Raw genomic sequence first — 71,619 nt, 5'->3', positions numbered from 1 at the left:
CATTTTAGTTTTCATGTTTGAGAAATTTTGAATTTCACTCATAATTTGAATTTGAATTTGATTTGATTTTTCATCAAGTGATAATTAGCTCAGTAAGCATGGTGACCTGGCACCATTAACAGGGGATTACTATAGCATGACACTGGGGGTGTTACATCATGTTCCAATCCTTTTGGACAATCCTGTTGAAGTTCGTCATATTCATGTGATCATCAGCCCTGAAATGCTCAACATACTTCTCTGATAGAAATCTAGAGGTAAAAGACCTCACTTTCCACTTCTTGCAGCAAGTATGCTCAGTGGTCATTCTCTTGATCATCATGCACTTGGTCCTGATGTCATGAGATGCCCATAAGTACCGTGAACATCCTTTCTCACACCTGGCTGAAATTATTTTCCTATCATTTATTGGAAGTGAGATATCAACTCTGTTCTTGCAGTTGTATTCCCTAATGGCTTTCCTTAACATCTCTTGTGACTGGAATAACTGTCCAACTTTGAACATAGGATCATGCATATCTTCTGGCCTGAATGTCTTGAAGTTGTGCTTCAGCTCATCCTCATCAGAATCTGGCATCTGAAGATCTTCCTCATCAGAAGAAGCTTCAATATCTATGAAAGTGCCTTTCTACACCCAGGAGCAAATGCTCCTGGTGTGAACAGTAAAATAAAAAAAATTCAAAACAAAATTAAAAAAATTCTGAATTTTTTTGTGACATACTTTCGCAAATGTTTGTCGTGCACGCAAAATTTCATCACGAAATCACATTGGTGGAAGTTGTGCCAAAAAATACAAAATCAGAGCTCGAAAATGCTTTTGTAAGTAACATTTTCAGAGCATCGATTTTGTTTTTTTACCACGCCTTCCACCAATGTGATTTTGCGATGAAACTTTGCATGCACAACAAACATTTGTGAAAGTATGTCACAAAAAATTCCAGATTTTTCTAAAACTTTTTTGAATTTTTTTACTGTTCACGCCAGGAGCATTTGCTCCTTGGTGTAGAAACTCCACAATCCCAATATCTACGGCTTCCTTTCCTTTTACATATATTACCACCTCTTCTATTTAATGTTCTAGAAGATCTACATCTCCATCAGATATAGCATAATCACTGTCCACAATTTCATCCCCATTTTCTGAATTACTAACTCCTCTTCCAACATGAGAAAGACTGCCATCAACTACATCTGACTGTGCATTTTCATCATGTTCCTCTTCCACAACATCTTCCTCCTGTTCCTCTTCCACATCTGCCTCCTCATCTCCTCTTCCTCAGCATCTGCCATATACTGCTCAATTTCTTCATCATTGAATTGCTCATCACCTTGCCCCTCTTCCATGTTCTGCCCAGCCTCCTCTGCATTGTCATCACCTTGGTCCTCTGCCATATTTTGTTCAGCCATTCTCTCTGTAAATTTCTCCTCTTTTACTTTCCTAGGACTGATCACATGAGGTAAATCATTGACAGGAAAGATCACAACATCATCCCATTCAATACTCCTGTAGCTCTCATCATGGTCAAGGAAGAACTGAATTTCCTTATGTCCAAAAAACTACACAAGCACTAATATTGTCACAAGCTTCCTGGGAATTCATTTTCCTAAGACCACCAGTCTTAATTTGCAACCCTGGCAAACACCAATATACATCCAATCTACCTGCCATCTCATAGCCTAGATCTTCAACTATCCTTTCCAATTCAGACATGGTCAGTTTCCCAGACGGCACATAATCATACCAAGCAGTTTTTCCATTGCAGTAACTCCTGTAGCTACCTTGGCCAACGAAGAAACCACCATGATTTATGCCTAGACTGCACGGGTAATCATAATTGTATTCCTCTACAAAATAAAAAACAGAGAAAAAAACCCCTCTTTTATTTCAGAGCAACAAAGGAAAATCGTTCATCTAGCCCTAACAATCACTGCAAGATCAGTAATCTAACCCTAACTACAAATCCCATCTTTTATTTCAGAGCAACAGAGGAAAATCGGCAAAACCCCCTGTTTTATTTCAGAGCAACAGAGGAAAATCGTTCATCTAACCCTAACAATCACTCCAAATCGAGACTCCTACAAAGAGATGCGAATCGAAGGGCGAAGGATTCGAGAGTGCTCACCGTACGCCGGCGTCCGCGCATGATCAGGTCGGCGGAGGAAGGGCTTTGGCTCGCTGCTGCTTCCTCCAGCATCCAGTGAGTTGAGGGCGTCTTTCGCTCTGGCCGACGAACCACCTCCGCCAGTCATGGTAGCCGCCGTGATGGGAAACCCTAGCGGACAAGCAACGCGCCCGCGATCGCCTGGGCTCTCTCCGCTCCCCCTTTCCTCTTTTCTCCCTGTGCAGAAGTGGAATGAAGCGACGCGGCCGATGTGGAATGGGGAACGACCGAACGAGCTAGGAATTTGATGGTGGGAGGAAGAGGGATAGTGGGAGGGTGTAATTGCAAAAATCGCATGCCAGCTGTGCAAATACGTACGTTTCGAGCGCAAGTGACTGTATGGTGAGCAAACAACATTAGCATAATGACCATAATTTGCAGTTGCTAGAATACAATGACCAAAGTAATTTTATACGAAGAGTACAGGTACCGTGGGTGCATTTTACTCTTGATGCTATTATGACATGTGTTAGGTCCGGATCAGTTATACATGTGCACTTGATAGCTGAAGCGCCCAAGTATTTACCTATATCGTCTTTGCATATGGTGCCGTACGAGCCCTCATCCAAGCCACCCAATGTAGCACCATCAACTTTGATTTTTGCAGCGAACCAACATGTGGTTGGATGGTTAGAGGGACTGTGGTATCCCCGGCCCACCAGGGTTCAAGTCCTGGTGCTCGCATTTATTTTAGTTAGTGGAAAGAGACGTTTCCGTCGACGGCGAGGTGCCTACTGATGCGCATTCAGTGGGAGTTGGTGGGACTTACCTTTCGAAGGTGCTCATATGGCAGTGGAGAAGAAAATGTTGCTAAGAGTCCTGTGAACCGTAGATTCCACAGTTTGACATAGTTGACATATTTTTCTGCATCTGAATTTGACGAATTGGCATGTCCATCTAGCCATGCTTCACACCTCAGTTTTGTGGAAACAAGCATTCTGTACACCGACCGGACACTAAAAATTCCATTCTTCTCGTGCATCCAGGACCAAAAAGTCATCCACCTGCCTAGTGCACAATGGTATTGTAGCGATTGCTGGGCATCAATGGGCAAGAAAATTTCAGCTAGCTTGTCCATGTCCCATGGTGCATTTGGTGTTGCTCTCCTGAGACCTACGCGGATTATTTTTCTTGCTTATTAGTATGGACTTCACCAGGCCAACAATCTTTGATGGTAGTACTGCTTGACGGGTGAAAACAAAACAAATGGAAAATCAAGTTTAATGGGCGCATCTATATATCACATACAGGGGTCTGGATGTCAGCATCGCCTACAGCGGCCCGTAAATGGGCCAGGCCACCAGACGATGGGAGGAATGAGTTTGCCGCGAGCCACATGCAGACTTTTTATATGTTGTTATCTTTTTTTTAGGTTTTAGGTTTTGTTTATTTATTTATTATTTTCTTATCAAAAAATGAAAAATATTTTAATTTACTAATATTCTAAAAATGTTTGACACGCTCACAAAAATTGTTCATTTTGTATTCGAAAAAAATGTGCATCCTAAGTTAAAAATGCTCATAGTGTCTTTAAAAATATGGTCACCATGTAGTTAAGAGAAATACTGATCTTGTGTTTAAAAGGTATTCAGAGTATATTTTAAAATTCTTTATCACTGATAAAAAATGTCGATGTACAGAAAACAATATAGAGGTAGATTTTAGAAAACGCTCATGGAATAAAAAAATGTTACACCCTCTGATTCGCTCAAACAGATATATGTATTCCGTATGAGTGACAAGTAATATGGATCAGAGACCTGTCAAAAAAAAGTAATATGGATCAGAGGGGGTACATATTTTGTTCAAAAAGTGCTCTGTACTTAAGAAAGTGTTCACGTATTTTAAAAATGTTTCATAAAAAAATTATAAGTGTTCATGCACTATTCTTGTAATTTTAGAAAATGTTCACCTATTTTCAATAAAATGATATTTTAGATTAAAAATAGGAAAATAAAAAAATATAAAGGAGAAAGAAAAAGGAAAAAACAAAAGGCAAAGAAAAGCAAAAGGTACTATAAAATGGAAAAATGAACAAGAATAAAATAACCAAAAAATGATTTAAAAATCAGCTTATGTCGGTGCATGGGCAAGCAGCCGAGTCCCTATACACAGAGCTGAAAAAGAAGAGCGGTTTAGGGCAGTGCATGTGGCGAGCAGCAGAGTCCCTACACAGAAAACCAAGACATACCGATCCACTGGAGCGCTGGAGCGCTGCGTGTAGGCGAGCGCTATATATCGCTCGCAATGAGCAATTGAGCGATATATAACAATCACAGAGTTTGATTTGATGTGGTCGTGAGATGTCGCGTATCGGCCCAACAGCAGTTTCTTGTCTGGAGAACTGTGCCATGATTAGGCTCCGTAATGATGCAACACCACCTCTAAGCACTACTACAGTCATAAGCATGATTTGCTAAAAAAAATACACATAAGTGTGATTTCCACCGATTTCCTCAATCACAACGATGACACAATTCTTGAATGGAGGCGCAGTTTTTTTTTTTGCAAGGGAATGGAGGCATAGTTAGCATGTACAGCTACAACCTACAAGTGGAGATAATGCACACTGGTAAATTATGCTTGGCAACAGTGAACAAGGTATTCATATCTAAACACCACAAGAACAAATGACAGTGAAGGTGACCATACACCTTTTTCCCAGGAAAAACGACTTGCAAGCAAACAGTCATGCAGCTGCGATATTGTATAATCAGCAGATCGCCCACAAAATGCTAGAGAACAGAGATGGTAAAAACTTGTACTCAGATCTCTCTACATAGTGCAAACCAGCACTCATCCCTGAATTTTGTTGAGCTGGAACAAAAAATAAAATGCGGCGAGAGATGACACATATTTACATCTGCCTGACCATAGTAAATGTCAAGTCATCCTGGGCTACTGCTCAAAAGAACTCCTCTAGAACACCCACTTAAAGGGAAAGTGTTGCGCATTATGATCACCTGAAGTTACTACCTGCCCACCACTGAGTTAGAAACACTGATTCTGTGAAGCTATCTTCATTCCTCACTGGGCAGAAGTGTGCAGGACAGCTTGCTTGACTGCATCAGCAGTGACTGTCTATTGCCGAAGCAGCTCTTGACACGTAGACTAGCAACTCTTTCTGCGAAGGAAAGGCTCATCAGCTTACCCCTCTTTTTTGAATCATCTCCACTCTTGCTTTGTGTGCCCTGAACCGAGTAACTGACCTGTTGCTTTCTTTCTTTGGTAACTGCTTCTCTGTTTTGTTTGAGTTCAGCAAGTGCAGGTCTGTTCAATGCTTTATCAGAGGTAACCGAAATTTCATCACCATCAAAGCTAAACGACACCTTCTTTGCTATAGTGGAACTCCTTGGGGATGGGAGATGTGAGTGTCCATCAAACTGGAGGGTTGACATGCGTTTGCACCCCCTGCCCTGCATGCTTGATTGCCTCTCTTTCATGAAATGAGCAATGGCACTGTTTTGACTTGTCTCGCATAGAGAATGGAAGCTTTGGCTCAGCACAGGTGCAGGATACATGTCATCCTCATTGTGCTTGACATTGAAAGGTTCAGGATCTTGATCCTCATTGATGATGCTGCCTGGTAATGCTAAATATAAGCCTGCAGGTCCCAGTAGATCTGAAGGGACTGCATCACTGTCAGACTTATAATCATCTAGATCAAGTGGTATAAAATCAGCATTTGGTTCCAAGACTTGCGCTTTGATATCCGGCGCTTTGAAGATCACAGACTTAATATGAGGGTGCAAAGAAGATTCATAGTTATAATCAGCCTGCTTGGCATTCTGCTTGCCATACATGAAGGGACTGTGTGGTGCTGAGATTCTGTTGTTGCATAGCATAGAAGATGAACGTCTAGGAAAGGCATTGCTACCAGTGTGTAAACTGGACTCTAGTCCAGCACGAGCCAGAGAGACATTGTAGTCCGATATAACTCTTGATTTTGGTTTCTTGTAAGGCTCCAGACTGATCCTCTTTGAAGAAAACAGGTGTACAAGATTTAAAACCTATACTAGGAAAAACATCAGATCAGCAGCAAGCGAAGTTCTTAAGAGTAAAGGCACTGAATAAGTCACATCACAAACATGAAATGGCAAACCTTCTGGTATGATAATACCAAAGAAAGACATTTGGGTTGAGGCCGCAAACCTGCTGGTATGATATACCAAAGAAAGACATTTGGGGTTGGAGTCCTTTGATTTCATCAGAAAATTCAGCTTCCGTCAGGGGCTTACAGAACCAAACTCTTCTGAAACGAACCTGATTTCAGTGACAAGGTAGAACCATATAAGAAACTTTCTCAGCATTATTCCACATGGTTAAGCAAAAAAGGAACCGCAAGCAAGACAACAAAATTTCCAAAAATATTAATAGGTAGGTAATAATGGGGCAATTAATTGAACCTAAGAGAGACCAAAACCTGATAACCTAGACAAATAAAATCCAGAGAATAAATCAAAACCAACAGCATACTTGCCTGGGCTGGTCTGGGCTTCCGTGATGAACGAAATGCGTTAGGAAGGATATTCAGTGCTCCATCTGAAGTTGCCTCAAACACGCCAGAAAGTTTTTTCTCCTCACGCTCAAACACAAAGAGAAGCATACCAGCTCTGATCTTCCTTATGAATGATGTAGCATAATCAGGAAGGGCAAAAAGTTTCTGCTTGAAGCTCTCCAGCTTAGTCACATGATTGCAGAGGATAATAGCACCACCATAAACACCAGGTATGCTGAATATGTCCAATTTGTGGTGTGGCAGATTCCTTTTAAACAAAAGAAAGAGACCATGTGAAAATTCACTCTTGAGATACCCAATACATTCAGAGAACACATGCAGTTGTTAACATCTAGCAGCACAGGTGGGAGAAAAAAACTGAGTCAGTGACTCCACATTTATACAGCATTGCAACTTAACTCAAATTAAAAGATGATCCAGCTCTAGGTCCAAAGGCTCAGTGACAGGATAAACTAAAGGAGAGTAAAGAAGGTTGCAGTGCTAACAGTATATAGTTAGCTTTCCTCCTCCCGAAGGAGCCTGACAAAGACCAAGAATGCCTGTAGCCTTGTAGAACAGACATAACAAGTACTCCCTCTGTAAACCAATATAAGAGCATTTAGATCACTACTTTAGTGATCTAAACGCTCTTATATAAGTTTACAGAGGGAGTACATACAGGTGTTCCATGAAACTGAGACAAATGCCATGCAAAGAACAATAACAAATGGTGTGCTACAATTTTTCCAGTGGCGCTTGGGAATGATTATGCATGATCTGGATAACAACAGCGGATTATTGAAAAGAGGAATCAAACATCTCTGATCCTGCTGTTCCTTCTCTTCTACACCCCTCCCTACCATTACCACATTTAGCAAGAAACTGAATTAGCCCCCAAAGTCTCCACAAGCAGAAAACGATCACCACATGTTTGCCTCCATTGGGAAATGCTACCCACTTTTCTCCACCTACAAGTCTAGAACAGGCGAGCAAAACCTGGGCGGAGCATCACAGCAGGCAAGCACAAAAATCGCCTAGAAAGCGGGTTAGTCGCATCATCTCAGAACGCGTTAGATCGAATCGAGGACCAAGAACAAGTGAGTGGGGCCATCACCAGTCGCCGTACCAAGCGCGGTGGTGAAACCCTCCTCTGCCCCTCCCGCCCCTCCCCCTCCAGGACCCGCGGCTCCCCGCCGAGACCAGCGGCCTCGACCCCTTCCCCTCGAACGCGCCGTCGTCTTCCCACCCGGTCCCGTCCCCCTCCTCCTCCTCCGCTTCCGAGCCTTCTCCGCCGATCTCCCCGTCCTCTATCGCTTTCTCCACCTCCGCACCCGCATCCACCTCCATCTCCACCCCGGCGTGACCGACGGCCGCAACTCGCTCCTTCCGTCCCCTCTCCGCCGCCTCCGCCTCCATCTCCTTCCCCTCCGGTGTGTGTGTGCGTGTGCTGGGTGCGCGCGTCCGAAAGCCGCTGCTTTGTGTAGTGGAGCTGTGGTTTTTGTCTTTGACGAGAGGAAAGGAATAAGGAATGGTCATTTTGCAGGCCAAATGGAGATGCTATCTTTCTAATGGCCTAATAAGGCCCAATGAGCCGTAGGTTACATATGGCCCAGGTACCAGGATATAGCTATCCCTAAAAAAAGTTCCTAAAAAAAGCTAATCCCTAAAAAAACCAATATATAGCTGTTTCCTTCATTTGCATATTTTTTACTATAATGGATGCTCTGCAGCAAGGTGATATTTCACAAAGGTACTCTTGTCACCTACGGGCTATATGGCATGCCCGACGGAAGGCGATCCATGAGCAAGTCTTTCAGCCGCCCCACTTGACGCATCATTTTATCATCAATTATATCAGGGAGCTAGAGATGTGCAGGCCAAAGAACCATGCACTACAACTTCGCCAAGCACTGTTACGCGACAGCACAGGAGGACTCCTCCGCCGGCTAGGTTCTGTAAGATAAAAGTTGATGGATCTAGTTCGAGATCTTCCAATGAAGGTTCATACAACGCCGTTTGCAGGGATGAGGGAGGCGAGTACTTGGGGTCCTCAGTGATAAAATGTGCAGGCATTACTGGTCCAACTTCTCTTAAAGCTATGGCATGCAGAGAAGCACTTTCTCTAGCCCTAGATCTCTCTCTTTCAGATGTAATAATAGCATTAGACTGCCAAGAAGTTGTTATCAACTTAAATCAGGGCATTGGAGGGTTATATGCAAGCATCATCAAAGAGATCAAAGCAGCATCAGCACAATTGTCACACTATTTCCTTCATCTTTGAAGGACGCGATATGAATATATAGGCTCATAGCCTTGCTAAACACACTTTAAGACTTCCTTTAGGACGCCATGTGTGGCTCCTTAATCTGCCTGATCTAAATTGCATTCCCATGTATTTGGATTATGATCAATAAAGCGAAGTGTGTTTAGACTAAAAAAATCAATTACATTTTTTTCCTATTTTTTATCTTGATAGTCTAGTTTAAGATCCCTCTAAAATATGAGGGAAACTACATAAAGCACGGATAATTTAATCTTTTCAAAGGCTAACACCCAAAGTTTCAGACCTCGCATATTTCATGGGAAACAATTCGATTCATGCACGGTATGAGAAGAAAAGGAATCCACAATCCGAAGTGGACAAAAAATGACCAATTAAGCTTCTTTCTTTTTTAATAAAGTACCCAAGGGAATTTTATTAAACTGACCAATTAAGCTTTAGGGGTCACTAGAATGTTTTGTCGAGCATTTGGAGAAAATGCCGCTTTTCCAACTGCATATGCAACGGAAACTAAAGAATGTTGTTTGACATTTAAAATAAGAAGATCATGAATTGTGGACCAAATCAGGAATTGATGTATTTCCATTTGAAAGCACATCCATGTTGAGGCTCTATTTTAAGGAGTCTCAAAGGTTTTATTGATGTCATGTTCACGACCAACATTCACAAGGGCTCAACTTGCACATGCGAGCCGTAGTTTTGGTAATGATATATCTAACGACATGGCTAGTGAATTGAATCATCAACATAAATACAAATATTTCTATATATGTTGCATGAGACTTTTTGGTACCATGGAATAGTTGCAAATCCATTAGGTGAAAAAGCTGGCTAAACCATATATCATCACCATTCTTATGTGGCTCCTCACCCTTGTTATGTCCCATGTCCTTGGTTAATACCCCACTTCTCATCATGGATGGCACTATACATTACTTAGCATTCCTTCTAGGAGGGAGGGCAACAGGTAAATTCATACTCATGATGATGAAAATAACATCATTGTAATGAGTTCAATAGACCGCGGGAGAAGCCATGCTTCTTAGTTGCCCTTGGTTGGGATCACGATTGAGCATTTCGAGAGTAAAAGTCACATTATCGGTGTTCTACGAGGTCAAACATGTCATTTTGTGAGCTCATGCTACCCAAGATACTACTATAGGAAAGAGTTCGATGTACTCCCTCCGGTCCTTTTTACTTCGCATCTAAGATTTTTCTGAAGTCAAACTTCATAGAGTTTGACCATATTTACATTAGAAAATATTAACACCTACAAGATTAAATTTATGCAATATGGAAATTAAATTCATGGTCCATCTAACGATATTGATTTCGTATTGTGAATGTTGATATTTTTTCCTATAAAGTTGGACAAACTCTACGAGGTTTAACTTCAGACAAATCTATATGCAGAGTAAAAAGGACTCTAAGATAGCCATGATTTGACTCTCCTTGGTCAAGATCCACAATTTAGCGGGTTCCAAGAGTAAAGTCACGAAGTTGGTGTTTGTCATTTTTGCATTTAATAATCATATACCATTTATTACTCTCAAAAGGACCGAAGAGTAATGTTGCAAATATGGGGACCATTTTGGAACGAATGGACTCCAGCAGAAATAGTTCATCTCAAAGGAGTAGGGAAAAATGTTATTGCGGACTATAATATCTACTCATCTGTTATTTTGGAAGGAACTAACAATCATGGACTTTGGTTTATCTTGAGTATACATGGTAAATCATGCGTGTGTCTTTTTTTAACACAAATCATGCGTATGTCATGCACTCCTGCAACTATTTGCTTGTCAATTGTACATGATATTCTAAGGTTTTTGCACCAAAAAATTCTGCATATATCACAGAGTCAATGTTAAGAGATAAAAGGGATAAATAACCAAATAAGTCTGCATATATCGCAGAGTCAATGTTAAAAGATAAAAATGGATTATCTTGAACATTCTTGTCTTGTAGAGAGAAAAATAAAGATCATAGTCACTTTTCTTTTCTTTTTTCTTTTTGGAATAGATCATAGTCACTTTGCAACTGGTCAGTTTTCCTCCATACTAATTATTGAATTCATACTCCAGCTAACTCATCCAAAAGTCTAAACTGATGGAGGGAGGTGGGCAATATATTTCAACACTAATGCTGCCTTTAGTGGGCCAAGTGGATATGCAAACTTTTTAACCATTTATAGCCCAATAAGGCTCACTGAGGCACATGCTACTTTTGGACCAACTTCCTAGAAACTAGGGTGCAGGTCCTTTATAGGCCCGCAAAAGTGACACAGCAATGTATGGCAATACAAGTTGAGTTAACCCACTACAACTTAATTATAACTAAACTCTCTAAGAGCATCTTCAACAGATGATGTAAAAACGCCGTTGCGCCTAGAAGAACGCCGTTTTGGGCACTTTGGCCCCCAAAAGGTGTTCCATCAGATGATGTATCTGCATGTAGTGACGTAAAAAGATCACCAGGCCCGAAAATCGCTTCCCGCTGCTGCATATTTGCAGCATCACCGAGGTGATCTAATTTTTTTCATCACGCAGGAACAAGTAGACAATATTGAAAATGGCCGTTTACATCACCTTGTGTCAAAAACGCTACTCCAACAAGTGAGGTATATACAAAAACACAGCCGTGAAGAAAAAAAAAGGCCATTTAGGACACCACTTCTACATCACCAGTTGAAGCAAAAGCCTTCGCGGTGATGTAAAAACCCTCTCTCTTCTACCCTTAAAACTAATTTTGGGCATGAACTTGTACCATCGTTGGAGATGCTCTAAGTCTGAACACGGGGTGGGGTAGATCGGGCTGAACACGGGGTGTAGCAGATCGGGCGCCGAGCTGCACCCTACCACTACCAAGAAGATAGAACTTCTTCCTTCATTGGACCTCTTCTGGAAACATTTTATCTTCAGAATCTAGTGAGTAGGGAGACTCCACTGTTTTCTGAGGACGACGATCTCAAAGTTTCAGATATTGCAACTTTCACAGTTAACAGTCAATTCACAGCGCATATGAGAAGAAAAAACCACACTCCGAATGGCCCTGAATTCGCTAATGAAGCTTCAGGGGGCAATGCATTTCAGAGAGTATAGACCCTGCACTCCACCCTGAACCTTCAGTTGCGTTCTTGCCCAAACAGAGTTGTAGAGATTACCGCATGCAACAGAAGGAGCCGAAGCGCCAGCTGAACAAGTGCTATTTTACACATTGGATTGGGTAAAATTTACACACACACACACACACATTATATATATATATATATATATATATATATATATATATATATATATATATATATATATATATATATATATATATATATATATATATATATATGTGATTACAGGAGGAGAAAGTTTTTTTTAGCACTAGACATAACAGATGACACTTCGTGGCTGAAGCAGTCCCATGGATCATCCATTCATTGCTAACCACCGATTCATCGCATATGGTGCCTGAAATAGCAGATTCAAGATCCTGCGCAGATAAACCGAACTGACAACAGACCATCCAACAAAACTCAAGGAAGATGGGCTCACCGCAGTGTTTCTTTTGTCCCTCGGCGCACTTTGCAGCGGATGGTTGGGAGTCCTAAGCGCTGGTGAGCCTCATATCGATGGCATCCAGAGAATCCTGAGGATTATGTGCAAGCATATTCAGCAAGAGGGAAATGGGTATATCTTTTGGAGTGGGGAATGACCAATTGAGATCCAAACAAAACTACCGTAGTAGACTCCGTCGACCTCCAGCACGTCGATCTGAAATTTCAGTAAATAACCTGGTAAGTACCGTTTCAAAATGACGCTGCAATTAAGAAACCAGAATGAAATCCAACTGTTGCCTTTTGTTTCTTTAAGGCGACAATAACCAAACACGTTAAATCAGGATAGCTCCAGACAAATGGCAAACGAAAAAGTTGACAAATGGATCACATGTTAAATGCACATAAAATGGCTATATTGCTCGGATTGAAAAGGAAGTGCTAAATGCACATAAAATGGCTACACTAAATGCACATAAAGGTAAGCTCTTTTGCATAACTAGTCCAAAATCACACAGTGATTTCACATCGACCAAGAGTAGCAAGTAGCATCTTATTCAACAGCGCAATACACTAAACTGCACATTGATCAAACATAATGCGGGTGAATATAGAAACAATAATATTTCTATAAGAAGGTTGATTCTGGGATATGGCACACTCCCTTCAAACTAAGACTGATTCAGAGGAGCACAACAGAGCTAATAGAGCCCCTGTTGTTACTGCTGCAGGTGAACAGGCTTCACATGTCAAATGAGCTTGGAAAAACTCATTCTAGACATAATATTGCCAGATCTCGTGGACAAAAAATGCATCTGCACTTTGTGACGCTGTATGCAGAACATGCATCTAAACAACCCAACTTGAATATTAAAGCGTATACTCAATCAAGTGAGTCTCAATCAACCAACGTCCTACCATTCGAAATCAATGGTAATTACAATAGAACAATTACACAACAAAAGATAAAATAAAGGAGGTATTTGTTGGCAGTAGATGGATTTTACTAAATCAAAATTGTGATTCTTTAGTTATTTATTTTAGATTTGCAATTCTTATAATTTGTACTCAGCTATCTTGAAAACAATGAACAATAACACAAACATTCTCAGATAACTGTTTGGAGATCACTGTATTCAGTAGCAGTGATCGGCCACAAAATTCTAGTTCTGACAGAATTTATCTTATGAGCTAACAGAAAATACTTTTGGTAAATTAATGTTAAACGAAAAGATGCCCACAGGTACTTGGAGGCCGATGACACGGATGCTGTCCATGAGCTCCTGCACCTTGTCAGGATCATTAGCACGCGTTCGCATTAGCGGCCTCCGGATATCTTCCAGCGGGATCTCCATCACCACAGGGCCTTTCTTCTCCGAGTCACACAATGCGGAGAGCCCAGCTGCACCTATACCGTTAAATACGAGTCATTGTTACTTCAGTGTCTGTTCAAGAGCAGAGACTGAACTTACACATCAGAACTAGACACCCAAAATTACAAGTTTGTAACTGAATATTGCACAAGGAAACTATCCTGTCATGTATATTCAACACCATGGTTGATCTCAACAACGCCCAATTGGACACCATTTGCATGCGATTCCCGTCCAAGTTGATCTCTAATTTTGCCAGCTAAGGATAATTAGCGAAGAAGTTGGAATTAAATCTCACCGGATTCAACTGAACCGCTATGGCTTCAGAATGGACCATGAAATCGGTAAGAGCAGTAATACTAAGATTCGGCTCCTCGCAGGCTCGAACCTCATCTTACTATGGTTGAACAGAACTCCAAGATCTCAAACAATTCCACAGAGAACAAGGGGGGACAGGTAAAGGCAGACCTACCATTGGAGGACGAGACCGAGACGGCGAGGCCGCACCGCCCGCTCGCGCTCCTCCCCCGGAGAACAGGGGCGCTGGGGACGGCGGCGCAGCGGTGGAGGAGGAAGCCGGCCGTCGGCACGATCTTTCCCAAATCCAAGCTCGAGGTCGACGCCATTCGTGGTCGCGCTGCTGCTGCTGCTGCTTCCGTTTTCTTGCGGCCTCTCTGCTTAACGTGTCTGAGCGTCGCATCGATCTGCACCATAGGAATTCAATGGGCCTTGCAGTTCCAAAACGTGTAAAGTGGGCCGCACACTGTTTCGTCGATTTTTTGTCCTCAATATTGTTTTTTTACCAAATCATGAAACTATAATCATGATCCCAGAAGTTTCACTTCTATCACCCTATGGCTGCTGCCAGGAACGAAATGGGAGACCCATGGGGACGACGTGTTGCCACAGAAAGGAAGTTCCGGGTCAATGTTCAATGGCAGTTCCGAGAGTGACTCCACCTAAAACTTGTCCTGAACACAGCCTCAGTTTAGCGAGCGAACTTCTAGCGACACTTTTGAATCAATGAAATATCTAGTTATCTAGGTATGTTTCAAAGTGAAATGGCGCAGTTGACCCAGAACAAAAAAAAACAGCTATGAACTGTTCAAGCTAGGTTTGTTCTTCGAGTATGAATAACCCCATGTGGCTCATTAGTACTAGAGGATAATCTTTGGAAGTACCGGGACTTAGAGAAACTCATACAAAGGAATGGCTTCTTTTTTTCTTGAAACACTTGTAACTTTATTCATACTCATAGCAATTACAGGTACAGTGATTTTGACCTAAGATCCAAGAAAATACAAAGTAACTTATATCACCAAGAATTACAATGAAATTTCTTGAAATCACCTTCTTCACAGTATCAATCTCTGCTCGAAGAAATACTCCAAAGACTTCGTAAAGAGGCTTCAATTGGACTAGAGCAACGATGTTTTCACTCTTTCACCCGCATGAACATTACCAATAATGCCTTTTCAAAATGCCTTGAGTGGCCCGTCCAGAAAGATGGGAAGCCTTGATCGATGAACGTACTTGGCCCCTATAAGTGCAAGCCGTCGAATCACTATATCTTCACCATGGCGTCGATGAAAGATTTCACCTTCACAAAGAATCAGACCAACAAAAAAGTTTGACACAGCAGCATAAACTCATCAGATCCGAATAATCGGATCTGAGAGGACAGAAAACTCTCTAACCTCATGGTACCGCCAAAAGAACAAGAGAAAATTAATTCTCACAAAACTATGATGATCACTAGACGTTGACGAAGAACATAGAAGGCTTGAAGATCCGAGGTCCACCACCTCTTAGCGCCAAGATGGTAGCCGAAGACGAGGGGACCTAAATTTCTTAGATGGCGGCGATGACACGAGAACATGAGACCCTTTAAAAAGGAATGGACAGGGAGTGGATTTTCGAGGCCTTTGGCTTAGGATTTGTCCATGGAGTTCACACCAATGTACTTTGCTTTTTCCACTCTTAATAATATGGTTGTATACTGGATGTGAATGTTGAATTCACTAAAAGCCTACAACATATATGTTACAAATAAGATGTGAACAACAAATTAAAAGTAGTGATTCGTGTTCTTCTTGCTCTCAAGACCTCAAGAACATTGCTCTCAAGACCTAGTGTTGGCACACACACATGGGAGAATATAAACTAAATGGACGAGATGGCCAAAAGAAGAAATTCGTACATGGAGTTATGAGCATCTATGGGAACGCGTCTTTCATAAAGAAACATTGGATAGTGTTTTTCTTTCATTCTTTTTACCATGTGAGTTCAGCCAATTCCCCTGAAGTTCAACTATGCTATTCGAACTTGAATTCATGGCTCAAATAATTCTTATTTCTCTGATTAACAAGAAATTTTATTGGGAGTCTTTAATTAGAATATTAATAGAAGAAGCCATGTAAGGACATATTGGAAGTATAGGTACGTAGTTGAGAAGAATGAGTTGGAGGCGCAGAAGAAGATGCAGGCGCTGCCGCTAGTCCAGATAATGAGTTGGAGGTGCTAGGAAGAAGTTCGGTCCTCAATCATCAATGCCAAAAAAGCGGGCGCTTTGGACCAAGGAAGAAAGCAATATTCAACCATTCTTTACATCCTTGTCGTTTTTCCCAGCTAGCTAGATATTCTTTTGTCCTTGCACTATTTTTGGATATGCATGGTGCTTCTGTCATGTATAGTGATTAAGAAAGTGTTCAGATATGATTCAATAAAGAAATATTTATAGATTTTTTTCTTACTTAACTATATACTTATTGTTGTCTACCGTTATCTACTTAGGTAAGTTACTTATTTTAAATGGTGCCTCCTAGAAAGATTGAGTGATGGAAACTACTCGGTCATGATTACTGCATTACTAAAAAGACGTGGATGTCGCCAAGAGGGGAGAGGTGAATAGCCATTTTAAAACACTTACGGTTTAGGCTTGAACAGATACGGAATAAAACTAGCGTTTAATTTATCAAGCACAAAACCTAAATAAAATTTGGTTCAACTATGTGCACCAACAACTTATGGTAAACAAGACAAACAACTATGTGATAACAAGATATATAACTGGAATCATGAATGTTATCACAAATAAGTGCATAAGTAAAGGGCTCGGGTAAGAGATAGTTGAGGCAAACGGAGACGAGAGGATGTATCCTGAAGCTCACACCCATACGGATGCTAATCTCTATTAGAGCGGTATGGATGCACAATGCTCCAAAGCGCCACAATGACTCACTGTATTCGCCTTGTGCCCTCGCACAATGCAAGGTGCCGTGACTCCACTAAGGGACCCTTGAGCACAGACACCGAACCCGTACAATTGGAGACCCTTGATGGTTGTCACCGAACCCATGCAAATTGCCCGGGGCAATCTCCACAACTAATTGGAGGCTATCGAAGCTTGCCCGAAGCTTTACACCACAATGATTGAGCTTTGCGACAATACCAACTGCAAGCGCCCAAGCACCCAATAGGAACAAGCTCTAGGTTACCAAGCACCCAAGAGTATAAGTAAGCTTCTCAACTTTCACTTCCACGAATCCTTGTGGAGAACTCAAACATATGCACCAAATGCAATGAAAAAACACCGAGTCCTCAAGTCCTGCTCTCCCAAATCTCACCACAACAACTAATGCTATGGAGGAATATCAGAGGAAGAACAAAGGAGGAGAACACAAAGAACTCCAAGATCTAGATCCACGAGGTTCCCCTCACTTAGAGGAGATATGGATTGGTGGAAATGTAGATCTAGGTCTTCTCGCTCTCTTTTCCCTAAAAAAGATGCAAGATTCATGGGAGGAATAGAGAGAAGGCAAAGCTTTTGGAGTTCAACAATGGAGGAGAAAGCGTGCTCCAAAAACGTGAGCACCATTGGGGAAGAAGACCCCCTTATAAATAGGCCCCCAGAAATCTAACTGTTACCGTGTAGGAAACACTGGAGCGGTACAACCGCTCCAGGAAGCAAACTGGGAGCTGTGGCCCGGCTACAGGGGTGGCCAGGGCGAACAAAGTGGTAGAACCGTCTGGTTGCCTGGTTTTACCGGTTATTATGAAAATAACTAGAACAACCACTAGGCCACCGCCCGAGCACCCCTACAAAACCCGAGGGAATCACTTCTTGGGTAGTAGTTGGTCCTGTAGTACCGCTCGAGAAAGTAGCGGTACGACCGCCTAGTCGTGTATAGTTGTGTCCACTCAGCGGTACAACCGCTAGCACGAGCGGTATAACTGGACCAGGTAAAGACTGCAGAAAACATGTAAAATTAGAACTTTCATAATTTCTGCAAATGAGCTCTAATTTTGACAAACTCAAGCTTGATAGAAAGCTAATGAATAGGTAAATACAAATTATATAGAAGTGTCAAACCTCTATGAGTGAAGAACCGGCAAAAACAACCACATCGAAAATGTAATTGAAGATGCATAGGATATCCATTTTCGATGAACTTGAGCTTGTCATGAAGATAACCACGGGTTCTAAGACTCGCAAATAGAAAGCCAAACAAGAACCAAGAAAGATGATGCCAAGGATGCAAAGTTTGAGTTCTCTATGAACGATACGATCAAGTTACTAACTCGAGATCCCACCTTGATAGTATGCCTATTGATCCTATAACCCGGTCTCCAAACTAACACAATGAGACCAGTAAGATAGAACACCTATCAAAGTAATACCTTCGCACTGCGCAATCAATTGAGCTAGATGATGCCGATCTTGACCTTCTCAAGTTGGACCACCTTTATTAATTGTGTTGGCTGGATGAAGACTAGTAATTTGCTCCCCCATACACCACTATGCGAGATACTCTCTTAGGCACATATTCACTTGTCTAGTATCACCAGAATGGACGGCAAGATTCAAGCATGTGATCTCTTCGTGATGCTCCTCTTGAACTTGCACAACAACTCAACCTTGAACCTTTTCTTCTCACTGTCCATGGATGATGTCTTAAAGGTAAACATGAGTATTCAAATAATCTTCTTCTTCAAGACATGCTTTCAACAGGCTCAACTCTCACATGACCATTCTTTTGATAACTCCTTGAATAACACCTTGGTCATCAATAATCTTCTACATTCAACCTTGAAGCCAACATATGACCTTCAAGAATTGCCTGTGGAAAAACTCTTCCAAGTATCTAAAAGCAACTAGTAGTCCATAGGGATTGTCATAAATTACCAAAACCAAAGATGGGGCGACCATGCTCTTTCAATTACTTTGGTATGATAATGTGCATTGATGGGTGGAATCTCATCTCGTCGGCCCGCTCTGCACCATGGTATTTAAGCTTCTCTTTTAAATGATGAAGAAACTCGGGGATAGGTCAAAACCCATCCAAGTTCACGTGCAAATAAAAATAAAATTGTGCACCCTTAAATATTCATGAGCTACCACCTCCTCTTCCCCTATCGAGCATGCTTCCCAATAAGCATTATCCACACATCCCATATCTCTCTCATCAGCATCCTTCCACCTAGTGGCCATGTGGTGTAGCCCGCTCTTGGCACTTCCTCTATCATATTATTTGGGTCGTGCTTCAGCATGGGAGGCGACCGGTGAGGATATGACATCAGTGCAGATGGACCGGAGGCATGATATGCTATGGTGACACTTCGAATTTGTGTAGATCAAAGGACCCCGGACCACACATACTACTACTATGCATGATTGACATCTTTTTGTACCTAGGATTAGGTATGTAGATATTTAACAATATACAATTATATTGTCCATTTTTATATCACCAACAAAAATCTGGTGACAAATTTACAAAGCCTTTTAGCGCAGGAGTTTGTCCTATGGCACATATAAGATGGATAATAGTGTTACCATATGTTTATTCTTCTTATTTTCTATGGACCAATTGTTATATGTAGGAAAATGGTTATTTGTAATCGTTATAACTTATATTACAACAATTTTTATTTTTGAACAATCTTTATTCTTGTGTGGCTTTTGGGGACAACAAAACGTATCACCACTGTAAAATGAACAAAAAAATTGATTTATGCATAATGAAGGCAAAAATGTTCATGAAGCAACTATAATTTCTTATTTGCAACAAGCACAACCTAGATCTAGCAATGCGCCAATGCCTAAGAAGCCCAAGGAGAATGGAGGCAAATATGTTTGCAAACCATCCCGAGGTACAACATAACTTGTTTTCTCCGACCCGGTAAAGTGCAATCCTCACCTCTTCAGGTGAGAGTATGCGCAGAAATTTTGGAGTGGGAAGATTCATATGCCCATTTTCTTAATTTAGGGGTTTGTCTTAAGCTCATAGCTATTTTATTTCTCTAATATTAATACTACAAGAGACTCTCAATGAGTTCAGTACCAACAATTTACACACTGAGAAAACATCGTTCTTCCTTTACGAATCTAGGTTTTGGTATAGTAACTCTCTAGCTACTCGCCTCGACAAAATCAAGCCAATAACTTCCAGTCGCTATGTTAGGCCATTTCAGTGTGCCTGCGAGATCTCGTCCATGGGACGGACTCGTGGGAGTGTGATGTTAAAACGAAAACATATTTTCAAAGTAGAAACCCTAATTCTAGGTACTTTACCCGATTTACCAAAAATAAGTAAGAATTTTCTAGTGAGAAATCTTCAGCAAAAACATAAAAGTTGTGCTAAAAAATCAGGAAAAGCTATCTTTAGTTGTATGTTTCTTGATTTTATCAACAAGATATGTCATGTTTTTTTATAAAGCAGGGACATATTTTCACAATAGCATTACCATATTTTCATAATTCATTTGAGAGCATACATAGTATTAAGTCCGAGTTGTTTATAACTATACTAGACTGAGGCATAGCTAGATCATGAGTGACCCAAACATAGTCAAACACAACCAGGGTTCCCCGACCCCATTGGCACCGAAAGGCCCCTAGAGGTGAGTGAACCTGGTGGCGGCACTTACGCGAGAATCCTAGCTGCCTTTCTTTGGAGAGAGTTGTGAGACGATAGTGTGAGGTGGAAATGTATTTTGTTCCCCTAGTTTATAAAAAAATATAGTTATATATGACAACAAATGTTTCATGATCAGAGGGGTTCATTTATCCAACAAAACTAAATTATTCGTCTTTGTGAAAAAGTATTATTGATGAGTTAAAAATATTTCAAATTTTAAATTTCCATGTTGAATACTAATCAAATAACTTCACACACACCGTCTTAAAAATATTGATGTGGTTGTTCGACAACAAACTAGAAGCAATAATAAAAGGTTACTGGACTACCTCAGGAATGCATAACAAAAATAATGAACAAATAGGCCAGTGGAAAAGATACAATACAGAAGAAAACATAAAGGGAGTGCCATATGTAGGGTACACAATAAATGATAAAAAAAACTAAGAAGAAAGGGAATCAGCAATAAAAAGGAAGTGAAGATGGTAAAATAAAACAAAAAAATTGTAAAATATACTTAAAATAAAATTGGAAAATGAAAAACCCAGTATATGCATTGCTTGACGTCAAACCAGTAGTCGTTTTGCTTGTGTATGTTTTTGAAAAGCAAGACCAAAAGTGAACCAACACCCTCGATTATTGCAAAAACACCATCCGGTTACAAAGCAGCCCGGACTAATTCCGCAAATTGCTGCATTTGACTAGAAATCCATTTATTTCTCCGTTTCAGCTCAATATAAGGAAATTAGACATTTTATCATGTTAGAAATGTATGTTTAAGATAGAATCATTGAGCAAAATAGTTGAAACTAGATAAAAAACACTTTTATCTACCATAACGGTGGAGGGGGCAGGAAGGGTCGTCAACTACAATGCTTCCACATCAATCCACGGTGGCGCTGGTACTCTTGTCGATAAGTCATGGTATGGAGCTTATATCATGGATGTGGTAGGTTGGGTCTCCTCGCCTGGCCCTCACCTTGTTCTCCGTGTTGAAGGTATGTGCTTTAGATTGTTGTCACTAGTATCTCTAGCAACGTCAAGCGACTTTCCGACTGTAGTTATCAGGACTACCTGGCTCCTGTGATGTAGACTTGGTGTTGGTATGCTTCACAATGCTACCGTTAGAATTTAACCTCCTATGATTTTATCAGTTAGTAATCTGGCGTAACAATTGGCTGAAAGTTAATACTCCTACGTTCTAATCTTTTTTTCCTTCACTAGAAAAAAATACAGTTGTGAAGCCCGTTATCATTGATGCCTTTCCTATAATCTAGTTTAATAACTTGTTCGTGGTATTAAGACTGAGTTTAAAACTACGAAGCAAACGCCATTTATGAACATGGCTGAAACATTAGCATATGAGTGCATGAGTATGCACGCAGTCCCATATGATAGCTAGACGATGCATCATGCACTTAAAAACCTATGTTCATTTTGCAACCTCTATGTTTGTGTATATCACGTAGAAATCTCGAAATTATTTGAACATGAGAGATAGATAGATATGGAAAATAAGTGTGTCAAATTTATTGACTTCATGGGTTATTAATTTGTATCTCTATATATACATATAAAAAAGATATGTAGATATGTACACAATTGATTGGCCCATGTATTGAATCTTTTTACCATGAAGTGCCATTAAATGACCTAAGCCAAGAAATCTGCCTATAGATGGAATTCCGTGCGTTGGATGTGGGAAGAATGGTCACCAAAATTAAAAGAAAGGATATGCTTACCTTCGCTGGTAATGTGTGTGGATCATATATATGTAGCCAAGTTATCATGGGGAGATATTAATCAATTATTTGCAAATATGTATGCAATAAAACTCCATTGATGCATGTGTCACTAGCAGCCAAATCCGAATGGAGATCCTGTGTGCTTTGCATATTTGAGAGCGGCAGAAACCATGGTTTGAGTCTTGCACTCTAAGATGAGAACACATGTCATGCATGCGCACAAGATACATGTTCTATCTATCTACACCGAAATTGATCAATACTCAATAGGCATGCGTGTGTTGTTTCTAGCAATCTTCTTGCGTATATTTGGAGGCCCGTGGCAATTATTTGCATTGGCAGAATAAGAAAAGATTTTTTGAAAGAAAGCCACAATGTCAAGGTCAACTTAAAATAGTTTGGCATGTTCCTGAGAGGGTCATAAGAATTAATTATCTTAACTATAGTTCAATCTACTTTAGTATGGACCGACAAACTATCAATGTGCCAAATTAAATTAGCGAAAGTAGGACTGCACACAAGAGGGCTATAAATACACTATCTTACTCCCCAGTCTCCATCCCCAAGCTATAACCCATCTTCATAGTTCATACTCCTCATCATTCTATAGCGTTCAACTACCCACTTTCTCATGGATCCAATAGTCAACCAGGGGTGGACCTCATCCGAGGTAGAGGAGGCATGCTCACTCATTGCTAGGCTCAATGCCAACAAAATCATGTACGACGATAACGATGACAAGAACAAGAAGCACAACTACATCGTGAATTCTCTCCATGCATTGTTCCCTTCAAAGACCATGAAACAGGTAACAGATCTTTATATTGATCTCGCCGTGGAAATGCATATGATCCAACGGAGAGAGGGGACCCATGTTACTAGTGGTAGCCCACAAAACATTTTCACCTTTTGTGACCCTGCCAACGGTAACTATGAGCTACCAAAGGAGGAGAATGGTGCTAGCAGCACACACGGTATCTACACCATGGGTGACCATGCGAATGAAAACTTCGGTGTACGAGAGGAGGCAACAATCATGGACAATAATGGATTGTCCTTTGGTTGTGCAATGGAGGATACGGGGATCACGGTGACGGGTGAGGCACCGCTGATGGCAGACAACAACAAGATGGAGGTGTTGGAGAACAATATTTCCATAGATCAACCAGTTGTTGCCCCACATCAATGGGGTTTTTGGACCGACGAGGAACACAGGTTCGTCCATGGTTGTATACTCTCCTTTGTCATGTAGTTTTAATTGTTGTTTGTTTTCAGTGAACATATATTAATTAAGAATGTTGTGCATATTTATTATGTGAGATTAGTAGCTTATGTTTGTGATGATATTGTACTTTACTAAATGTACACTGGACACTGTCAATTTCCATTTACAGCATGGGCGGCCTTGTTAATGAAAACTTTGAGGTACAAGAGGATGAGGATACGACCATGATTGATAATGGATTTTCATTTTGTTGCGCACTGGAGGATACAACGCAACTGGAGGATACAAGAATCAGGAAGACGGATGAGGCTCTGATGATGGTAGACAAGAACAAGATGGTGGTCTTGGAGAACAATACTTCCACTGATCGACCAGTTGTTGCCGCACATCAACGGAAGTATTGGACCAAAGAGGAACACAAGTTAGTCGATACCTATATTCTCCCTTGTCATGTAGTTTTAGTTGTTCTTTATCTAAAATCGACACATGATAATTAAGCTCTGCGAATTAATTCTATGAGGCAGGTGTGTTAAATTGATATTGCACTTTACTAAATGTATATCTGGATGTTTACAATTTACATTTTTGATAAATACTAATCCCTGCAAATTAGATATTGATGAACTTTCTTGCTGGCTTAAATTTTTTATGTGATTGGACCTTGATTAAAAAATAGAAAGGCAGTAAATTAGGCCATTAAATTCCAATATGGTACGTCTTGTCACAATCAAACAGATCAATAACCTGTAATGATTGTCATTTCACTATAGAAAAATAGAGGTATGGTAAATTTGAATTCGTAATATGTTTCGGTTGTCAATATGTTAGAAAATGTTCGTCCACTAATGGATTTCTGATATACATATATTCTATCCAGTACCCGTAAATAAACAAAAGTAAGCATGTGTTGTTGTAGTGGTTCGAACCTGTCAAACTGGAACTTTGCTTCAATCTATATTAGTTGCTTCAATAAAACAACTGCACAATTTATCGTTCAGTAAAGAATTTAACCTAACAATTCTTTTGAACATTGTGTCCACAGGTCATTTCTTTATGGGCTGGAAGTCTATGGCCGTGGCGACTGGAAAAACATATCCAAGCACTTCGTCACCACTAAGACCCCTGTCCAAGTTTCAAGCCATGCACAAAAGTTTTTCAAGAGAATACAGAAAAAGGGATCGTCAGGGACAAAGCGTTACAGCATCAATGATGTCAGGCTCCATGACAATGAGCTATTGGCAGCAAATAATAGTTCTGCCCCTCGGCAAACCCTTTCTTTCACCGGCCTCAATAATGACCCAAGCTTTAGGTTGCAGGGTCCGACGAGCTCGTTCGCAGTCATGAACAACCTAACTCAGTGCTCCCCTTCCATATATAATCAACAAGTGGGTCAGCAGCCAATGTGGAGTGAGCAGCAGATGATGGGTTCTGTTGCAGCTGTAATGAACGGGGTAGGAAACTATGTGCCTGATGGCCAACAAGGGTCAGCTTATTTTTATCTTGGCAACGTATGAACAAGATGTAGTAGATCGTAGGCTTGGGCCATGTTTGGAATGCTAGCCAGGCATGTGTCCATGAATAAACGGACTGTCCTCCTAAAGATGGCAACAAGACATTATGGCCGGCATGTGTGTTTAATAAGTGAATAAATAGTTATGTTTCCATATATAAAAAGTATTTCACCTTCGATAGTCTCAGCATCTTAATAGTGTTTCTAATGCTAAAAAGAAGTGTTTGCCATCTCCCTTATTTTGTAAGACTATATATTGTTGTTGTATTGCCATACGAAAGCATACATGATGTCTCAATATGTGGCCCTGACTGTTGTATCATAATTTGCCTACATTAGGAGATTGCAATCACCCGATGAAAAAGCACAGGAATCTTAGCAAAAAGTTAAATATTGGTTGATTAAATCAAATAAGATTCAGTTGCTGAATTACTTGAAAATCAGACCTTCTACACGATAGTTAGATCCTACTTACTAACACTAGTTTATCTAAAGCATGCATGATGGCTCTTCCCGTTTTTCGTCCAAGAGCCCCTAGTAATTAATATTGTGTGGTGTTGCTACATTGCGGCAATGTAATGCCTATATATAAATATGATGATGGAGTTGATATAATTTAAAATTAAGGATTTCATATTTCACTGTCACTATAGTTCACAGTTTGTCACTAGGGAGTAAAACAGAGAAACCAATCAGTTATAAAAACCTTACCCTCACCATCATTTTAAATCCCAACACTCTCCATAATATTAAATTTGTGTCTCTGAGAATGGAGGATGAAGAGATCAGGGGCACGATTGGCATTTATTGAGGTATTTCCATGTTACGTTCTTCTTGCTCTAGAGACCTAGGTTGGGACGTAGGCTTGGAAAATTATATATGAAATGGCAGAGATGGCCAAAAGAAGAAATTAGTAGGTGATCATTTATTGGAATGGGTCATTTCATAAAGAAACATTGGATAGTGTTTTTTTTCCTTCTTTTGGCCACAGGAGTTGATCCAGTCCCCCTGAAGTTCATTTGCGCCATTATAGATTGGACCCTTGGCTCATATCTCTCGTATTTTTTCCCATTAACAGGAGGATTTATGGGGAGTTTGTAATCAGTATACTAATAGATGGAGACATGGAAGGACATATTGGAAGTACGGACAGTTGAGAAGAATGAGTAGGAGGCTGAGATGGCGAAGTGGGAGATGCCGCTAGTCCAAGATAATGAGGTGGAGGTGCTATTGAAGCGATTCGTTCATCAATCAGCATTTCCACAAAAATGGGTGCTTCAGGCCAAGGAAGAAAGACACACTCAATCATTTGTTACGTCCTTGTCGTTTTCCCCAATTAGGTCCTTTTTTTGTTGTCTTTGCACTGTTTTTATGCGTGAATGTTGCTTCTGTCATGTATAGTGCTTTAGCAAGTTTTCCGATATGAATTAATAGATACAGATTTACAGGTTTAGTTTTTTCTTTTCTTACTGAACTATAGACTTATTGTTATCTACCGTTATCTACTAATTTCAGTTACTTCTTTTAAAAAGTGCCTTCTAGAGAGGTTGAGTGGTGGGAGCTACTCGATCTTGATTAATGCATTGCTTTGGTCTCATCATTGTGATGTTTGTCGTTAATGGGTGGAATCTCAAGTTCTCAACTCACCGGCCCTGGTCTATGTCGGCGGGAAGTTGAAATTCCCCATACCGCATCATGCCAGCCCCTCTTCAGAGTTGCCCAAACCCTTAATGTTACCTCTAAAAATGGAAAAATTGTATGCTAAAGAGAACATCTATAATCAAGGCCTCATGCGAAAGGGAGTTCACCAGTCACACGGGAAAGAGGCCGAGACATCAACCATCCAGAGATCTAGATTGGGAGGCTCAAGGCGTTCGCAACCAGGAGACCAGGAAAGGAATGCGTCCAACCGACTCAAGACCGGGTATAAATACCCGTGTGCTGGAACCAGAAGGGGGCACCTTCTACTTCGACGGCCAAGATAACAGAAATAAAGCCCTAGCTTAGACCTAGATTAGATCTAATCTTAGACATAATAGAGCCTCTGTTGAAATAATAAAGGCGCTGATCCTGGCATAAAGGGCACACTTCCTTTGAACCAAGATTGATTCAGAGGAGCGCAGGTGAATAGACTTCACATGTCCAAACGAGCTTGGGAAAACTCATTCTAGACATAATAGTGCCAGATCTCGTGGACAAAAAATGCATCTGTACTTTGTGACAATGTATGCAGAACATGCATGTAAACAACCCAACTTGAATATTGACACGCATACTCAATCAAGTGAATCTCAATCAACCATAGCACAAACGTCCACAGACAACTGTGTGGAGATCACTAAATTCAGTAGCAGTGGTCGGCCATGTATTAGCTACTCTACAACTTTATTTCTATGTACTCAATTCCACATAAGAAAATTCCAGTTCTGACATAATTTATCTTATGAGCTAAACGAAAATAATTTTGGAAAAATTAATGTTAAAAGGAAAGGATGCCCACAGGTACTTGGAGGCCGATGACACGGATGCTGTCCATGAGCTCCTGCACCTTGTCAGGATCATTAGCACGCGTTCACATTAGCGGCCTCCAGCTATCTTCCAGTGGGATCTCCATCACCACAGGGCATTTCTTCTCCGAGTCACTCAGTGGGGAGAGCCCAGCTGCACCTATACCGTTAAATATGAGTCATTGTTACTTCAGTGTCTGTTCAAGCGCGCAGTCTGAACTTAAACATCAGAAATAGACACCCAAAATTACAAGTTTGTAACTGAATATTGCACAAGGAAACTATCCTGTCATGCATATTCAACACCATGGTTGATCTCAACAACGCCCAATTGGACACCATTTACATGCGACTCCCCTCCAAATGGATCTCTAATTTTGCCAGCTCAGGATAATTAGCGAAGAAGTTGGAATTAAATCTCACCGGATTCAACTGAACCGCTATGGCTTCAGAATGGACCATGAAATCGGTAAGAGCGGTAATACTAAGATTTCGGCTCCTCGCAGGTTCGAACCTCATCTTACTATGGTTGAACTGAACTCCAAGATCTCAAACAATTCTACAGAGAACAAGGGGGGACAGGTAAAGGCAGACCTACCATTGGAGGACGAGACCGAGACGGCGAGGCCGCACCGCCCGCTCGCGCTCCTCCCCCGGAGAACAGGGGCGCTGGGGACGGCGGCGCAGCGGTGGAGGAGGTAGCCGGCCGTCGGCACGATCTTTCCCAAATCCAAGCTCGAGGTCGACGCCATTCGTGGTCGCGCTGGTACTGCTGCTTCCGTTTTCTTGCGGCCTCTCTGCTTGCTGGAGCCGGCTCCTCTGACTTGCAGGAGTAAAGGCAGAGAGCTACAGTGGGCCATTGTGTAAAATAGTGGAGGGAAGTCAGGGAGTAAAGCCGGCACTGCAGACAGAACTCTGCAGATGATTACTGTAGCGAATTACTGTGCATAAAAGCGTGTTCGAATCACTGTTTATGCGTGCGTAGTGAAGCAATGTCAGGAGCTGTAGCTCTCTCTGACTTTCCTTGGAATGTTAGAGGATCTTGTTCCTTGCTTAACGTGTCTGAGCGTCGCATCGAGAGATAATTACACGATAGTACACATTTGGGGCGGCGGTGGCGGATTGATATCAAGATTGGTAATTTTTATGTGTCAGGACCTAGTTTGGGGCTAGCCGTCGCAAAAATGTCTAAACACTGTATTTCTACGTATTGACGCTGAAACTGACGACTGGGACCCGCATGTCAGGCGCCACGCTGTACAAACGACGCGGCCCGCGCGCTGACCTGGACGAGTCCGGTTCGAATCGGTTTTAGGCACGGCTGGTCGGCCCGAGCCACCCCCGCTCCATTCTTCCTCTTCCCCGTCGCTCTCTGCTCCCTCGCCGCCGCCTGCGTCCCCCGTCCGCCGGGCGCAACACCACACCGCCGTAGCCATGGTTTTCGAGGACGAAAGCAGTGATGACAACTCGAGCCTCCCATACATGCAGTCCTCCTCCAGCACCGATGGGCTTAACCAGGTGAGTTCATTTGAGCTAGGGTTAGGGTTAGGTTTTGAGATTTTGGGGATTTTTGTGTTTAGCTGGATTTTGATTTGGGGATATGCTTTGATTTGGTTTCCTCCTCGTCTGCACATGATGTTAACTTTGATTTGCTTCTGCAGGTCCCTTAGTCACTTGAGGACCCGGAGTACAAGGGCCTTGAGCTAGATCTGATGGTGTTCTGTGAGAAGCATGACAAGGCATCAGAGAGGCTGGTTGCATTTGAAGGAACAGACACTGGAAGAAGGTTCTTAGCATGTGCAGAGCCGGTATGTTTCTTGCATATTTGATTATGTAGAGGATAGTGTCCTAGACAGTGGCAGAGGTTTATTTGCTAAGTGTGATTCAGTGATGTCTATGGTCAAATTGTTAGTGATATATGCCCAAGTAGTTGAATGGTAGTGCCCATTGTAGGATTCCATTGTAGTAATGCTCAATGTTAAGTTGAATGGAGTGTTATTCTGCTAAATATATGCTCGTGTTGTGTGCACATGCTCTTGTATTTGTAGTGTAGAAATATATGTTGACATTAACTGTTGCTTATATGGGAGTACCACTAACAAGTTGAATGGAGTGTAGAAATATATGTTAACTTATATTGGTGGGCAAATGCAGTGTTGCTTAGTACTCACATTAGCTACTCCCATTAGCTAATGTGTTACTCCCATGTACTAACTGTTGCTTAGTACTCATGCTAATGTAGTGTATTTAGCTAGGCTGTGAATTAACTGTTGCATGTGTTATTACTAAATGTGCTACTGATGTTATATATTTAGATGAACTGTACTACCTGTGGTATTAAACTCACTGTTGAAATTGGTAAAGTACTGCACCCTAACTAAATTTTGCCTTTGTTATTTTTCCAGGAAGGTCAAAATTGTGGGTTTGTTGAATGGGTTGATCACTAGTGGCCCACAACAATGCATAATGCATAGTTGAAGCTTTGGACAATGTATGAAGATGCCAAGACTGCCAGGAGGAATGACAATCTTGAAAGTGCTCTAAAGATTCACCATCTTACAAAAGAGAAAAACAAATTGGATGCCACCTATGACAAGTTAGTTCAAGATGTGCATGAACTTATGAATTTTCAGGAGGATAGGGTGCTGGATTTCAGTTATCTGTAGTCTACCCTAACATATCAGCAGCAATGCAGAAGTGAACTGGTGGCTGATATGAAGGGACAGATGGCAAAGAAAGATGCAGATCACCAGAAGCTTCAGGAGAAGTATGAACTCCTAGTGAACCTGACAAGAGCTCAAGCAACTGTCATCCAGAACTTGAAGTTCAAATACATGAAAGAGAAGGAACTGGTGAGTGAAGCTAGGATTAAATTGGAGTTTGAAAATGCAGAGCTAAAAAAATTGAGGAGAAGCTTACCCATGAGAAGCTAGAGCTGAAGCTTCAGGTTGCTGATTTGCTAAAGGGAAATGAAAAGCTTAGTGAGGAGAGGGTCCAGTTAAAGCTTCATGTTGTCGAGCTCATCAAGGGAGAGGAAGAGCAGAAGCAGAAGATCAAGGGGATCCAGGCCATGTTAGAGGAATGAACAAGATGATGTTCATGAAGATCACTGGGCATTGCTAACCTTTTGGGAAGTATGGTTGTGTAATGACCTAGTTAACTATGCTTGTGTAGTGCATGGTTGTACTAATTGTGAACTTTGGCTGTGTATGTATCTAGTATTTATGCTGTCCATCCTTTGTTAGCAAAGGATAAATGCCAGCATTTGAACTCCACTACGAATTTGAAATCCAGTATGTATTGATGAACCATGGTATTGTATGTTATAATGCACTAAGTAATTTCTCAGCTACCATGCTTTGGAACTAATTGCACCCTAACTTGGTAGTCTTTGTTAGTTGTGAGCAATGCTGGATTAAAATTTGTTGATCTGCACAAAGTTTTTTCTGCTATGATTTGTGAGTTCTTATCTAATTTGAGGTGGTTTTGTCGACCCGAGGCACCCTAAACCCTCATTTTTTGGTTTAGGTGGTTCCGTCGACCCCGAGACACCCTAACCCTAAATTGTGGGTTTAGGTGGTTTCGTCGACCCGAGGCACCCTAACCCTAAATGGTGGGTTTTTGGTGGTTCCGTCGACCCCGAGGCACCCTAAACCCTCCTTTTTGGGTTTAGGTGGTTTCGTTGACCCGAGGCACCCTAACCCTAAATGGTGGGTTTTTGGTGGTTCCGTCGACCCCGAGGCACCCTAAACCCTGCGTTTTTGGTTTAGGTTGTTCCGTCGACCCCGAGGCACCCTAACCCTAAATGGTGGGTTTAGGTGGTTTCGTCGACCCCGAGGCACCCTAAACCCTCCTTTTTGGGTTTAGGTGGTCCCATCGACCCCGAGGCACCCTGACCCTAAATGGTGGGGTTTTGGTGGTTCCGTCGACCTGAGGCACCCTAAACCCTCATTTTTAGGTTTAGGTGGTCCCGTCGACCCCGAGGCACCCTAACCCTAAATGGTGGGTTTAGGTGGTTTCGTCGACCCCAAGTCACCCTAACCCTCCTTTTTGGGTTTAGGTGGTTTCATCGACCCAAGGCACCCTAACCCTAAATGGTGGGTTTTTGGTGGTTCTGTCGACCCCGAGGCACCCTAAACCCTTCATTTTTGGTTTAGGTGGTTCCGTCGACCCCGAGGCACCCTAAACCCTCCTTTTTGGTTTTAAGTGGTTTCGTCGACCCGAGGCGCCCTAACCCTAAATGGTGGTTTTTTGGTGGTTCCGTTGACCCCGAGGCACCCTAAACCCTTCCTTTTGGGTTTAGGTGGTTTCGTCGACCCGAGGCACCCTAACCCTAAATGGTGGGTTTTTGGTGTTCCGTCGACCCCGAGGCACCCTAAACCCTACATTTTTGGTTTAGGTGGTTCCGTCGACCCCCAGGCACCCTAACCCTAAATGGTTAACCATGCATTCACATAACCATGCTTAACCAGAAATAACAACATATCCATCAACATAATCATGAATATATCAACATATCAATGAAGTTAACCATGCATAACCATCAAGTAGACTGATGTCATCAATCCATCAACATAATCATGCATAACCACAAATAACAACATATCCATCAAGATAATCATGAATATATCAACATATCAATGAACTTAACCATGCATAACCACAAATAACAACATATCCATCAACATAATCATGAATATATCAACATATCAATGAACTTAACCATGCATAACCATCAAGTGGACTGATGTAATCAATCCATCAACATAACCAAATAATAGAAGTGACATCAATTCATGTTCAGAACCATCAAGTAGACTAATGTCATCAACCCATCAACATAACCATCAAGTTGACTCATTGTAGCATGAACCAAAATAACAACACATTGTAGCATCAACTGAACGTTACATGGCACATCCTGCAATCTAGGTGTTCCCACTAGTAGTGAAGAATGCCATCCATCCAGTGTGTGTACCATAGGAAGGAGGAGCACCGGAAGTGGAGGCAGAAGATTTCCTGGGGGTAGTGAATGCTCTTGGAGCACCTCCTCTTCCAGCACCTCTTCCAGCATCACTTCAAGCACCTCTTCCAACACCTCCACTTCCAGCACCTCTTCCAGCACCTCTTCCAACACCTCCACTTCCAGCACCTCCACTTCCAGCAGTAGGAGGAGCTCTTGGTGTTGGTGGAGTAGCATCAGAAGCTCTTGGTGGTGGTGTAGGAGCAAGAGCAGGAGCAGCACCTCTTACAGTAGATTGCATACAAATGAAAAATAGTAAGTAATACAAGAAAAAAGTAATATACAAATAGGGTAAACATTTTTAGTAGTTCAAAGGGGCTTACCACATGTTTGTTCTTTCTCAAGGCCAACTCAGGTATCAATTGTTTAAGGCAGCTTGTGTATTTATGTCCTTGTAATCCACAATTGCTACAAGTTATAGTCCCCATTCTTGAGGTGGACTTTGGCTTTGGAACTTCAAATCTTCCCTTTATCCTCTTCTCTTTCTTTCTTCCTTTCTTCACTTTAAATGCAGGTGGTGTTGGGGATCGTAGCAGAATTTTAAAATTTTCCTACGCTCACCAAGATCCATCTATGGAGTATACTAGCAACGAGGGGAAAGGAGTGCATCTACATACCCTTGTAGATCGCGAGCGGAAGCGTTCCAATGAACGTTGTTGATGGAGTCGTACTCGCCGTGATTCAAATCACCGATGACCGAGTGCCGAACGGACGGCACCTCCGCGTTCAACACACGTACGGTGCAGCGATGTCTCCTCCTTCTTGATCCAGCAAGGGGGAAGGAGAGGTTGATGGAGATCCAGCAGCACGACGGCGTGGTGGTGGATGTAGCGGGATCTCGGCAGGGCTTCGCCGAGCGTCTGCGAGAGGGAGAGGTGTAGCAGGGGAGGAGGGAGGCGCCCAAGGCTGTAATACTACTGCCCTCCCTCCCCCCTTTATATAGGCCCCCTGGGAGGGGGGGGGCGCCGGCCAAGATCCCATCAAGGGAGGGGGCGGCGGCCAAGGGGGGATACTTGCCCCCCAAGGCAAGTGGGGCGCCCCCCCACCCTAGGGTTTCTAACCCTAGGCGCGGGGGGAGGCCCATGGGGGGCGCCCCAGCCCACTAAGGGCTGGTTGCCCTCCCACTTCAGCCCATGGGGCCCATCGGGATAGGTGGCCCCACCCGGTGGACCCCCGGGACCCTTCCGGTGGTCCCGGTACAATACCGATAACCCCCGAAACTTTCCCGGTGGCCGAAACTTGACTTCCTATATATAATTCTTCACCTCCGGACCATTCCGGAACTCCTCGTGACGTCCGGGATCTCATCCGGGACTCCGAACAACTTTCGGGTTTCCGCATACTCATATCTCTACAACCCTAGCGTCACCGAACCTTAAGTGTGTAGACCCTACGGGTTTGGGAGACATGCAGACATGACCGAGACGCCTCTCCGGTCAATAACCAACAACGGGATCTGGATACCCATGTTGGCTCCCACATGTTCCACGATGATCTCATCGGATGAACCATGATGTCGAGGCTTCAATCAATCCCGTATACAATTCCCTTTGTCAATTGGTATGTTACTTGCCCGAGATTCGATCGTCGGTATCCCAATACCTTGTTCAATCTCGTTACCGGCAAGTCTCTTTACTCGTACCACAATGCATGATCCCGTGACTAACGCCTTAGTCATATTGAGCTCATCATGATGATGCATTACCGAGTGGGCCCAGAGATACCTCTCCGTCACACGGAGTGACAAATCCCAGTCTCGATCCGTGCCAACCCAACAGGCACTTTCAGAGATACCCGTAGTGTACCTTTATAGTCACCCAGTTACGTTGTGACGTTTGGTGCACCCAAAGCACTCCTACGGTATCCGGGAGTTGCACGATCTCATGGTCTAAGGAAAAGATACTTGATATTGGAAAAGCTCTAGCAAACGAAACTACACGATCTTTTATGCTATGCTTAGGATTGGGTCTTGTCCATCACATCATTATCCTAATGATGTGATCCCGTTATCAATGACATCCAATGTCCATAGTCAGGAAACCATGACTATCTGTTGATCAACGAGCTAGTCAACTAGAGGCTTACTAGGGACACGTTGTGGTCTATGTATTCACACATGTATTACGATTTCCGGATAACACAATTATAGCATGAACAATAGACAATTATCATCAACAAAGAAATATAATAATAACCATTTATTATTGCCTCTAGGGCATATTTCCAACAGTCTCCCACTTGCACTAGAGTCAATAATCTAGTTACATTGTGATGAATCGAACACCCATTGCGTCCTGGTGTTGATCATGTTTTGCCCTAGGGAGAGGTTTAGTCAACGGATCTGGTACATTCAGGTCCGTATGTACTTTACAAATATCTATGTCTCCATTTTGAACACTTTCACGAATGGAGTTGAAGCGTCGCTTGATATGCCTGGTCTTCCTGTGAAACCTGGGCTCCTTTGCAAGGGCAATAGCTCCAGTGTTGTCACAGAAGAGAGTCATTGGGCCCGACGCATTGGGAATCACCCCTAGGTCGGTAATGAACTCCTTCATCCAGACTGCTTCCTGTGCTGCCTCCGAGGCTGCCATGTACTCCGCTTCACATGTAGATCCCGCCACGACGCTTTGCTTGCAACTGCACCAGCTTACTGCTCCTCCATTCAAAATATACACGTATCCGGTTTGTGACTTCAAGTCATCCAGATCTGTGTCAAAGCTAGCGTCGACGTAACCCTTTACGACGAGCTCTTCGTCACCTCCATAAACGAGAAACATATCCTTAGTCCTCTTCAGGTACTTCAGGATATTCTTGACCGCTGTCCAGTGTTCCATGCCGGGATTACTTTGGTACCTTCCTACCAAACTTACGGCAAGGTTTACATCAGGTCTGGTACACAGCATGGCATACATAATAGACCCTATGGCCGAGGCATAGGGGATGACACTCATCTTTTCTCTATCTTCTGCCGTGGTCGGGCATTGAGCCGTGCTCAATTGCACACCTTGCAATACAGGCAAGAACCCCTTCTTGGACTGATCCATATTGAACTTCTTCAATATCTTGTCAAGGTATGTACTCTGTGAAAGACCAATGAGGCGTCTTGATCTATCTCTATAGATCTTGATGCCTAATATATAAGCAGCTTCTCCAAGGTCCTTCATTGAAAAACACTTATTCAAATAGGCCTTTATACTTTCCAAGAATTCTATATCATTTCCCATCAATAATATGTCATCCACATATAATATGAGAAATGCTACAGAGCTCCCACTCACTTTCTTGTAAACACAGGCTTCTCCATAAGTCTGTGTAAACACAAACGCTTTGATCATCTCATCAAAGCGAATGTTCCAACTCCGAGATGCTTGCACCAGCCCATAGATTGAGCGCTGGAGCTTGCATACTTTGTTAGCATTCTTAGGATCGACAAAACCTTCCGGCTGCATCATATACAACTCTTCCTTAAGGAAGCCATTAAGGAATGCCGTTTTGACGTCCATCTGCCATATCTCATAATCATAGTATGCGGCAATTGCTAACATGATTCGGACGGATTTCAGCTTCGCTACGGGTGAGAAAGTCTCATCGTAGTCAACCCCTTGAACTTGTCGATAACCCTTAGCGACAAGTCGAGCCTTATAGATGGTCACATTACCATCTGCGTCTGTCTTCTTCTTAAAGATCCATTTGTTTTCTATGGCTCGCCGATCATCGGGCAAGTCAGTCAAAGTCCATACTTCGTTTTCATACATGGATCCTATCTCGGATTTCATGGCTTCTAGCCATTTGTCGAAATTCGGGCCCGCCATCGCTTCCTCATAGTTCGAAGGTTCACCGTTGTCTAACAACATGATTTCCAGGATAGGGTTGCCGTACCACTCTGGTGCGGAACGTGTCCTTGTGGACCTACGAAGTTCAGTAGTAACTTGATCCGAAGCTTCATGATCATCATCATTAACTTCCTCCCCAGTCGGTGTGGGCACCACAGGAACATCTTCCCGCGCTGCGCTACTTTCCGGTACGGAAGGGGTGACTATCACCTCATCAAGTTCCACTTTCCTCCCACTCAATTCTTTCGAGAGAAACTCCTTCTCCAGAAAGGACCCGTTCTTGGCAATGAAGATCTTGCCTTCGGATCTAAGGTAGAAGGTATACCCAATAGTTTCCTTAGGGTATCCTATGAAGACGCATTTCTCTGACTTGGGTTCGAGCTTTTCAGGTTGAAGTTTCTTGACATAAGCATCGCATCCCCAAACTTTTAGAAACGACAGCTTAGGTTTCTTCCCAAACCATAATTCATACGGTGTCGTCTCAACGGATTTCTACGGAGCCCTATTTAAAGTGAATGCGGCAGTCTCTAAAGCATAGCCCCAAAATGAGAGCGGTAAATCGGTAAGAGACATCATAGATCGCACCATATCCAATAGAGTGCGATTACGACGTTCGGACACACCATTTCGCTGAGGTGTTCCAGGCGGCGTGAGTTGTGAAACGATTCCACATTTCCTTAAGTGCGTACCAAATTCGTGACTTAAATATTCTCCACCACGATCTGATCGTAAGAATTTTATTTTTCTGTCACGTTGATTCTCAGCCTCACTCTGAAATTCCTTGAACTTTTCAAAGGTTTCAGACTTGTGTTTCATTAAGTAGACATACCCATATCTACTTAAGTCATCAGTGAGAGTGAGAACATAACGATATCCTCCGCGAGCCTCAACACTCATTGGACCGCACACATCGGTATGTATGATTTCCAATAAGTTGGTTGCTCGCTCCATTGTTCCGGAGAACGGAGTCTTGGTCATCTTACCCATGAGGCATGGTTCGCACGTGTCAAATGATTCGTAATCAAGAGACTCCAAAAGTCCATCTGCATGGAGCTTCTTCATGCGCTTGACACCAATATGACCAAGGCGGCAGTGCCACAAGTATGTGGGACTATCGTTATCAACTTTACATCTTTTGGTATTCACACTATGAATATGTGTAACATCACGTTCGAGATTCATCAAGAATAAACCATTGACCAGCGGGGCATGACCATAAAACATATCTCTCAAATAAATAGAACAACCATTATTCTCGGATTTAAATGAGTAGCCATCTCGAATTAAACGAGATCCAGATACAATGTTCATGCTCAAAGCTGGCACTAAATAACAATTATTGAGGTTTAAAACTAATCCCGTAGGTAGATGCGGAGGTAGTGTGCCGACGGCGATCACATCGACCTTGGAACCATTCCCGACGCGCATCGTCACCTCGTCCTTTGCCAGTCTCCGTTTATTCCGCAGTTCCTGTTTTGAGTTACAAATATGAGAAACCGCACCGGTATCAAATACCTAGGAGCTACTACGAGTACTGGTAAGGTACACATCAATTACATGTATATCACATATACCTTTGGTGTTGTCGGCCTTCTTGTCCGCTAAGTATTTGGGGCAGTTCCGCTTCCAGTGACCACTTCCCTTGCAATAAAAGCACTCAGTTTCAGGCTTGGGTCCATTCTTTGACTTCTTCCCAGTAACTGGCTTACCGGGCGCGGCAACTCCCTTGCCGTCCTTCTTGAAGTTCTTCTTACCCTTGCCCTTCTTGAACTTAGTGGTTTTATTCACCATCAACACTTGATGTTCTTTTCTGATTTCCACCTCCGCTGATTTCAGCATTGAATATACCTCAGGAATGGTCTTTTCCATCCCTTGCATATTGAAGTTCATCACAAAGCTCTTGTAGCTTGGTGGAAGCGACTGAAGGATTCTGTCAATGACCGCGTCATCCGGGAGATTAACTCTCAGCTGAGACAAGCGGTTGTGCAACCCAGACATTCTGAGTATGTGCTCACTAACAGAACTATTCTCCTCCATTTTACAGCTGAAGAACTTCTCGGAGACTTCATATCTCTCGACCCGGGCATGAGCTTGGAAAACCATTTTCAGTTCCTCGAACATCTCATATGCTCCATGTTTCTCAAAACGCTTTTGGAGACCCGGTTCTAAGCTGTAAAGCATGCCGCACTGAACGAGGGAGTAATCATCAGCACGCTGCTGCCAAGCGTTCATAACGTCTTGGTTCTCTGGGATTGGTGCTTCACCTAGCGGTGCTTCTAAGACATAATCTTTCTTGGCTGCTATGAGGATGATCCTCAGGTTCCGGACCCAGTCCGTATAGTTGCTGCCATCATCTTTCAGCTTGGTTTTCTCTAGGAACGCGTTGAAATTGAGGACAACGTGGGCCATTTGATCTACAAGACATAGTGTAAAGATTTTAGACTAAGTTCATGATAATTAAGTTCATCTAATCAAATTACTCAATGAACTCCCACTCAGATAGACATCCCTCTAGTCATCTAAGTGAAACATGATCCGAGTTTAACTAGGCCGTGTCCGATCATCACGTGAGACGGACTAGTCAAGATCGGTGAACATCTCCATGTTGATCGTATCTTCTATACGACTCATGCTCGACCTTTCGGTCCTCCGTGTTCCGAGGCCATGTCTGTACATGCTAGGCTCGCCAAGTCAACCTAAGTGTATTGTGTGTGTTCCGAGGCCATGTCTGTACATGCTAGGCTCGTCAACACCCGTTGTATTCGAATGTTAGAATCTATCACACCCGATCATCACGTGGTGCTTCGAAACAACGAACCTTCACAACGGTGCACAGTTAGGGGGAACACTTTTCTTGAAATTATCATAAGGGATCATCTTACTTACTACCGTCATTCTAAGCAAATAAGATGCAAAAACATGATAAACATCACATGCAATCAAATAGTGACATGATATGACCAATATCATTATGCTCCTTTGATCTCCATCTTCGGGGCACCATGATCATCTTCGTCACCGGCATGACACCATGATCTCCATCATTGTGTCTTCATGAAGTCGTCACGCCAACGATTACTTCTACTTCTATGGCTAACGCGTTTTAGCAACAAAGTAAAGTAATTTACATGGCGTTATTCAATGACACACAGGTCATACAAAATAATAAAGACAACTCCTATGGCTCCTGCCGGTTGTCATACTCGTCGACATGCAAGTCGTGATTCCTATTACAAGAATATGATCAATCTCATACATCACATATATCATTCATCACATCTTCTGGCCATATCACATCACATAGCACATGCTGCAAAAACAAGTTAGACGTCCTCTAATTGTTGTTGCAAGTTTTTACGTGGCTTGTAGGTTTCTAGCAAGAACGTTTCTTACCTACGTATGACCATAACGTGATTTGCCAATTTCTATTTACCCTTCATAAGGACCCTTTTCATCGAATCCGTTCCGACTAAAGTAGGAGAGACAGACACCCGCTAGCCACCTTATGCAACTAGTGCATGTCAGTCGGTGGAACCTGTCTCACGTAAGCATACGTGTAAGGTCGGTCCGGGCCGCTTCATCCCACAATACCGCCGAAACAAGATACGACTAGTAGCGGCAAGAAGAATTGGCAACATCAACGCCCACAACTGCTTTGTGTTCTACTCGTGCATAGTAACTACGCATAGGCCTGGCTCATGATGCCACTGTTGGGGATCGTAGCAGAATTTTAAAATTTTCCTACGCTCACCAAGATCCATCTATGGAGTATACTAGCAACGAGGAGAAAGGAGTGCATCTACATACCCTTTATATGTTTTAAATTTAAACTGAAAGCGTAAATTCACACAAAGAAGCGTATTGTGACAATGAACCCGACAAACTCTATCCGTGCTTTATTATTTATTTAAAAAAAATACTAGCACATATGCCCGTGCGTTGCAACGGGAGATAAAAGTATGCCGCACCCTGCTCCTAGAAAACACAACACATTTAAATTGACATCAAACTTAATTATTATTTTTACAAAGAACAACCCAAATTTATCATGTCAATCTCGCAAAATTTGTTAGGCTGTGTGTAAAATCTCTTTTGCAGAATAACCCAAATAGGCACAAAGTATGATGGCAGCTAAATCCATCAATTGATTCAGTTGCATATCTCTAAGCCCTTTGTTCACAGTGTGCCATTGTCCTTAGATAGGTTACCCATGTGCATTCTTGAATCTATACCCCTATATAGTAAATGAAATAAGTTCAAATGCTAGCCGTTGATTTTATAGGTATCCAACGGCTGAGAATTGGCAAATCCCAGCGTCCCTAACCGTTGGATCAACTTTTATGTTGATCTGGATCTAGCCGCGTGGCAGTTCCGGTACTATCTCCCACGGTCTCGGGTGTTCGAGAACCATCGTGGATTGATGGAGCAGAGCTTGCGTCGACCTGACGGCCACTATTGGATCTGACTATAAGCCATGGCCGGCGCCGGCTCCGCACTTCAGAACGCTAAGGTTGTGCATATTCGAAACATCGGATCAACGCCAGGCTCCTCTACGCCTGCGCTCGGGGAGGAACGCCGGTGTAAGTGTAACGCCTAGCTGCTCGCCCTCTTCCTCGCATCAGATGGCTGCCTAGCTCGCACTACTCCGTGCGCAGTCGCCGACGCTAACCATGCATGCCCCGCCGTTTTCCCTCGCTGTTTTTGCTGGTCTCCCGCCGGCCGCCGCGTACTGGCTGCCATAAAATCCTACGCATTCGTAAGTCTCCGAGGCAGAGTATTGTAGGAACATAGTTGGTGGTATTATCGTTGTTGACCCCGGTTTCTGTTGCTGCTCGCGCAGGTGCTACAGAGACATCACACCGGGATCATCTGATGACAGATTATGGAGGGTTAATTACCTGTAGCAGTACTAGAAACCCAGAACTACCATGAGATGAGAAACATCGGGATGACTCCTAGCAAAAGAAAGAAGATCCTATACGAAAATCTATCTCTGCACCCGAGCTCATCTGCACCCGCGCTAAAGAAAAAATTCAAAACAAATACTAGAAAAATTCCAAATTTTTTTTGTGTCGTAGACAATTTGTTGCGTGAGACCCGCTCCAAATTCAAATCATTTGGATATATGAGCAGCTCTCAGCAAAAATGATAAATTGGGGGTCTGTAAAAATATTTACTGTTCATGTACTATTTTGATCCGATTTGTCTTTTTTGCTGAAAGATGCTCAGATGTCCAAATGACTTGAAATTTGGAGCGGGTCTCACGCACCAATTTTTCTACCACACAAAAAAAATTAGAATTTTTTGAATTTGTTTTGAATAGTTTACGAATTTTTTCCTAACCGGATGCAGTTTCAAATAGGTTGTGAATGGTCAAATAGTGTAGAAATGGCGCCTTCTTAATAATCACCGAGTAGCCCCTTCAGTTCAAGGCCGAATTTTGTCACTAATTTCGGCCCATAGACCAATATAGCGCATTAAAAAAATTAAATACATGCACGGGTGATCAACATAAGTAATTTAAATGAAAAAGTAATGTCAAACAGCTTATTCCATCGTCAAATGAAATAAAGAAAGAAATTAGGGGGTGCCCCATTTGCACCATATAACATTAACTTGACTCAATAATAACCCAACAAATAAATAAAATTAACTCAATCACGTGCAAAAAAAAAGACAAAAGAATCTGGATTAGAAACTTGAGTCACTTCTTTAATATTTCAAATGACAACAATTGTTTCTATTTTAAACATAAATTGTACTTTCCCCCAAAAAAACACAAGTTGCACTCACCTAATTAGTTATCGGTTAACCTTACGCTATTATCCGGCTTTATTGTGGACTAACGTGCAAAGCACGTGCAATTTACTAGTAAAGCAAAGAAGCAAAATACAAGATAACGACAATCTCCATTTATCAAAGAACAAGAAATGGCACTAAACTAAAACTATAAAAAAAAGTTATGATACTATGAATATAACATACCAAAAAAATGTGTTTCAACCATTAGTATCAGATGGGTATGCAAATCTGGATAGATTATCAAGTAACGAAAATTCCTCATCCATTGACATATGTGTTGTCATCTGCTGACTTTGCCTACCAAAATACTAGACCCGTCAATATTAGGCTAGGAGTAGTGAACATGTTCATTAGCAGAAACAGACAAAAGAATTGATTGCCTGATGTCTCCTGTTTCAAAGAAAGTTAGAAATCCATGCAAAGTGTTGGGTGATATACCATATTGTGCATGTACAACTTCAAATTAAGACAAAATATGTCAGTAAAAAAGGAAAATAAATGTAGGAATGATAACTGAAATTTACAAACACTGTAGTTGATCCCCATAACATACCTGTGCCCCATGGTCTGCCTCAAAATTAGGTAATTTGGTCTGCACATCTCATCTCTCAAGGGCTCCTTTGATGTTTTCAAACTTCTCTTGTGAACGAGCTCCCTGATATAAGATTCTTTGTTGGATTATTAATCACTGCATGATCATGTTCAGGTATAGTATGATATATGGCCGGATTTAGTCAGCTAGAAGGACTTTGTATAGATATGTTCCGGTGAGTCTCTTAGGATCCAGCATGTCTCGACTTCCATGGCTAATCCTGAACTGAAGGTGGATTCAAAAATTAGCGATGGACAAAAACCACACATGTCCCGAGTCCCGACTTGCAGGGAAGCTTCTAGACTTGATGACCAGTGAAACTCACCACACTTGCGTCGCCGTCGACGCCACCGTGACCAACTCCTTCAGCAGCCATGGATCAGCTCTCATCTACCTTATTCTGTCTCCAGCCACATCTCCCTCCCCTTCGACCATGTTGTCGAGCCTCTTCTTCTTTCCAAAGCGGACAGGACGACCTGGTGGGGCGTAGTCTCCACGAGCCTGCGACCTTGACAACTTCAGTGGCCAGCTGCTGCTCAGTTTCCCGCGACACGCGAGGGTTAGTGCAGGACTGCAGGCGCCGCTGCTATGGAGGCTGGAGAGAAGGAGGCGCCATCCCCATGGCCCCCCCCCTTTGCGGTCGGTGCTGCCATTGGCCCATTCGCCAACATGTGGCGGCATGTATCATCGACCAGCCTCAAGGTCAAACCCCTGCTTCTCCTTCGATTGCTTTCGAGGTGGTAGTAGCCATTGGCCCAGTCGAGCTTGAGCGAGACGGTCTTCGTTGCGAGCACCTTGTACCAGTGGAGCGAGGCATAGGCAAGCACGATGGCATCGCAGAAGTGGCCCGGCGCCTCCTTGATGCGGCAAGCCGAGAACACTGCATTGCCCTTCCTTCCTCGCCGGCCTCGCTCCTCCGATTGGTCGGATGTGGGGGACCTGACTTGCGATGGATTATGTGAAGCACTCAAGATCATCATCATCGAATCGATGGTCTAACTTAATCGTGGAACGTCCAGGGGACAACAATTATATGAGGGGGAGAAGGTTCCCGATGACAACCGTCCGAGCAAGAATAGGATCTCGAATTGAGTTGTATTTGTATTCTTTTTTTGAACTGAGAGTTGTATTTGTATTCTGATTTGTGGGTGACAGAGGCTTCGCGGGCAACGAAATCTGGTAGACGGACGAAGAAACGGACGGGCAAACTCAGCGGAGAACAGACGAACAGAAGGTACAAAGCTATAGAAGTTTGTTTATGCTCAATAACGTTGGCTAGCTCGGTTGGTTTCTAAAACGCAGGCGCTTTCCTCCCAACCCAGGTTCGAGTCCTAACCTCATCAAAATCTTTTTTTAACGCACCGTTGGCTTGTCGGCCTTCTTCTGGGCCACGGACGCAGCCCAGGATGCAGCCAGTCGAGGCCCAACGGAGCAATGTGCCAGAAAAAGATCGCATCCCTCACGTACGTATAGATAATAGTATACGCAGGTAAAATAGTACCACCTCAGATGTAGAAAATAATATAAGTAAAAAAAACTAGCAAAAATGCCCGTGCGTTGCAACGGGAAGAAAGAGAAACATCACATGACTGACCCCCTCCTGCCACAAAAATAGGTACATGGCATCTATTTCAAAACAACACCCCATGTTACCGCTTATCCCCTCTCCCCCCTCATTTGAAATGAATGACAACAGGAAATGTGCCCGTGCGTTGCAACGGAAGAAACAAATCCTCATATGCGCTTAGCAACTTATTCTATTATGATATCATTTCTCCTCCATGTCACCATCGCCAATGATGCTTATATTGTCCATCTATTCACGACTAACATGATCAATCTAAAGTGATGTGCTTGTGATCATACTATGGCATAACGCTCGTGCGTTGCTATAGAGTAAACACTGAACAATGGGTCCTCTTCCTCGTGCGATGGTGAAGGGTGCCACTGTGCCAGCGGGTCTAGCGTGGCCAACTTCTGCTAGGCGGCACATGCTTTGTCGAGCCCCTTAAAATCGCGAGGCCCTCCTCCTTGATTTGGCGTATATCGTAAAACATGTCATTGATGCAACTGGGGCACCACCAATCCGCCGGTCACCTCGGCACAGGAAAATATTGTTGACTGGGAGCAAATAATAACAAGAAACATATAAATCAGAATAGCCTTTTTACTTACTTTTTTTGCGAAAAGAGAATTTTACTTACCTTTGCTTTTCTAGGCAGGTCTACCAATTAATGCACGATCGTTGTAAGTTTTACATGAGTCCATAGTATTGGAACGATTTTCTTTAATTTGCATGCAGGTGTACCAACTATGCACGGCTGTTGTGCATATGTTTGACAGTCCCTAGACGCACGCAATATGATCTCGCGCAGCTCATCAGCTGCCGCCGCCGCCCGTTGCCTGCCTTGCGTCGCCGGAGCTACAGCGGCGCCATGGCCACGGCCACGCGACTGGCCGACCTGGAACGCAATTCATGTATAGCCCACTGTGTGTTCCTCGCCTCATTGGTCCTTGAGATATTAATTTCCATCTCCTTCCTTGTGTGACACATTTTAAGATTTTTGTTTCCATGTCTCTCCCATTGGCCCATATTATATTTCCATATCCTTCCTTCCTTTTTTCTCATAGAAGAGAATTTATGCCTTCTTTATTCCTTTCCTTCCTGGACCATATCGAAATTGATTCCCTCTTTTATGACTTTTCTTTCTGTCAATTGATTCTTCAGGAGGCTAATTGACATCAAATTATAAACGTATATAAGTTGTTCTGATGCAGTATAAGCAAGCGAGGTGGGACTGTTTAATAAGTTAACAAATAATCTTTTCTATTAACAACAAATAATATTTGATCCACCACGTCAGCTCCTATTTTTCGCCTCCTCAGATCGGACGGGTCTGATGGGCTGAGGCCTAGGCGCGTCGAGGCCCAATGCAGCAACCAAGTGTAAGTCGTCGAGGCCCAATGCAGCAACCAAGTGTAAGTTCTTAAATAGATTTTTGGACCATTAGAAATTTAGTACCACCTCGAATGTGTTTTAAATTTAAACTGAAAGCGTATCATAACATGAGAAGAAAGCGTATTGTGACGGTGAACCCGACAAAGTCGATCCGTGCTTTATTATTATATATATATAAATATAAATATAATATAATTATAATTATAATATAATAATATATAAATATATATTAATATTAATATTAATTATTAATATTAATATTAATTATATATTATTATATTATTATATTATTATATTATTATTATATAATAATAATAATAATAATAATAATAATAATTATATATATATATATATACACTAGCAAAAGTGACCGTGCGTTGCAACGGGAGAAACAAATTATCACCCTTAGCGTCCCATCCCTGTTACCACTTATTTTCTTTGTCCTCATTGTCTCTCACGATGTCCACTACACGGGAACGTTCCACCTAAGCTTGGAACCAATAAAGAATTGCATCGTCTACATGTACAGACCAGCGAACGGTCGTGTTTGAGATCCCGGCCACATCTGCACAATCTAATGCTTGCGCCTTGTATTTGTGTATCCAGATTTTACATCGTAATAGTTCAGTTCCAGTCCGTAAAGGACACAAACAAACACCAAATTCAACTTTAGTTTAAAATGATCAACACCTTTTTTTGTGGGTTAAAATGATCAACACCAAAGAACAGTGGAGGTTGCAGTTTGATTGCTATCACGGTCTACTATTTTTGCCTCATCTCCTAAACGGGCTGGTGGGTCTGATTTATTGGACTGGGTTGCACAGACGGGTCGGGAGGGCGCTGTTTTTTTATTGGTGGAACGTAACACGGATGAACGGGGCAGATGCCTGGTGGCCTAGGATAGACGATCGGTAGAATAGCCTAATTAAGTATGGAGAAACGACATGGACATACCAAATGGGAGGCGAAATAATATTATACCTCCATTTATACAAAATATAGCATATATGCCCGTGGGTTACACCGGTAAAAAATGGAGGTAATATCACTGATAGTCACACAACTTGCAAAATACGTCTTTTTGGTCAACTAACTTGCGTTTCGGTGCAGATATGGTCACGTATTCGGCGCTTGCGTGGCATGCCACGTCTGCATGGAGCCACTGTCAGTGACCGAAGACGCTCTGGAGCAACCAACGCGTGGTAAACTTGCACGGACCCCCTGAATCTGTCTGTCAGGCATACGGGCACCGGAGAGAGATAACAGAGATTGCTATAGAAAACTGGTGGGTGGAGAGATTTGAGCAGAATCTGCTCATTACCCAATTGGCAATACGTTGTCAAGTAATATTGGCAGGACCTGGGTTCGAATCCCAGTCCTCTCTTTTTATTTGGATGTTCTGTACATGTTCTAAATTTTGCCAAAACGTTTACTGAATTTTTGGATAGTATTTTGGCACAGTTTTCAACTGTATTTTGGCACAACTTTGTACAGAATTGAACCATGAAAATAAGACAAAAATCTGAATTTTTGGACAGTATTTTGGCACAGTTTTCAACTGAATTTTGCCACAGTTTTCAACTGAATTTCGGCACAACATTGTACAGAATTGAACCATGAAAATAAGACAAAAATTTGAAACTGTCATGAAGATTGTACACCCACCACTTTTCTATAGCAATCTCTGTTATCTCTCTCCGGTGCCCGTACGCCTGACAGACAGATTCAGGGGGTCCATGCAAGTTTACCACGCGCTGGTTGCTCTAGAGCGTCTTCGGTCACTGACAATGGCTCCATGCAGACGTGGCATGCCACGCAAGCGCCGAATACGCATGGAGTGACCGTATCTGCACCGGAACACAAGTTAGCTGACCAAAAAGACGTATTTTGCAAGTTGTAGCACTAAACTGCACATCCAATGCAAGTTGTGTGACTACCGGTGGTATTACCTCTAAAAATGGCTTAAATTTAGTGAGGATTGTATGCGCAGACATACCATTCAATGTGTTATAAAATTGGTGCAAATTTAGTAAGGATCATAAGTGGAAGTAAAACATGTCATGTTGTCCGCTGCAACAGAAAAAATGACGTGAATTTAGTGAGGATTGCATGTAGGAAAAAAATGCCACATCATTTTTATATTCATATAAGATATGAATGAGGCCAGTACGCCTGCCATTGATACTAAATTTCAGGCCAACAAAGAATATATGGCGCCCACAAATCAGTGTCCCTCAATCCTCCTATTTCCTTCCTCAATACGCATGTCCTATCTATTTTGGTAGGATCCTCCCTCAATCCTCCTATTTCCTTCCTCTCTCTTTCCTTTCTTCTTTATTTCTCACGCAATCAGTGTCTATTTCCTTTCTTTTTCTTTTTCCTTATATCAAGCATGTCATGAATCTCATTTGCCAGCCGGTTACTTTTCAATTAATTACCCTCTATTTCCGTTCTCTCTCTTTCCATGGGCCTTCCTTCTTTGTTTCTCAATGAGATATTCATGCCTTATTCTTTGCTTAATTTCCGAAGCAGCTCCGTGATGCCTGATAACCTAAGAACGTATATAAATTGGTAAAAATTAATGCAAAATAGCAAGGTGGGACTATTTCATAAGTAAACAAATATGAAAAAGCCTCCGGCCTGTTCCTTGTCCGCCCCGTGGGCCGCGGCAGCCGTCTCGGCCCAGCACTCCCGTGCCCATCAAGCGTCCAACTCCCTTGGCCCCAGTATGCCTTGCTTTATGTTAAAGAGCCAGACACCGCCGTTGTAATACCCACAAGCCTGGATTGATTGGTCTGCTACGTTAGCATTTACACAGCAGACCAGAGTTCGAATCCCATTGTCCACATCCCAATTTCATTTATTTTTCTTCTTCTCGCGTTCAACTGAAGCTGGGCCAACGACCCAGCCTGCAGGCCCAAGTCGGTAGGAACACACATCGAACCTGATGGTTTTGATGCATGGGCACGTATATAGATTACGTAAAATCACATGAAGAAGCGTATTGTGATGGTGAACCCGACAAAGTCGATCCGTGCTTTATTATTAAGGAGAGATAATATATATATATATATATATATATATATATATATATATATATATATATATATATAGGAGAGACTAGCAAAAGGGCCCATGCGTTGCAACGGGAGAAAAGAATACCGCATACTCTTAATTTACAAAAAATGGTATATAATCTGAGTATTTGTAGCTATGGCCCAAACAAAGATGGTCTTTGCCTACAAAAGCGCAAGTTCAAGATTCCACGTGTCTTCTATTTAAACACGACTTGTATGTAGATTTAATACGTACTAAGAAACGGGCAAGTGATCTTCAATTCGTTTCCAATCCTGATTTTGCTGAGATGTTCATCCACAATCTGGATCAGTAACGATACGAAAGAAAGACGGATAATGCACTATTGATTAAGATTGCACCCTAGATAGTGTTTTTTTAAATGGTTAACAGGTAAAATAACATCATATTCAGATTTTATATATTTTTCTAATCAAATTCTATATATAACATGTTGAATTTGGAGTTACGGTTTAGAAGATATGTGTATTTTAAAAAACAATTGATATGTACTGTGGGTTTAATGTTAGAAACATCAGGGGGTTTTCTATAAAATAGCATGACGGACTAAGAATATCTATTTCTTTTATTAGTAGGTATAGATATATATGCCCGTGCGTTGCACCGGGCGAAAAATTAAATATAACCTGTTCTACGTGTCATTATGCAACACTTTTTTAATCTAATTTTTCGCAAACGTCAGAAATAAGGTTACGCTGAGTATTTCTTTTTGGACAATGAAATTTGGACGTATCCTAACAATGCTCGTCCTGACCTATTTCAGCTCCGCACTTTCATTTCATCCGATGATAGAATAGTTGTGTATGGAATAGTCTTTCAAGCCATTTTTATTTTTTGCTGTCCAGAAAAACAAGAATTACTATTGTTTTTGTTTGAGAAGGTGTTTTTTATTTTAGTTTTGTCTATTCGATCCAAAACATCAACTTTGCTACGGGACAAAAATATATTATTTTCATATCCTTAGCTCAAAGCACTCATATGTGCATGGATCATATAGTCAAGTGATATTATCAAGATTTGTCATAGCTAAAAAGTTCATTAAGCTTAATCCACTTTTTGTTAAAGCATCATACATGCAGCCATGCTTCGCTATGAAGCTGACATTCCTGAAAAAGGATGACACTGTAGGCCAAGTAATTCTTTTCTAATTTTTATTTGCGAATGCAGGCCAAGTAATTTAGCTGATGTTCCATTGAAAGGTTAAAACATGCGTGAATCACAAGGTTCCAGTATAATAAAAACATACACATACCCTTTTCAAAGTGTTGTATTAGAAGAAAAGCAGGTAGATGGATCTCACTGCCTAAAAGTCATTTTTCTGCAGTCAGGCCGGCCCAACTCTCCTCTTTCTCTTTTTTTTCCACAGCAGCCTCCAGGCCCAACAGCCTGCCCACCTCCACTGAGCAGCCCGAGCAAAAATCCTCCCCTAACCCTAACCGGTTGAGCAACTCCAATCGACCCCTTGTCTCGTCTCTCCCTTCCCACGCTCGATCCCCTCTCACCGCCGCCTCTCACACGTGCACACACAGCGCCACCAGAGAGGCCCTGGATCCCCTGGACGCCTCCCCGTCCCCTGCTCTCTCCGTCCGGCTGGTTGAATGAACAATATTTTGACAATAGATTGAATTCTCAGAGAGGAACATATAAACTGCTATTCTATCTAAAATTGGCCACACATCTGACAAAATTTGGGCATATATTGACAACATTTTGATAGAGAGGAACATATAGCTGCAACTCCGGCACACATCTGACTAAATATGGGCACATTTTGACAGCACTTCTCTGAATTCTCAGAACTGAGACAACATATAATTGAAAATGCTTGAAAGATAACACTGTTTAATGGAAGATAACAGAAAACACATTTAACTGAATTTTGTTTGACTGAACAACATATATGTATGACTGGATCTGCATGAAACACAACACATATCAACTGACAATTCATGAAACACATCATATATCAACAGAAGTACATATTCTACGTTGGTGCAGCCACTTCATCTGGCCGTTGTATCGGGGCACCCATCCGCACCACAAACCGCCACCCGCGGTTGCATCTGAAGCCGATTCCTTCCTTCGCCATCCCCGGGGCACCCGGCAACCTCGCCTGCCGGCGATGATCACACCACCGCCTCCATAGTGTAGCGGCTCCGCTTCAAGCACGCACACAAAAACTCCACGAACAGTGGGGCGGAGGGCGCATGAGGGCGCATGAGACAGCTCTTTAGAAACGCCAGGGGGGCAAACAAAAAAAGACAATCCAGTCGCACGATCCACACCAGTTGCCCTCGAATCTTTTGTTTTTTCCTCTGCTGGCGTGGCGGTCCTGGTGTATACAATTTGTACACGGAGACGTATCCAAGGACCTATTGCCCAAGTTTGTGTATGCAATTTGTACACGGAGACGTATCCAAGGACCTATCGCCCAAGTTTGAGGATCGTATTGCCGTTCTATTTTCAACTTCCAGGACTGTATTGACGCCATTCGCGAGTTCTAGGATGGTTGTGGACATTGCCACCAACTTGCAAGACCATAAGTGATTGTGTTTTAACGCACGCATAAAATATTACGATGATTGCATTGGTTGGGTTTCTAGAGAAATAACATTGCACTAATTAAATTCTGGTACAACAGTATGTGGTTATGCTTGGAAATTCTATGGGTAACATTTTGGAATGACCATATTGATCAATTCAAGAAACCAGTCTATAAACACTAAAGCCAAAGTCATTCAGATGTAAATCAAGCTATAAGCTTGCAAAGAGAAGCATGACCATTCTACAATGTTTATAGATTATTATCATCCTTAAAAAAGTCTAATGAAAAAATGAGATAAAATAGAGAAAGAGGTCAGCACTGAGTAATGAAATGAAGGACAAATCTGTCCAACTGACAACCTCTCCCTCATGTAGTCAGTGGCCTTGAAGGGGATATGCATATCATAGGATCAACTGGGGATTTGTTAAAACAGAGCTATGTGTATCCAAATAAAGAGAGTGCTGGAATAAGTAGGTTACATTTTGGTTTAACCTAATAGGCTTGCATAAACACTGCATATAATTTCAAATGAATAATTTTTTTTGTAGGATCAAGGAGAACATAGTTGGTTAATCTTCAGAGTAAGTTTCAGCTACAGTAATTTGAAGGACCATTAAAAACTAATTGTTGTGGTAAGTAACTAAAGAGTTGCAACTGTAGTTAAATTCATCAGATAATAATGGCATTCATGATAGCATAATTTTCAGCTGTAATTAAATTCAGCTCGTGCCTCCCGCCGTCATAGTTGGTAATTGGTAATTAAATTCTACCTGCCTACCATGCCCACAGCTCGTGCCTCGCGCCGTCTTCATCTTTTTCACGGCACTACTCCTCTACAATTGGGTTCTCCCAGCCGGCCAAATGTCAGTCTGCTGTTGTAGCTCGTACAGCCGCGCAGCTGCCCCGCCGCCCCTGGCACCATCTGTAAGACCGGCGTCATTGCCACACCAGCCATTAATGCATACCATATGGAGACGTCCGCTCGACGATGGAGAACACGGAGGTTATGTAGAGATTCATACAGTCGGAGGTTTAAATGGTAGATAAGTGATACTTCGTGACCTTTCCAAAACCTACTAACTAAAGTTGTGTCGTCAAGAAAATGTTGTGTTAGAAAATCAATATCAGTCACCCGTGAGATAATTTGATTGCATGGGAAACAGAGCATCATTTTTGTAGACGGAAGGAGGAAATACCAAATCCAGTCTTTACTAAAATTGGGCATGCACTTTTAGTATTAAAAAACTAAAGCAGAATATGAAAGCTAGCGAATCTCAGTTCCTAACACAAACAACCATCGGTAAAATATGTAAAAAAACACAGAAGTAATACGACATAACCAACAATGCGCAAAGAGATATACTACAGATATGATGTTCGTCAGTCAAGTAGGAATAGTACTTGCCTGAATATAAGAGGATTCTCATTGCAAGGCACCTATAATTTACTTTGTTATCATCACAACATGGAAAATCTGACGTGCAAAGAACATTATACTTGCATAATCTAATCACCGTAAGTAGAACAATATTCTTCCGCGATCTCAACATAAATTCAATTGCAGCAGAATCAGAACCAACGCATCACAGGATAGATCAAACAATTCCATGGTAAAGTTATTTGGAGCGAGTGTTTTCTCAGTGGAATAAGTGTTTCATTTGGAGTGGAATTTTGAGATGCCTGCACGTTGTACTATTTTCTGATGTATTATATCATATTCTTAGAAGCTAAATGCAGTTTGAATATAAGACAAACACCATGAAGCTACCTATCATTATGCTTTGCTTTCTCTACCTGCAGCTTTGTTTTCACCTCAGATCCGTAAGGAGGAGTGTAGACAGAGAATTGTACAGACAGAAAAGATTTTCAGACACACTTAGCTTATCACCAGACAATCCATCGAAGTATTAGCACAGAATGTGGAACTACAAATTACCATCTCCACTCCACCAGTAGTTCAAAATCTCTCGGGACTTTTAACCTGACACAACATATGCTAATATACCTATACATGTATCAGCTGTAATTTTAGCTAGCTATAGGAGCAGAGGTAGTTAGGAAGCAAAGCTTGTTATTGTTGTACCTGGAACTAAGGCCAGATGAGAACCACCGCAGCAGCTGTTCCAATTTTGTTTTCTCTGTTCAGAGAACAACACTATCTGAAGGAATTGCTGACAGTTCTAGCGCTTCGTTCAACAGACCAACAACACAACATGGGTGTCTACAATCACAAGAAGGCAACAATATCTAAACTGACGTACTTCGCAACAATATCTTTACCTCTGAACTCCATATTGGAAGGTACATAGAGAAACAGGGGACAAAAAAATAACTCAAAACAGGGGTCAAGGGGATACATACCTCTGTTGTAGCCAACGCAGGCGAGATTGGACAGCTCGACGGCTGTTCTTCTACCTTCGGCGAACTCGGCGCTTCTTCTACCTCCGGCGAACTCGGCGCTTCTTCCTGCGGCGAACTCGGTGTCGACATTGGATGCTTCGTCCAAAATTGACCTGATGGAGATTCGAGCCGAGGACCCTCCCTTCTTATAGAAGCCAGCAACAATCCTGGTCGGCAGCTCCATTGATTTGCGTTGGACAAGGACACGGACTGCAACCATCCAAATCGATTTGTGTTGGACAAGGAGACTGCAATTCCATCCAAATCATACACGGGAGCAGATGCATAGGTTGAGAAGGTTACGTCGGGGGAGGCGGGAGAGGACTGGCTGTGGCGGACAAGTCACAGCGGAGCGTGCTCGCCGCCGGCGCTGGCCGACGGCGTACCCAACCTGAGCTGTGCCCCCTTCGCAGCGCCAACGAGGTCCGACGCCCTTCTCGCGCGCAAGCACGGCAGTCGCCTTCTTCGCCAAATTCCTGAGCACGGACCGCACAGGGACAGGTGCCGGCACCGGAGCAGCAGAACACAGGCGACCCACGGCGACGGCGCAGGGGGACTGCAGCAGCTGGTCCAGCGTGGCCACAAGCTCATCACCAAAACTTTTCTTCGCCCGCCGCGCCGCGCCTGAACATCTTCTCGGCCATCTTCTCCTGCTCCGTCGCGCCGCCTCTTCTGCCACAGCTCCGCCCAGCTCCGCCCTCCGCAAAGCATTTGGATAAAACATAGCGGTCAGAATAGAGAGACGGGCCAAGGCCCAACTGGATCGCAGCCCAGCTAAACGAGAACGTACCGGTCAATCGAGTTGCAGAGAAAAAATTTAGTACCATAGGAAAAATGCCCGTGCGTTGCAACGGGAGAAACAAACCTACACACCCCTTTCATGGAAAACAAATGATGCTCATCTCAACTAAAGCTTACAATTACCGCACGTAATAAGGCATAAGTTTCCATCTTATGTTGTTCATCTATACATGGGTCTGTTTTGGACTCAACTCCACTTCATTATACAAATCTTCATCGCCCTCCCTTTCTCTATCTGATCATCACCCCCTTGCTCTACTCACCATACCTTCGACAGAACACAAATATTGTTTTTCCTCCACCAACACTTAAAGGACGCAAGGAATGTTTTTTTAGCAGAGTAGAAGCATTGCCGAATCATCTTAATCTTTAGCCAAGACAATTATACTCAAATGGGGTTGATGACCTTATGTTTTTTTATACCGAATCGTCAACAATATTGTTTCTTCTACTGTTTTTTTAATAAATAAAAATGGACAAGAGGAAAAAGAGAAAGAATGCATGCATTTGTTGCCTTAACTTAGGAAGGGAGTCAAAATATCCAAGGGACAATGGCGTAGCACCAATTCACAGTCTATTTCTAATCCTACACAGCTGCTATATCGTTGTATATTTCGAAAATCATCCCAATCTTCTTTACAGTATGATGTTCAAGGCAGACTACAGTTTCATATACATAATTGATGATCTGTAACATACAGAAGAAACTGAATTCCATCAATTTTCTGTTGTAGCCGGGTGGTACTTTACCTTTTCATGATCTAAGGTGTAACCATTAGAAGCAAGTCTCAACAGGCCAATTCTATGTTCCCAAGCAGAATAACGTTTGTTAAGCACAACTTAACATCCACGACAACATCAATGACCCCCTCCGTACAGTCTAGACCTGTCATATATGCAGACACCGAAATAGATAGATAAAGCTTCCCCAAAGACATATAACCCTAATTAGTTCATACTTGAGAGAACTGCAAGTATATTACGAAAGTTTGCTCTCTTGATTAGGCAGCCTAATCAAAATGTACATGTATATCTGGCTGTTTGGGATTTGTCAAAGAGCACAATTAATGTGGTTTGAAATGTTGTGCCAAATAAGTTAGCAAACCTCCCTACAAGAGATAGATAATTTGTTGTATTATTCAGCAGAACATAATATAAATGGATGCAGTTTTCAACTTTTACCAGTTGTCACCGATGAGGTTTACCATGAGCTAGCACCTTGAGACAAACCAGAATCATTAGAGCCACTATGAAATTTTAACCGTGTATTGCAACGTGATACATATTGTTTTATGATGTCCAATACACATGGGATACTGTGGAATAACAAATTATTCCACATCATCAACATGTGCATCAAACATGACGTCCCTGTGTGGGCTCTCACCCTCTTTCTCAGTTTCTTGCCTTGTCTATCCTTCCCACATGAATGAAATTTCACCCGCAAAATAAATCATAGCGAGCATCGTATTTTAATTTTGTTTAAACCTAAAGTGAGCATCTTATTGCGTGCCAATAAGAATATCCGCATCGATATGCAATGCATCTCAAATGGAGTATCATATCAAGCTTGAAGCCAAGGTTAATTACGGCGAGCGTCTAAAAAAGGTTAACTATTTCTTGAGTACAATTAGTCCATGTAGGTTAAGCGACACATACTGATACATTAACAGGTAGTGGAAACAGGCAAAAGTGTCTAAAGTTGTTGTCTACTTCGAGCTACTTACTACCCACCATTGATTGATGAATACATCATTTTTCTTACCGTGTACAAGACGGTTCAGGTGTTTCATCATCTTTTCTTGCAACCTATAAGATGCCCCTGGTCCCAGGCCATTGATCATGGCAGAGGTAGATGTAGTCAACAACCTCTTGGACATGAACAATCTGGCTGCACAAGAACACAGATACACACACATCAATGTGCAGAACATCATATTGAAATTTGTACAAAAGAACAACCAAAATTGCACAAATATCACGCACCAAGTTTGGAAACACGCTGCACAGGACCTGAGCGAATCGTTTGAAGCAGAATTTTGGGCTCAAGTGTTGAGGCCAAACATTAATTTTGCAACTCAAGAAAGGGAAACTGTGAGCAAGATAGAGGAGCATCAATCCAGCTCTTCCCGACTAAGAGATTGGGAAAAGGTGAGATGTTTGAAGAAATTAAGGTGAGGATTAGTTACAGACCTCCACTCCAATTTCTTCAGACAACTGTGAGCAGAACGCATGCGGCAGGGGATGGGGATAGGCACTGCCGCCTCACGACCTCAAGCCAATCTGCCGCACCCGCCACCGACAGCCGCGTCATTGGTGCGCCACCCCTGCACCGTCTCGTGGCAACTGAGACCACATCTGGTGAACTACGTATCTTTTCAGCATACCTGGCGACGCTCGTCCGCAGCCACCGGACGCGGATCCCCTGCAGCCGCCTAAGGTAACGACCTGACATCTTCACCAGGGCTCGCCTATGGCCTATAGATCTCAATTTCGGATTCCGATTTAGCGGCGAGGTGAGGAGCGGCAGCGGCGGTGTGTCATCTTCCTGCGAACAGAGGATGAAGGAGTCGCGTGGCTGGCAGTGGCGGCTGCCGGCAGGAGGTGGCCGTGGTGGCGGCGGAGGCTAGAGGACGCGAGCCTCGTCGCGGCCGCTTGCAGGGCCATGCCCTTCCTTCCTTGGCAGAGGGAGACGGGGGAGAATGGGAGCACGGGAGCGTCCCCCTCCCCGGCGCTCCTTCTTCTCCTCCGCGGCTCACCACCGCTGTGGGGCCTCCTGCCGGCGCCCCCCTCACGACACGGGAGCGACTCTGCCGCGCAGAGCGCTCACCTCCTTATCTTGTGCGCCGAGGCTTGCTCGTCTATTTTCCTTTTTACCCAGGCCCAATAGAAAGTAACGGCCCAAGCATTAACGGAAGAACGTAGACCAAGCCTGTGAGCGGAAGAACGTTGTAATAAGGAATTTTGACGAAAATCTTTAGTGCGTACCCCAAATTAGTACCACCTCGTTTATATTACGATTTTGTCTATATAAATTGTAAAAGCATATTATGACATGAGAAGAAAGCGTATTGTGACGATGAACCCGACAAAGTCAATCCGTGCTTTATTATTAGGGATATATATATATATATATATATATATATATATATATATATATATATATATATATATATATATATATATATATAGGGAATAGACTAGCAAAAGAGCCCGTGCGTTGCAACGGGAGAGAAAACATAACACATGCTCTTAACTCAACAACCATCACTCAAGACCACAATAGGTCCATCTCCTTTATTTTTGCGAGGCATCATATTTGTGTTACCGCTTATCCTCCTTCTCACCCTCGTCGGCGATGGCCTCGGTGTTCACACAAAACAACAAAAAACGTGTGTTGAATATGGTTAATCCTAAAGCATCTCTCTATCCCTCTCTCCTCCCTCTCCCCCCCATCTCTCTCTCTCTCGCTCGCTCGCTTTCTCTCACTCTCGCGATGAGAAATATGTTGTTTTCCCCTGCGACATTTTTCAAAGGTATGCATGTGTAGTTATCGATGTTTTGTTTTCCCTATATGGTTATAGTGGGGTGTTTATTTACAATCTGGATAGCCGCCGGTATGAAAAAAATATCTTGCGCTATAAATTATAAGTTTGCTTTCATAACAATATTTGAAAAATATTTAACAGGTAAAATTAACATCATATTTAGATTCCACACATTTTTCTAATAAAATTTCATATATAATATGTTAAAATCAAAGTTACAGTTTAAAAGATACAGATAATTTAAAAAATTATTTGGTTTGACTCAAATATATTCCAAAATAGTATTTAAAAATACTTAACAGGTAAAAATAATCTCATATTCATATTCTACATATTTTTTAATCAAATTTCATATACAACATGTTGAAATCGGAGTTACGGTTTAAAAGATATGGATGATTTTAAAAAGCATTTGTTTGACTTAAATATGATCCACAGATGAATTACCTAAAACATCAAGGGGTTTTCGAAAAATGTGAAATAACGGTTCGGGTGTGACTTAAATCCGGACGGCGGGTTGAATTATCTGAAATAGAGGGACTTTTCTAAAAAATGCCATGACGGACGAAAGAAACCCAATTTGCTTTATTATTAGGTAAAGAGGTAAAGATTATTAGGGAGAGAAATAGCCCTAGAGTTCGTACTAAAATAACACCTTAAGACACACATCAACCAAAACCTAATGTCACCTAGATACTCCAATGTCACCACAAGTATACACGGGTTTGATTATACGATATGCATCACACAATCTCAGATTCATCTATTCAAACCAACACAAAAAACTTCAAAGAGTGCCCCAAAGTTTCTACCGGAGAGTCAAGACGAAAATGTGTGGCAATGTTGGGAAACATAGTAATTTCAAAAATTTTCCTACGCACACGCAAGATCATGGTGATGCATAGCAACGAGAGGGGAGAGTGTTGTCCACGTACCCTCGTAGACCGACAGCGGAAGCGTTATCACAACGCGGTTGATGTAGTCGTACGTCTTCACGATCCGACCGATCAAGTACCGAACGTACGGCACCTCCAAGTTCTACACATGTTCAGCTCGATGACGTCCCTCGAACTCCGATCCAGCCGAGTGTTGAGGGAGAGTTTCGTCAGCACGACGGCGTGGTGACGATGATGATGTTCCACCGACGCAGGGCTTCGCCTAAGCTCCGCAACGGTATTATCGAGGTGTAATATGGTGGAGGGGGGCACCGCACACGGCTAAAATATCGTATATCAAGTGTGTCTAGAGGTGCCCCCCTGCCCCCGTATATAAAGGAGCAAGGGGAAGGCCGGCTGCCCTTGGCGCGCCAAAGAGAGGGGGGGAGTCCTCCTCCTAGTAGGAGTAGGACCCCCCTTTCCTAGTCCTACTAGGAATAGAAGGGGGGAAGGAAAGAGAGGGAGAGGGAGAGGGAAAGGGGGCTGCGCCCCCCTCTCCTAGTCCAACTAGGACTCCTCCTGGGAGGGGGCGCGCCACCTCCTGGCTGCTGCCCTCTCTCTAACCTCAAGGCCCACCAAGGCCCAATACTTCCCCGGGGGTTTCCGGTAATCCTCCGGCACTCCGGTTTAATCCGAAACTTCTCCGGAACACTTCCGGTGTCCGAATATAGTCGTCCAATATATCAATCTTTATGTCTCGACCATTTCGAGACTCCTCGTCATGTCCGTATTCACATCCGGGACTCCGAACAACCTTCGGTACATCAAAACATATAAACTCATAATATAACTGTCATCGTAACTTTAAGCGTGCGGACCCTTTGGGTTCGAGAACTATGTAGACATGACCGAGACACCTCTCCGATCAATAACTAATAGCGGGACCTGGATGCCCATATTGGTTCCCACATATTCTACGAAGATCTTTATCGGTCAGACCACATAACAACATACGTTGTTCCCTTTGTCATCGGTATGTTACTTGCCCGAGATTCGATCGTCGGTATCTCGATACCTAGTTCAATCTCGTTACCGGCAAGTCTCTTTACTCGTTCCGTAATACATCATCCCGCAACTAACTCATTAGTCACAATGCTTGCAAGGATTATAGTGATGTGCATTACCGAGTGGGCCCAGAGATACCTCTCCGACAGTCGGAGTGACAAATCCTAATCTCGAAATACGCCAACCCAACAAGTACCTTTGGAGACACCTGTAGAGCACCTTTATAATCACCCACTTACGTTGTGACGTTTGGTAGCACACAAAGTGTTCCTCCGGTAAACGGGAGTTGCATAATCTCATAGTCATAGGAACATGTATAAGTCATGAAGAAAGCAATAGCAACATACTAAACGATCGGGTGCTAAGCTAACGTAATGGGTCATGTCAATCACGCCATTCTCCTAATGAGGTGATCCCGTTAATCAAATGACAACTCATGTCTATGGCTAGGAAACATAACCATCTTTGATTAACGAGCTAGTCAAGTAGAGGCATACTAGTGACACTCTGTTTGTCTATGTATTCACACATGTATTATGTTTCCGGTTAATACAATTCTAGCATGAATAATAAACATTTATCATGATATAAGGAAATATATAATACTTTATTATTGCCTCTAGGGCATATTTCCTTCAGTCTCCCACTTGCACTAGAGTCAATAATCTAGTTCACATCGCCATGTGATTTAACATCAATAATTCACATCACCATGTGATTAACACCCATAGTTCACATCTCTATGTGACCAACACTCAAAAGGGTTTACTAGAGTCAATAATCTAGTTCACATCGCTATGTGATTAACACCCAAAGAGTACTAAGGTGTGATCATGTTTTGATTGTGAGATAATTTTAGTCAACGGGTCTGTCACATTCAGATCCGTAAGTATTTTGCAAATTTCTATGTTTACAATGCTCTGCACGGAGCTACTCTTAGTTAATTGCTCCCACTTTCAATATGTATCTAGACCGAGACTTAGAGTCATCTAGATTAGTGTCAAAACTTGCATCGACGTAACCGTTTACGACGAACCTTTTGTCACTTCCATAATCGAGAAACATATCCTTATTCCACTAAGGATAATTTTGACCGTTGTCCAGTGATCTACTCCTAGATCACTATTGTACTCCCTTGCCAAAATCAGTGTAGGGTATACAATAGATCTGGTACACAGCATGACATACTTTATAGAACCTATGGCCAAGGCATAGGGAATGACTTTCATTCTCTTTCTATCTTCTGCCGTGGTCGGGCTTTGAGTCTTACTCAATTTCACACCTTGTAACACAGGCAAGAACTCTTTCTTTGACTGTTCTATTTTGAACTACTTCAAAATCTTGTTAAGGTATGTACTCATTGAAAAACTTATCAAGCGTCTTCATCTATCTCTATAGACATTGATGCTCAATATGTAAGCAGCTTCACCGAGGTCTTTCTTTGAAAAACTCCTTTCAAACACTCCTTTATGCTTTGCAGAATAATTCTACATTATTTCCGATCAACAATATGTCATTCACATATACTTATCAGAAATGCTGTAGTGCTCCCACTCACTTTCTTGTAAATACAGGCTTCACCGCAAGTCTGTATAAAACTATATCCTTTGATCAACTTATCAAAGCGTATATTCCAACTCCGAGATGCTTGCACCAGTCCATAGATGGATCGCTGGAGCTTGCATATTTTGTTAGCACCTTTAGGATTGACAAAACCTCCTAGTTGCATCATATACAACTCTTCTTTAATAAATCCATTAAGGAATGCAGTTTTGTCTATCCATTTGCCATATTTCATAAAATGCGGCAATTGCTAACATGATTCAGACAGACTTAAGCATAGATACGAGTGAGAAACTCTCATCGTAGTCAACATCTTGAACTTGTCAAAAACCTTTTTGCGACAATTCTAGCTTTGTAGATAGTGACACTACTATCAGCATCCGTCTTCCTCTTGAAGATCCATTTAATCTCAATGGCTCGCCGATCATTGGGCAAGTCAATCAAAGTCCATACTTTGTTCTCATACATGGATCTCATCTCAGATTTCATGGCCTCAAGCCATTTTGCGGAATCTGGGCTCACCATCACTTCTTCATAGTTTGTAGGTTCGTCATGGTCAAATAACATGACCTCCAGAACAGGATTACCGTACCACTCTGGTGTGGATCTCAGTCTGGTTTTCCTATGAGGTTTGGTAGTAACTTGATCTGAAGTTACATGATCATCATCATTAACTTCCTCACTAATTGGTGTAGGAGTCACAGGAACAGATTTTTGTGATGAACTACTTTCCAATAAGGGAGCAGGTACAGTTACCTCATCAAGTTCTACTTTCCTCCCAGTCACTTCTTTCGAGAGAAACTCCTTCTCCAGAAAGGATCCATTTTTAGCAACGAATGTCTTGCCTTCGGATCTGTGATAGAAGGTGTACCCAACTATCTCCTTTGGGTATCCTATGAAGACACATTTCTCCGATTTGGGTTTGAGCTTATCAGGATGAAACTTTTTCACATAAGCATCGCAACCCCAAAATTTTAAGAAACGACAACTTTGATTTCTTGCCAAACCACAGTTCATAAGGCGTCGTCTCAACGGATTTTGATGGTGCCCTATTTAACGTGAATCTAGATGTCTCTAATGCATAACCCCAAAACGATAGTGGTAAATTGGTAAGAGACATCATAGATTGCATTATATCCAATAAAGTACGGTTATGATGTTCGGACACACCATTATGCTGTGGTGTTCCAGGTGGCATAAATTTGTGAAACTATTCCACATTGTTTTAATTGAAGACCAAACTCGTAACTCAAATATTTGTCTCCGCTATCAGATCATGGAAACTTTATTTTCTTGTCACGATGATTTTCAACTTCACTCTGAAATTCTTTGAACTTTTCAAATGTTTCAGACTTATGTTTCATCAAGTAGATATACCCATATCTGCTCAAATCATCTGTGAAGGTGAGAAAATAACGATATCCGCCACGAGCCTCAATATTCATTGGACCACATACATCTGTATGTATGACTTCCAACAAATCTGTTGCTCTCTCCATAGTTCCGGAGAACGGCGTTTTAGTCATCTTGCCCATGAGGCATGGTTCGCAAGCATCAAGTGATTCATAATCAATTGATTCCAAAATCCCATCAGTATGGAGTTTCTTCATGCGCTTTACACCAATATGACCTAAACGGCAGTGCCACAAATAAGTTGCACTATCATTATTAACTTTGCATCTTTTGGCTTCAATATTATGAATATGTGTATCACTACGATCGAGATCCAACAAACCATTTTCGTTGGTGTGTATGACCATAGAAGGTTTTTATTCATGTAAACAGAACAACAATTGTTCTCTAACTTAAATGAATAACTGTATTGCAATAAACATGATCAAATCATATTCATGCTCAATGCAAACACCAAATAACACTTATTTAGTTTCAACACTAATCCCGAAAGTACAGGGAGTGTGCGATGGTGATCATATCAATCTTGGAACTACTTCCAACACACATCGTCACCTCGCCTTTTTACTAGTCTCTGTTTATTCTGCAACTCCCGTTTCGAGTTACTACTCTTAGAAACTGAACCAGTATCAAATACCGAGGGGTTGCTATAAACACTAGTAAAGTACACATCAATAACATGTATATCCAATATACCTTTGTTCACTTTGCCATCCTTCTTATCCACCAAATAGTTAGGGTAGTTCCGCTTCCAGTGACCAGTCCCTTTGCAGTAGAAGCACTTAGTCTCAGCCTTAGGTACAGACTTGGGCTTCTTCACTTGAGTAGCAACTTGCTTGCCGTTCTTTTGAAGTTCCCCTTCTATCCCTTTGCCCTTTTCTTGAAACTAGTGGTCTCATCAACCATCAACACTTGATGTTTTTCTTGATTTCTACCTTCGTCGATTTCAGCATCACGAAGAGCTCGGGAATTACTTTCGTCATCCCTTGCATACTATAGTTCATCACGAAGTTCTACTAACTTGGTGATGGTGACTAGAGAATTCTGTCAATCACTATTTTATCTGGAAGATTAACTCCCACTTGATTCAAGCGATTGTAGTACCCAGGCAATCTGAGCACTTGCTCACTAGTTGAGCGATTCTCCTCCATCTTTTAGCTATAGAACTTGTTGGAGACTTCATATCTCTCAACTCGGGTATTTGCTTGAAATATTAACTTCAACTCTTGGAACATCTTATATGGTCCATGACGTTCAAAACGTCTTTGAAGTCCCGATTCTAAGCCGTTAAGCATGGTGCACTAAACTATCAAGTAGTCATCATATTGAGCTAGCCAAACGTTCATAACGTCTGTATCTGCTCCTGCAATAGGTCTGTCACTTAGCGGTGCATTAAGGACATAATTTTTTCTGTGCAGCAATGAGGATAATCCTCAGATCACGGATCCAATCCGCATCTTTGCTACTAACATTTTTCAACATAATTTTTCTCTAGGAACATATCAAAAAATAAACACAGGGAAGCAACAACACGAGCTATTGATCTACAACATAATTTGCAAAATACTATCAGGACTAAGTTCATGATAAATTTAAGTTCAATTAATCATATTACTTAAGAACTCCCACTTAGATAGATATCCCTCTAATCATCTAAGTGATTACGTGATCCAAATCAACTAAACCATGTCCGATCATCACGTGAGATGGAGTAGTTTCAATGGTGAACATCACTATGTTGATCATATCTACTATATGATTCACGCTCGACCTTTCGATCTCTGTGTTCCGAGGCCATATCTGCATATGCTAGGCTCGTCAAGTTTAACCTGAGTATTCCGCGTGTGCAACTGTTTTGCACCCGTTGTATTTGAACGTAGAGCCTATCACACCCGATCATCACGTGGTGTCTCAGCACAAAGAACTTTCGCAACGGTGCATACTCAGGGAGAACACTTTTATCTTGAAATTTTAGTGAGAGATCATCTTATAATGCTACCGTCAATCAAAGCAAGATAAGATGCATAAAGGATTAACATCACATGCAATCAATATAAGTGATATGATATGGCCATCATCATCTTGTGCTTGTGATCTCCATCTCCGAAGCACCGTGCTTGTGATCTCCATCTTCGAAGCACCGTTATGATCACCATCGTTACCGGCGCACCGTGTTCGTGATCTCCATCTCCGAAGCACCGTCATGATCACCATCATCACCGGCGCGACACCTTGATCTCCATCGTAGTATCGTTGTCGTCTCGCCAACTCATTGCTTTTACGACTATCGCTACCGCTTAGTGATAAAGTAAAACTATTACATGGCGATTGCATCTCATACAATAAAAGCGACAACCATATGGCTCCTGCCAGTTGCCGATAACTCGGTTACAAAACATGATCATCTCATACAACAAATTATATCACATCATGTCTTGACCATATCACATCACAACATGCCCTGCAAAAACAAGTTAGACGTCCTCTACTTTGTTGTTGCATGTTTTACGTGGCTGCTACGGGCTTAGCAAGAACCGTTCTTACCTACGCATCAAAACCACAACGATAGTTTGTCAAGTTGGTGCTGTTTTAACCTTCGCAAGGACCGGGCGTAGCCACACTCGGTTCAACTAAAGTGAGAGAGACAGACACCCGCCAGTCACCTTTAAGCAACGAGTGCTCCGAACGGTGAAACCAGTCTCGCGTAAGCGTACGCGTAATGTCGGTCCGGGCCGCTTCATCTCACAATACCGCTGAACCAACGTATGACATGCTGGTAAGCAGTATCACTACTGGAATCAGCTAATTTGCCATCTGCCAGCTCTTTGCCGTCTGCTAGCTGACGGCAAAGAAGCTCTTCGCCATCAGCTACACAAAAGCAGACGGCAAAGAAAAGGCTGACGGCAAAGAAGCTATTTGCCATCTGCTAGCTCTTTGCCGTCTGCCAGCAGACGGCAAAGAATCTTTGCCGTCCGCTGGCAGACGGCAAAGAATCTTTGCCGTCCGCTGGCAGACGGCAAAGAGTGTGGTGGCCCCCACCCCCCGCTCGTTTGAAAAAATCTTAACGGCCCACCTCTTTGCCGTCCGCTAGCAGACGGCAAAGAGGCAAAAAGGCGGACGGCAAAGGCTGGCGGACGGCAAAGAGGGCACTTGACTAACAGCAGGTACCCCCCCGCCCGTTACTCACTTCCTCCTCGCCCTTCTCCTCCCACCCCGCCGCCGCCGCCGCCCGCCGCGCGCCGCCGCCCCCGCCGCCCCGTCGCCCCACCGCCCCGGCTCCCCGCCGCCCCACCGCCCCGTCGCCCCCCAGCCCCGGCCCCCCGCCGCCCCGCGCCCCACCGCCGCCCCGGCCCACAGCCGCCCCGGCCCCCGCCGCCCCGGCCCCCCGCCGCCCCACGCCCCCCGCCGCCCCAGGCCGCCTCCTCCACCGCCCCGCCCCGGCCCCCCGCCGCCCCGCCTCCTCCACCGCCCCGCCCCGGCCCCCCGTCGCCGGCCCCTCCCCGACTCGTCGCCGCCCCCCACAGTGAGCCCCTCCCATTTTTTTTCTGTTTTTTTGTTTTTCTTTTCTGTTTAGATAAGGTTTTTTAGTTTAAGTTTTTTCAGTTTAGAATTAATTAGTTTAGGTTATTTAGTTTAATTAGTTTAGGTTTAATTAGTTTAAATAGTTTAGTTTTAATTAGTTTAGGTTTTTAGTTTAGGTTTAGGTTAAGTAGAAGGGGGAAGAAGAAGAAGAAGAAGAGGAGGAGGAGGAGGAGGAGGAGGAGAAAGAAGAAGAAGAAGAAGAAGAAGAAGAAGAAGAAGAAGAAGAGAGGGGAGGAGGAGGAGAAAGAAGAAGAAGAAGAAGAAGAAGAAGAAGAGGAGGAGGAGGAGGAGGAGGAGAAAGAAGAAGAAGAAGAAGAAGACGGGGGATGAGAAGAAGTAGAAGAATGAGAAGAAGTAGAAGTAGTAGAAGAATGAGAAGACCCCCTGACCCCCTGACCCCCCAACCCCGACACCACACCCCGACACCCGACCCCGACTCCACCCCGACACCCGACCCCCTAACCCCCTGACCCCGACACGACACCCGACCCCCCGACCCCCTAACCCCCTGCCCGACACGACACCCCGACCCCCCGACCCCGAAACAGCACCCCGACCCCGACACGGCACCCCGACACCGACACGGCACCCCGACACCGACACGACACCCCCGACACCCCGACACCGAGACCCCGACCCCGACCCCGACCCCGACACCCCGACCCCGAGCCTGACCCGACACCCCGACCCCGACACCGACACGGCACCCCGACCCCGACCCGGCACCCCGACCCGACACCCCGACCCCGAGACCCCGACCCCGACACGGCACCCCGAGACCGACACGACACCCCGACCCCCGACACCTCCCGAAAAGGTGTTCTTTGGCCTTCCAGAAGCCGACGGGGTCATATATTTGTGAATTATTAGTTAGGTCATATATCTTTCGATTTTGTTATGAAAAACATCATATATAATTGTGTTGATCGGGTAGTTTTAAATGTGCAGTTGTTTCATCGCTGCGAGGTTTGGTGTTCGACGACCTCGCCGTGCGTTTGACGAGCTCTGCCCCTTCGTTCGTGGGTGAGCACAAATGACATGTCCTCCTCCCCCATTAATTATTTGATCTATTCCGATGAAACTTGATAGCTAGATATATATGTGTCTTGAATCATCAGTATGCGTAACCAATATGTGTCTCCCGTTCGAAAGCGTCATAGTTATAAATATGCATGCATTTGCATATTTATAACCTTGATTCTTTCGAATTGTCCAACGCTATCCATGGACAGCCCGAGTATGTTTAGATTGGGTTCGTTTTCCCATATGCTTTGCTCCGGATCCGACGCATAAATTTCGTCAGTGCCTCCCCTGTTGTTCTCCGGGTACACATCCTCTCTGTTTATTGCAGAGACGTGTATCAGGAGAACAGCGGGGAGGTGCTGCCGAAATTTTGCGTAGGATCCGGGGCATAGCATGGGAAAATGAACCCAATCTAAACATACTCGGGTGGGATTAGGACCTATCATTACCTATTAGAGTGTAGGTTGCATGGACGTAATAAAATTGACAAAGTAGATCAACTGATGAATACATACATGGTGAATTATATATATATATATATTTGTTGTGTGTCTAGTAGCTCTGAAAGTCAAGATGAGTGATCGTGCGTGGATGTACACCGGTCACACTGGTCAGAACAAATGGAGCACTGAATGGTTCACAAAAACCAAGGGGTTTGTGCGAGCCGCATTTGCAAATGGCCAGAGGAAAACCTGGTGCCCCTGTTTACGGTGCGGCAATTGGGAAAAGAGGACAGAGGCTGAAATGGGCAAACACCTGCAGAAGAGTGGTTTTACGCCCGATTATACGGTGTGGACATTTCATGGTGAGTCTGCCCAACGTGACCGAGCTGAGGTGGATCGTCGTCGCACCGACGAGCATGGTACCGGGATGGAAAACATGGTGCAAGACTTTGATGATGCTCGGGATTCGGACGAGGAGATGGAGGAATCTGCAAAGGCCTTCAATGAAATGTTGGAGTCTTCAAAACGTCCGCTCCATGAGCACACTGAGCTTTGTCAGTTGGATGCCATCTCACAAGTAATGGCTCTGAAGGCTCAGTTCAACTTGGGCAGAGAATGCTACGATGCAATGATGACAGTATTTGGACGCTTTCTACCCAAAGGCCATGTAATGCCTGCAAACCTGTACCAGTCGGACAAAATCCTCCGTGCACTGAAGATGCCCTATGATAAGATACATGCCTGTGAGAAAGGATGTGTCTTGTTTAGGCTTGACTATGCGGACTTGAACTATTGTCCCATTTGCAAGTCTTCCAGGTATGTTGTGGTAGACAACGGTATGGGTGAGAAGACACAGACCAAAATCCCCGTTAGTGTTCTTCGGTATATGCCAATCGTACCAAGACTTCAACGTCTTTTCATGGTCGAAGAGACGGCCAGACAGATGACATGGCACAAAACGGGCAAAAGAACCGAACTAGATGCAGATGGGAATCTGATGATTGTACACACATCGGATGGTGTTGCGTGGAAAAAGTTTGATGAATTACATGGTGACAAAGCGGCAGATCCGAGGCATCCTCGAGTCGGCATCAGCACGGATGGGTTCAGTGTGTTTGGTATGACGGCAGCCCAATACAGTTGTTGGCCCGTATTTGTCTTTCCACTCAATCTCCCCCCCGGACAGATTATGCAAAGAAAGAACATTTTCCTGACGTTGATAATTCCAGGGCCCAACTATCCGGGGAAAAATATGAATGTGTACATGCAACCGCTTAAGGACGAATTGCAAGAAGCCTGGGATAATGGGTTCAAGACATACGATGCCTATAGCAAACGGAACTTCATAATGCGTGTCTGGTACATGTACTCGACGCATGACTTGCCGGCGTATGCGCTATTCGTTGGCTGGTGTGTGCATGGAAGGTTCCCGTGCCCCACATGCAAGGGAGCTCTTGAGTTTCGTTGGCTTCAGGCCGGTCGCAAGTTTTCTTGCTTCGACATGCATAGACAGTTCCTGAATCCTCGCCATAAGTTCAGGAAAGACAAGAAGAACTTCATCAGAGGTAGAGTTGTCAAAAACTCTGCACCACATGCATTGACAGGCCAACAGACCCTGGATCAGTTAAACGCTCTCGAGCCAGATCCAGAGCGTCCAGGGTACTTCAAGGGGTATAATTCTAAGCACGCCTGGACTCACAAAACATGCTTATGGGATCTGCCTTACTTCAAAGACCTCCTTTGCCCACACAACATCGACGTGATGCACACTGAGAAGAATATCGCCGAGGCACTTTTTGGTACATTGTTCGGCATAGATGGGAAGTCAAAGGATAATACTAAGGCTAGAGTCGATCTGGAGGCGCTATGTGATAGGCCGTTACAAAACATGAAAGAACCGAAAGGAAAGCAGAACTGGACGAAGCCAAAGGCATGGTTCAATCTTGGAAGGCCAGCTATGAGGGAAATTATCTTGTGGGTGAAAATGCAGTTGATGTTCCCCGATGGGTATGCAGCGAATCTACAGAGGGGAGCCAGTCTTGATAAATTGAAGATATTTGGTCTCAAGAGTCATGATTGGCACATATGGATTGAGCGGGTAATGCCGGTGATGTTGCGTGGCTTCATCCCTGAGGATGAATGGCTAGTACTGGCAGAACTCAGCTATTTCTTCCGTGTTCTTTGTGCGAAAGAACTATCGCCTGGCGTGCTAGAAGAAATGGAAGAGTTGGCGCCGGAGTTGATCTGCAAGTTAGAGAAGATCTTTCCACCGGGCTTCTTTAATCCAATGCAACATTTGATTTTGCATCTCCCGACCGAGGCAAGATTGGGGGGGCCCGTGCAAAATCGTTGGTGCTACCCAACTGAGAGGATGCAGAAGACGCTTCGACAAAAATGTAAAAATAAACGTAGAATTGAAGCATCGATGGCTGAGGCATTCATCACTGAGGAGGCGGCAAACTTCGTGACAGCACACTACGAAGCCAAAAATCGTCATTTGCATAATCCGAAGCCTCGGTACAATGCTGACGACCCTAAAAAGGGTGGATCCAACCTCAGCCTATTCAAAGGGAATCTCGCACCAGCCAGTGTTTCAAATCCAGTATCTTTGGATAACGAACAATGGCGGACCATTTCGTTGTATATCTTCAACAACCTGATAGAAGTGCGGCCGTACATCGAGTAAGTTCTCGGTACATAGTTTCGCAACTTCTATTTCCTTTGAACTGCTCTTATTCCTGGATATTTCATACAGTCGATACGTCGCCTTATTCTCGTATGGAGCGGTGATCCAAAAGGATTCTGTCGAAGAGTATGAGCTTCTCGCAAAGCAAGGAGGCGGCTATCCCGGTTTCATCTCTTGGTTCAAACAAACGGTAATTTCTATTAGACTTGTAGGCTAATTTGTAGGCGGCTATCCCGGTTTCATTCGCTAATTTGTGCGTAATGCAACAATCCTTTCATATTAAACTTGTAGGCTAATTCAGAGTCTATGGACGCCGAATTGAGACAAGTCGCTAATGGTTTTGACTATAAGGTCCGTTCATTTGACAAATACGACATCAACGGGTATCGCTTTCGTACCTATGGCAAAGAGCTATCTATGGCCGACCGAAAGTCTACAAATTGTTGTGTATCTGCTATCGGCGAAGGAGGTACCGAGTATTATGGGAGAGTTGAAGCAATTTATGAACTTCTATTCTATGGTGAAAACCCACCGAATGTCGTAGTCTTCAAATGTTATTGGTTTCAGCCGAAGGAGACTAGAAGGACTCATGAACATAT

General features: G+C 42.9%; 5 protein-coding genes across 12 annotated transcripts; 1 reads left to right on the top strand and 4 right to left on the bottom strand.

The window, feature by feature from the left end:
* Nucleotides 1-4,909: 4,909 nt before the first annotated feature.
* Nucleotides 4,910-8,148, bottom strand: LOC123167397 (uncharacterized). The gene is made up of 4 exons (XM_044585237.1): nt 7,775-8,148; nt 6,643-6,928; nt 6,315-6,425; nt 4,910-6,172 (listed from the first exon to the last, which is right to left on the bottom strand). The coding sequence occupies exons 1-4, from the start codon at nt 8,074-8,076 to the stop codon at nt 5,183-5,185; spliced, it is 1,689 nt and encodes a 562-aa protein (XP_044441172.1). The 5' UTR covers nt 8,077-8,148; the 3' UTR covers nt 4,910-5,182.
* Nucleotides 8,149-12,250: 4,102 nt separating this feature from the next.
* Nucleotides 12,251-14,635, bottom strand: LOC123166110 (sulfiredoxin, chloroplastic/mitochondrial). 2 transcript variants are annotated; one of them, XM_044583874.1, is made up of 5 exons: nt 14,337-14,635; nt 13,733-13,899; nt 12,675-12,708; nt 12,490-12,583; nt 12,251-12,405 (listed from the first exon to the last, which is right to left on the bottom strand). In XM_044583874.1, the coding sequence occupies exons 1-5, from the start codon at nt 14,575-14,577 to the stop codon at nt 12,390-12,392; spliced, it is 552 nt and encodes a 183-aa protein (XP_044439809.1). In that variant the 5' UTR covers nt 14,578-14,635; the 3' UTR covers nt 12,251-12,389. The 2 variants fall into 2 exon arrangements, with proteins under 2 accessions (XP_044439809.1, XP_044439810.1); XM_044583875.1 differs by having other exon boundaries at nt 12,269-12,405; nt 13,739-13,899.
* An 8,473-nt stretch (nt 14,636-23,108) lies between these two features.
* LOC123166709 (uncharacterized) lies at nt 23,109-25,492 on the top strand. The gene is made up of 3 exons (XM_044584504.1): nt 23,109-23,744; nt 23,924-24,175; nt 24,797-25,492. The coding sequence occupies exons 1-3, from the start codon at nt 23,161-23,163 to the stop codon at nt 25,266-25,268; spliced, it is 1,308 nt and encodes a 435-aa protein (XP_044440439.1). The 5' UTR covers nt 23,109-23,160; the 3' UTR covers nt 25,269-25,492.
* Nucleotides 25,493-27,525: 2,033 nt separating this feature from the next.
* LOC123166710 (uncharacterized) lies at nt 27,526-28,637 on the bottom strand. The gene is made up of 2 exons (XM_044584505.1): nt 28,370-28,637; nt 27,526-27,931 (listed from the first exon to the last, which is right to left on the bottom strand). Exons 1-2 carry the CDS (start codon nt 28,629-28,631, stop codon nt 27,837-27,839), a joined length of 357 nt encoding a protein of 118 aa, XP_044440440.1. The 5' UTR covers nt 28,632-28,637; the 3' UTR covers nt 27,526-27,836.
* Nucleotides 28,638-51,813: 23,176 nt separating this feature from the next.
* Nucleotides 51,814-54,750, bottom strand: LOC123170411 (uncharacterized). 7 transcript variants are annotated; one of them, XR_006485213.1, is made up of 4 exons: nt 54,325-54,750; nt 53,983-54,231; nt 53,705-53,842; nt 51,814-52,543 (listed from the first exon to the last, which is right to left on the bottom strand). XR_006485213.1 is itself a non-coding variant. In XM_044588275.1 (3 exons), the coding sequence occupies exons 1-3, from the start codon at nt 54,743-54,745 to the stop codon at nt 52,455-52,457; spliced, it is 759 nt and encodes a 252-aa protein (XP_044444210.1). In that variant the 5' UTR covers nt 54,746-54,750; the 3' UTR covers nt 51,814-52,454. The 7 variants fall into 7 exon arrangements, 3 of the variants coding, with proteins under 3 accessions (XP_044444210.1, XP_044444211.1, XP_044444208.1); XR_006485212.1 differs by lacking the exon at nt 51,814-52,543 and adding an exon at nt 52,552-53,626; XR_006485211.1 differs by having other exon boundaries at nt 53,705-54,231.
* Nucleotides 54,751-71,619: the final 16,869 nt, after the last annotated feature.

The sequence above is a fragment of the Triticum aestivum genome, chromosome 7D, assembly GCF_018294505.1.
Source record: "Triticum aestivum cultivar Chinese Spring chromosome 7D, IWGSC CS RefSeq v2.1, whole genome shotgun sequence".
Classification (NCBI taxonomy): domain Eukaryota; kingdom Viridiplantae; phylum Streptophyta; class Magnoliopsida; order Poales; family Poaceae; genus Triticum; species Triticum aestivum.
The sequence above is the reverse complement of the archived record's forward strand: the minus strand, read 5'-3'. Positions and strand labels throughout refer to the sequence as shown.

Bases quoted from the DNA above. Each gene is read 5' to 3' on its own strand.
- LOC123166110 (XM_044583874.1), bottom strand. From the start codon at position 14,577: ATGGTGCAGATCGATGCGACGCTCAGACACGTTAAGCAGAGAGGCCGC. The intron at 13,900-14,336 runs GTAGGTCTGCCT...TTAACGGTATAG, and splicing joins CTCGGTCTCGTCCTCCAATG to GTGCAGCTGGGCTCTCCGCA. The intron at 12,709-13,732 runs GTGGGCATCTTT...CTGAAATTTCAG, and splicing joins TCATCGGCCTCCAAGTACCT to ATCGACGTGCTGGAGGTCGA.
- LOC123166709 (XM_044584504.1), top strand. From the start codon at position 23,161: ATGGATCCAATAGTCAACCAGGGGTGGACCTCATCCGAGGTAGAGGAG. The intron at 23,745-23,923 runs GTTCGTCCATGG...TTCCATTTACAG, and splicing joins TGGACCGACGAGGAACACAG to CATGGGCGGCCTTGTTAATG. The intron at 24,176-24,796 runs GTTAGTCGATAC...TTGTGTCCACAG, and splicing joins TGGACCAAAGAGGAACACAA to GTCATTTCTTTATGGGCTGG.
- LOC123166710 (XM_044584505.1), bottom strand. From the start codon at position 28,631: ATGGCCCACTGTAGCTCTCTGCCTTTACTCCTGCAAGTCAGAGGAGCC. The intron at 27,932-28,369 runs GTAGGTCTGCCT...TTAACGGTATAG, and splicing joins CTCGGTCTCGTCCTCCAATG to GTGCAGCTGGGCTCTCCCCA.
- LOC123167397 (XM_044585237.1), bottom strand. From the start codon at position 8,076: ATGGAGGCGGAGGCGGCGGAGAGGGGACGGAAGGAGCGAGTTGCGGCC. The intron at 6,426-6,642 runs GCAAGTATGCTG...CACTGAAATCAG, and splicing joins GGAAGCCCAGACCAGCCCAG to GTTCGTTTCAGAAGAGTTTG. The intron at 6,173-6,314 runs GTTTGCGGCCTC...TTCCTAGTATAG, and splicing joins TTGGTATATCATACCAGCAG to GTTTTAAATCTTGTACACCT.
- LOC123170411 (XM_044588273.1), bottom strand. From the start codon at position 54,745: ATGTTTTATCCAAATGCTTTGCGGAGGGCGGAGCTGGGCGGAGCTGTG. The intron at 54,232-54,324 runs GTAACCTTCTCA...GGATGGTTGCAG, and splicing joins CCTCTCCCGCCTCCCCCGAC to TCCGTGTCCTTGTCCAACGC.